Genomic DNA, 60,948 nt, shown 5'->3' on the forward strand with positions numbered 1-60,948 from the left:
CTCTAGGAAGGAGGGTGAATCCTAAGGGACAAAAAAAGTGCATGAAAGAAATAAAGATCAAAATGTGTCATTTCCTGACATGATTGTCAAGGAAAATAAGGAAATAAACATAAGGTTTTTCTTTTCTTTTTTTTTTTTTTTTTGGTCCACTCTCATCACCCAGTGAATTAAGAGACTTGTCCTGCTCTATCAGCGCAACAGTTAAAACACCTCGCTGTCTACTTGGACTGTCTTTTAAAGTCATTTTTTAAGAGAGAAAAGTTGGAAAATCACGGATAAACACTCCAAAGAAATATTTCCTGTGTATAGTAGGAAGGAGCCAAGGGAAAACCCCTGTTCAACACCGGGGTCAGTCCCCACCGCAATGTATGGAGGCAGAAGGGTAGGGTCACTGGGAGAAACCCAGTGTAAACAGGATCTGCTTTTATCGGTGGGAAAAAAAGCCCTGTTTAAATTAGCCAGAAATATGCGCCTATATGTTTTAATCACAAGGTGCCATTTCGGAGTCTGGCAGCAGGGCTGAGTCGCAGCAGCGGGACTAGCTGACCACACGCTGTCCCTGGGCACAAGGCATCGATGCTCCCTTCTGCTTTTACAAGGGTTTTTACTAGGGACAAGGGGTGGATCACGTCTGCAGCCTGGCCTGGTGGGGCAGGTCAGGCAGGGGTCCTCGGCTTGAGCGGCAGGGCAGGAGTCGTGGGGTTGGCCTGGAAAGGATGCACGCGGGCCGAGAACGGAGACTCAGCTTTGCAGGGTGGGACTCGTCCCTCCCGGTGGGGCGCTGGACCTGCGTGGGGATTTTCCCAGCCTTGCAGGGCATCTGTCTCAGTGGGACACTGGTGTTAGGGGGCAACTTGCCAGCCTTGCAGAGCATCCCTCCTAGCGGGATGCTGGACCTGGAGGGGGAGATGGGGGGGGAGTTTTCCAGCCTGACACAGTCGGAACTTGCCAACCTTGCAGATCCCCTCTCCTGGCGGGAAGCTGGACCTGCGGGGAGAGCTTTCCAGCCTTGCAAGGGATCTCTCCTGGTGGGATAGTGGGACACAGTGGTAACATGCCAGCCTTGCACAGCATCCCTCCCGGTGGGATGCTGGATTTGGGGAAGGGAGTGGGGGGAGTTTTCCAGCCTTGCAGGGCACCTCTCCGGGTGGGATAGGGGGAACTTGCCAGCTTTGCAAAGCACCCCTGGTGATGGGACACTGAACCCGGGCAGGGGACCGGGAGCCGTCGGGGGGCCGGAGCCGCCGCGCAGCTCCGCGCCGCGCAGCGCCGCGGGCAAACGCTGCCCTCTGCTGCCCCCCGGCGGCGGCGGGCGGAGCAGCCACGCGCGCGCCGCTTCCCTCGGGTGGGCGCCGGCTCCCACGGGCGGCCGCTCGCCCTCCCCGAGGGGGCTCCCGCCCTCCCCCGCGTGGGTGTCTGGCCTCCCCCGAGGGGGCTCCCGGCCTCCCCCGCCCGCCCCTCGCCCCTCTCCGCCCGCAGCGCTCCGCGGGCTCCGCGGGGGGGGGCGGGAGGGGGGTCTCTCTCCTTGCAAAGTAGCAGTTCCCTCCTCCTCCTCCTCCTCCTCCTCCGGCAGCACCTGATGCGCTAAGGCTTCTTGACACCCGCCACCCGCCCCCCCCAAACCCCGTCCCTCCCTCCTCCTCCTCCTCCTCCTCCTCCTCCCCAGCCCGTCCCACAGCCCCCCCCTTCCCCTCCCCGCCCGGAGCTCTCCCCTGCAACCGGGAGAAGCCGCCCGGAGCCGCGGAGCCCTCCCGGCCGGTGCCCAGCGCGGCCCCCGGCCTCCCCCGGAGCATGCGAGGGCGGCGGGGGGGCTCCTCGCTCCCTGCCGCCCCGGCCGGGCGGGAGGCTCGGGCGAGAGGCAGCGACCGGCGGCGCGGCCGGGGCGGGCAGGCAGCGGGGCAGCGCGGCCGCCGCCCGACGTGAGACGGGGCGAGGGGGCGAGGGGCCGGGTGGCGAGGGTGGCGGGGAGCCGGGCGCCCTGCCTCGCCCTCCCTCCCTCCTCGCCGCGGGCAGGGGGGGCGAGGTGCTGAGCGAGGCTCGCAGGGGGCTGCGGGCGATCATGCCGGGGGGGCTGCGCCTCGGCATCGCTTTCGCCGCGGACGCGTCGCCCTCCATGGAGCCCGGACTTTCTCTACAATGACTTTCCCCGAGCTGAGCAATGCCAGCTTGAGTGGGAACCGGACGGGGCAAGGTGCCAACCAGTCCTGGGGGCTGCAAGGCGAGGACCCCTCCGAGGGCAATGGGACCACGCTGACTTTCGCCTTGGATGTGCAGGCGGTGGGCGTCGGGGTCTTCCTGGCCGCCTTCATCCTCTCGGCCATCGTGGGGAACATCCTCGTCATCCTCTCCGTGGCTTGCAACCGGCACTTGCAGACGGTCACCAACTACTTCATCGTCAACCTGGCCATCGCCGACCTGCTGCTCAGCACCACGGTGCTGCCCTTCTCCGCCACCCTGGAGGTGCTGGGCTTCTGGGTGTTCGGGCGCATCTTCTGCAACATCTGGGCAGCGGTGGACGTGCTGTGCTGCTCTGCCTCTATCATGAGCCTGTGCATCATCTCTGTGGACAGGTACATCGGCGTCAAGTACTCTCTCAAGTACCCCACCATCATGACAGAGAGGAAGGCAGGGGTCATCCTTGTGGTGGTCTGGCTGTCCTCCATGGTCATCTCCATCGGGCCACTGCTGGGATGGAAGGAGCCACCACCGCCAGACGAAAGCATCTGTAGCATCACAGAGGAGCCAGGTTATGCCCTGTTCTCCTCCCTCTTCTCCTTCTACCTGCCCCTCATGGTCATCCTGGTGATGTACTTCAGGATCTACGTGGTGGCCAGGCGGACCACCAGGAGCTTGGAGGCAGGGGTCAAGAAGGAGAGGAATAAATCCATGGAGGTGGTGCTGCGCATCCACTGCCGGAGCGTGCTGGAGGAGCCTCTCTCCAGCACCCGGAGCAAGGGGCACAACTTCAGGAGCTCTCTCTCCGTGCGGCTCCTCAAGTTCTCCCGTGAGAAAAAAGCGGCCAAGACTCTCGCCATCGTTGTGGGTGTTTTCATCCTCTGCTGGTTCCCCTTCTTCTTCGTTCTGCCTTTCGGTAAGTGACTCCATTCCCCATCCCAACCCCACTGCCTGTGGCTGTGCCCCCGGGGACCTGCTCCTTGGGACAAACTTTCTGGACGTGATTCATGCATGGAATCAAGCGATAGATAACAGATAGGTGAACAAACCAGCAACAGACTGATTGAATTAATTAGCACTTATTCAATATTTATTAATCAGGTTCATATAACCAATCAAAATAAACAGCAACCGAATAAAATAGCAACATAATCATTGGTTTAATTAATTTATTATTTATTCAGCATTTTAATTAATGAAGTTAAGACTGGGGAGGGAGAGAGCAGATTTGTCTCAAACAGGTTGTAATTATGACACAGTGGTCTCCAAACAACTTTGCAGCCCCTGCCCCCCTCCCCTTCCTCCCGATTTGGGGGAGGACTCCTGGGTCTGATTCCCTGTGCCTGGCACTCCCATCCCTGCTGTGAACCAATGAAGATGTTGGAGAGTGAGCGAGGCTTGAACCCCCCCTGCATAAACTCCTCTGGTGGGGAGTGTTTCAGACAGAGGCACGGCCAGGGTCACGGCCAGGGTCAGTTTAGGTGTGTCTGGCCTCCACCGCGCGGCTGGGCTGAGCCAGGGCGATTTGGGATTCGGCTTGTGCTGTGCGGAGGAGGAGAGCATGGCTGGCTAGGAAGTGTCCCTTTCAGTCTGGCTGGGGTGGGGGCCTGGCCTCTGCCCTCCCTGTCTCCGTTGACTTCCCGGGATGCTGATGTCGCACATGGATCTGGACCAGGACCAGGTCTTATCTACACTGGCATGATGGTCCTGGGCAATTTCCCAGCGCTGTTCCTGCTCTGCAAACCGCAAAGGGGAACTGCTGCTCCTCCCGGGGGAGTCGCACCTTCAGGTCCTGCCCCATCTCTCCCAGCCCTGCCGGGGGGGGGGGGGGTCTCTGCCGGTGGGTGCTCGCTTTGGGTTGTGCCCTAATATTTGGCAAGTTCTTAAAAACGTGCATGTAACTCAGGAGGCTGGGTTAACCCTGTGGAGCGATGCAGCTGAACTGCGGTGGGGGAAAAGGAGAAGTTAAAATAACTTCCAAGTGTAGGTGCTGGCCTTTGCGCAGAGCTCGCCAAAGCAGGGAGGTCTGCTGCACCGGCCGAGGCTCTGTCTGCTGGGTGGGAGCCGTGGGTCCCGGGGCCCCCTGGGACCTCAGCAGTTGTGTATGAATAATCCTACAGCCAGGGAGACATTACAGCCAGGTCTGCAATTTTTAATCCGGATTTTTCAAAGCTCCTAGCTCAAGGCTCCCTCTCAAGCGAACGGAAACAAAGCACCGTGACCAAGGGAATGATTTAGACCAGTCTCCCTCCAGCACTGCTGTGCTCTCCCCAGGGCACAGCTGGAGCCCAGGGCCATTAGACACCTAACGGAGATCCCCCAATTAGGAACCGGCCCTCAGGTGGGATAATTCAGCCCTGGGACTGATGGTGCCTTGAAAGCTCAGGTCTCCCTAGGGTGGTGGATTGGCTCTGCGGGGTCTCTGGTCTCACCGTGCTGCTTCTCTGCCTCTGAGCTCTCTGCTGCAGTTTCTGGGTGAGGATGGGATTTGGTGAACGTATCTTAGCTTTCCATGGGGGTTAAGTCATTGCTGCTGTTGTTGGAGTTTTTATCTTATGTGAGCAAGGAGGTGTGTGGTGTGACTTGGGACAAGGATCAGTAGGGCTGCCACGAGCTTCTCTTGCTCTAAGACCCTGGGTGAATTATCCAGACTGACTGTGCCTCAGTTTCCCTTTCTATGCTCAGGCATGTCAGGGGATTTCTGTAGCCTGAAAAGAGTTTTGAGATTGTGAGAGTCATGGAGTTGCCGGTGGTTGAAGGCTGATCTCTTTGGGCAGCTGTGGGGCTTTGACATACAGCCCCAACCCAATTCTTGCCTCCTTGGCCCATCAGAAAGGTGGTAACCGGCTCTAAATCTTATTCCCAGCTTTCTGTCCTATAGCTAATGAAGCTGGGAATTTGGTTTCTGATCTTCTGAGTTATTTCCAGTACTTAGGAATAGAGCACAAACATCAGGCAAATACTTTATTTTGTTTTTCCATGTGTCCTCCCTTGAAACTCTTGAACCAGCTCCTCAGCTGATGTAAATCACTACAGTTGCATTGAAGTCACAGGAGATATGCTGATTTACACCAGCTAAAAATCCAGACTTCTTTCCTTAAGCTTCTCCTGTGAACCCATTTGCTTCTTCCAAGTGTGCAACTTGCCAAGTTCTTTATAAACATGGCTTTGATCTTTATTTCCTGCTGTATTATGCATATAAAATAAACACAAAAAAGTCCATTTATTTTGTGACTAGAAAATACGCTGCCTCTAATTTCACACCCCCCAACTTTATTAATTGCAATTTCCTATTCAAATTTGAGACTTATTCAATGTTATTTAGGCGGAGAACAGAAACTTCTGCAAGTTCTAATCTCTGATTTCACAGCTCAAAACATGGGTCTGAAAATCAGGGAAATCAGCAAGTTCACTGTAAATCTACATGTTGGAACACCTTGGATCCGTTCCCCTTTGAAAAGGGGACTGTGAGTGCTTAAGTAGAATCATTTTTTTTATTTGTTTGTTGGACAAACTTAAATCATTTTGGGCCAACTGGAAAAAATATTGGTACGTATTTTTAATAAAAATGAAACACTGGTGAGAAACAAAAATCACTTTCATTTGACTAGTATGTTTTCCCTGACCTGAAGTGAAACATATTGTTTCAGTTTAGGAAAAGGGTGAATGGGAGTTTATTTAAAAAAAAAAAAAAAGTATTCCTAGAAACATTTCAAAATGAACTGTCACATTAAAGTGAAATGAAAAAGTGTTCCAGAAATGTCAAAATGAAATGTTTTGACTTTATTTTTTCTATCTGACATAAAATTGCAAAAATTTTCATTGAACTAACTATACTTTTTAGGGATAAGTGAATTAGTCAACTGAAAAAAGACTCCCAGCTCTACTTAGCATGGACTTACCCATCAGAAACTTCTGTATTGGCTCTGTCACTAGCATCTGTGTTAATCTGTACTCATCTTTGTAGCTTTCTGTGGAATAGTTTTCACATTAGGAAAACAGAAGCAGTATTTATCACAACAGTACCGAGAAGCTGCAATAACTAATAATTTTAAATAACAGGATCTATGTATGTGCCAAGTGTGGTCAGTAGTTTCTGCATGCTTGAGTAATCTGCAGGCATGCTTCTTTAAATCAGCTCAAACTCTCAAATACCTCCACAGTCTATTTATCAGCTGAGTAATTTAGCTCACTCTTGGGTTTGTGATACGTGTCCCCAAGCATAGGATGCCATCATCGGGAGTTTTAACACAATTAACAGTTTGCCTGGCTAATGTGACTCTTTAAGAAGCTGTTTGCTCAACAAGAGATGAAATCCTAATCAGACACACAACTCTTGTGTGGGTTGCATCTGTTGCTGGGTGTGTAACAGAGCTCTACCAAACTGCATCCTCCAGGGACCCCAGGCGCTGGATGTGTGTTTCATGCCAGGGTGTCTTTTCCCCTAGTAGAGATTTGTCAAGAGAATATAATTGAAGGCTTCATAAAGCTGTGGACCAGGGTTTAACGGTATTTTAGACTTTGGAGAATAGGTTTCATCTCACTTTGGCCGTCTCCGTCATCAGCAACGTCATCTCAGCTAGTCACAGCATCACGGGGATACTGGTTGGAAGGGGCCTCTGAAGGTCCAACCTCTGAGTAGGATTATCGCCGTGATATGAATTATGGTGTCAAATGTGCCTGTTCCTCTACCTTTGACTACAAAGGCAGCCAGGGCATCTAACTGGCTGGTGGTGTCAATGCTGCAGGTATTTGCAGAGAGGTGAAATGTAACCTCTTCTGGATTTTTTATTTATTTATCTATTAAAGTCTGATAGAAGCAAGATACCAGGATGTTATTAGAAATCCCATATGTATCCCAAAGATTGTCTGGCTTACAATCCTTGCCTGATATTGGTCTATCTGCTGAACATTGTATTTGTCGTGCTCCAGAGGTGTCCCAATTCTCTTAAGAAAAAGTGCTCTTCCAAATTCCTCAAAATGAGTGCATGTAGGGTTGAAACATCTTTAAACCAAAAAAGAACCTACAACTTGGCTTACCTCTGTTCTGTGCCTGGGTTCCTAAGGAACTGAGGTGTTCGCTGTGGATGAGTGTCTGTATACGTTCTCCTTCTCCAACCATTTTTGAAAGCGTTGCCCTGTCTCTGTGAATTTCAGAGAGGCTTGAAATCCTGAAGGTAAGTGACACCTACATTATCATGGAACTAAACAGGGAGAGAAAATCCTCTAGTATACCCAAAGAAGGAAAGCTCAACCCTGTATTAGCTCAAGCCTTTATTAGATACCAGAGTCTACACAGGAATTCAGTTTTAAGGCTCATGACTCTGTGAGGTTCCCTAGCTCTTCTGTTAATGGAAAACCCTGTTACAAATTAGGTGATGGATTTTTCCTTGCCGTAGACACCTATGGAGTGGAACAAGGAGCCAGAACCCCTCATATAAAAGCTATAGGTAGTTCATGTGCTCTCCCAACCTGATGTAGGAGCAAATAAGTAAGAATAGGAGGAGGGATGGAACCCTGCTCCCCAGCCACCATAGACTGGTAGAGGAGCATGCAAAGACACCATGGGGCCTCGCATAGGCCCATCTTAGGAACAGAGGCAAAGCTGTTCTCTGTCAAAACCCCAGAAGCATCCAGGAGGGAACAATCGTCCCTTGAGATCAAGAGTGCACTAGCCAGTACCCAAGATGGTGATTTACGTTCCTCCATGCCTCTTGGCTTTTAGCAAGTGTAGTCCAGCCCAGGTGGTGCATTCCCACTAATGGTATTCTTTGGATTTGGTTGGAAGTCAAGCCCAATGTGGAAAAGGCACAGCAGCACCCATAGCTAATGGCACACAACGGTGAAGGCCACAACCCAAGGTTCCCTCTACCCTGTCCCCTGCTCCAAACAGTGGCAACCCAGAGCAGAAATGACTTGAGATCTCAGTATAATGCAAGGAATTGCATTATACTGCAAAGGAATGGCATCAGTATAAGCAAAACCTTCCATATTCATGGTCTCGCATTTGCCTTCGGGTGGTGACTTGGCTGGGTTTGGGGTGGATGCTGGTACTCATTTCCAGATATGTTTCAGAAAAGCAGCGTCCTGGCTTTTTTTCACTGCATAGGAAGTGGTAAAGGTCTCCAGTATATCAGGTTTCTACAAGCTTCATAAAAATGGGCAGATGAGCAAAGGAGCAGGAACTTGTATACTCTCCTCCACTGAAGGAAGATCGCAGTGTGAGCTCAGCCCCTTGTTAGACATGAGAAAGTACTCACTAAAACTTCACCACAAGACACAATTCTGTAGAAAGTGAAACTTCTTTGGTCTTGCTGTGCACAGCATGACCTGATCAAAAGTGGGATTTAAGAGGAGGGTAGAGAAAGATACACCATGTAATTATTTCCATTGTCAGGGTAGTCTCTCATATCTCCTGAAACTTTGAGTCATGGTGGAAGTGGCAGAATTGGCATGGAAAAAAGAACAGGCAATTGCTTTGAGATAATTAGCTATGGTGCAGGGAAAGTTTTCTGTCTGAACCTCGGGCTGAACTAGAATCAAAGCTTCAAATCAAACTAGAATCAGAGCAATTGCAATATACCACTCCATCTGCCGCATGTCCCTCACTGATGCCTGGTCCACAGGGACTATACGTTCATTAAAAATGCCAGCAAAGATTCAGGCCAGAGTCTCAAAAGCCTGTTAGGTGCCATGCTCCCCTTTAATTCATCTAAGATGATCTCTGGCAAGAGTCTTCTCATCTGCTTTCCACCACAGGATGTGACCATCAAATAGGCTCACACCAAATTGCAATCACATCACTGTGGATAGATGGTTCTTCCAGCACATCTTTTCTCGAGGAAAGGTGACCTAGCCCTAAGCCATTCCTAACCTGTTTTTCAAATCTGTTCTTAAAGCCTTGCAGTGAGGTCAAATCCGTTGCTTTCCCCAGCAAATTATTCTGTTGCTTAACCAGTCTTTGTGCTTTTATTCTGGGCTCAGTCCTTGGTGAAGGCCAGAATAATGCCTGTGTGTTTATTTGTGTCCCAACTGGTAAGAGCAGCAGAAGCAAGATTAGTTTGCCATCTCATGGAAATAGCCGTCCACCCAGAGGTATTTCTGGCTGAGTGTGGAGGAGGAAATGGCAAGAATCCTCTGAGAAAGCAGTGCAGCACCATGTCCTCCCTCCTCCTCTGCCTGCTTCATGCCAGCCACGTCTGGTGCACTAGCCACCCTGAATATTGAGCAAGGCAGTCTCACTTGTAGGACAGTCTGGGACATGTTCCACCTGGAGACCTCTTTGCAGAGGTATTGCCTATTTAATTATTGACACATTGACAGACATGAATCGGTAAGGCTTTCTTTCCTTTTCCTTCTACAATAAAATACAGAGGAACTGGGAAACCTTCTTTTTGGTCTGATACCTGCCAGTGGCCCCATCCTTCTGCAAGCAGCACCCTTCTCATGGGAATCCCTGCTCCCTAGAGTGGGGTGCGCAGACGTGCTTGTGTGCATGCATGTCAAGGTCTGTCCTTCTCTGACTGTCCCTACTGCATAGCTTGGGGCCTTAGGTCTCTCCTGGTGCGTATGTGGTGCCTCTTTGGCCCACAAATGTGGTGATCTCTGCATTATTATTTTTTTCAGTTCAGAGCATCTGAAATAACGTTAGGGCTGTATTGCAGTCTACCTGAATGTCATTTCTAGGGTGTGATGGCAGGGATGTATGGCGGACGTAGCACAGGTACATGTGGGACAGTCTCTGGTCACACAGCCCAATGGGACGGCACTGGAGGAATATCTCAGGCAGAGGGGACCAGACTGGAAGTGATCTGCATTTACTGTGTGTGTGTCTAGAGAGGACTCTGTGGAAAAGCAGAGGAGAACATGTTGGCATTTTGCAGAAAGGCCCAGGAGAGAACTGCAAGCAGGCATGTGGATAACCAGACTCCAGAGCAACAGGGTAGGTAAGGCGTTTGACAGTGTCGATTCACTCCTTGTCCTCTAGTGCAGAAGCCGTCAGAGTGCAGAACAACAGGGAAACAGGCCGTGTGTGCTTGGAAATAGCTAGCAAAAAGTGATTATTTGGAGCCCAACTGAGTGTGTGTGGTCATCTTCTTACCCCTTACACTATGTAGAATGCCAGAAACAGAGGGTTTTAGGACAGTTTACAAGAGATGCAGCATTTGGGATCTCAAATAATGAGTTGGACACCCAAGTTTGAATATATGCTCTGCCTCTGCTTGGCCAAAGTAATGCGGTGACTCAGTGAAGTGACTGGGAATAGGACCCAGATCTCCCATGACCTATATACTGGATTACTCTGCTTCCAGTCCACCCACCCAGCCACTAAATAAAACTATTTAAAGCCAAGTTTCTGTTTTTGTATTGCTGTGTCTTGACACGTCTTGAGGCAGTTACTATAATAGATGTACCACAAACAGGAAAAAAAAAATAGGAAAATCGAAAACTTTTAAACTAATGTGATTCAGTGGGCAAAGTCTTATAAAACTCTCAACAGGCATTTTGGAACCAATGTGAAAATGCACCATATAATATTACGTCTATATTCAGCTGAGTCCAAGGATTTTATTACATTTGAACACGCAAAACTTTGTCCTGGATATTCTGGGAAGAAGTTTTAATAAGCCTGATCTATCTTCATTAATACATATTTGGGTAAATATTTGCTTATTAATTCTGGTAATCTGCTTAATGAGACGTAACGAAGACTAAGTAGAAAGGTGGAGATGCTCTTTGGTGTGATTGTGCAGGGTGGCTATGTAGTCTCCTGTTATCAGCTTGTTTTTAATGGGTTTTGCCACAACAAACAGCCTTAACTAGGTACTTGCGCCTGCATCATGTTGACAAGTAGCATTGTAAGAGCTTCATGCTACCTATGAGCAGTCTTAATTAGAAGTGTGCTCACTGTAGTGAATATATGTATCACTTATGCTCATGGCTTTTCAGAAAATAAATGTATTTCCTTGGGAAAGCAACCCAAATTATCCTCATATTGATTAATCAGGACTTTTATGTGATGTGGTTACTGTGCTGTATTCCAGGTGGTGCTGATGGTCCTATCAAGATTGCTGGACCCTTCTGAAATAAGGTCTCAGTTTCTGGTGCCAAACGTTATCTATATTTGGTAAACTTTTCCATTCCATGTGTTTGTAACAGTCTGAATTTGTTCTGCCAAATCCAAGACAAAATGAGATAGCTGTATCTGATAAAGATGGCAGGGAAAAACACAGTGTTCAGCTCCTTATAGGAAGTGTTATGGTGACAGCTTTGAATTTAAAAAGTTCCAGCAGTACCATGTGTCTGAGCAGAAACTTGATATTTTACCCCACTGGGGCTGGGAGATGCTTTCTGTCAGGAAAGTGCAGGAATTAGGCAAATATGGACAACTTCTGTGAAGTTACATGCATCTGAAAAGAAAGCACATTTCTGAGATGTTGGCAAGGATGAGTAGTTTGGAGATACTGGACCTTCCTGGAGAAGGAGTTTGGAAAGCAATGACCTTTGCATCCATCTCCCATTTCCTGGTTGCCTTATTATTGCTGATAAGGATTTCTGCTCCTCTGCCATCTCCTTTACTGCACATTCCTGCATTTTTCCCATCTTCTCCAGTGCCAAGCCAGTCTCAGGAGATGGGATCTTCCCTAATAGTGGATACCAACAGTGTACAGTCTTCAGCTAATCACTTTTCAGCTTCTTAGATAACCAGTAATGAAGGATAGATATTTTGAGACTGCAGTTCATCTCATCCTAACATTGACATCTAAACCAGTCAGATGAGTCATACCTCAGAAGCACCTGTGTTTCCCCAGTGCCTCTGAGGAAAGCCAAAATCACTAGCTTGGATGTGTGCGGGAGACATCTACAGTTGGCTGAGATGAATCTCCCTGTGCAGCCAAATATGGGACCTGGTGTGCAAAAGTTTGACACTTTGAACTGGAGCTGGTAGGAGTAACACTTTAAGGATATGAAGTGCTCCTTAACACTGTGACACCAGCAGATTGTGTCTCTACACCCAAAATAAAAGCATACTTGATAATGCTTTGTAGGTAAACAGTAAAATGGGTCAAAAGGACCTTTCTTTCCTAGGTGAGCTATGAAAAGAAAGATTTATGGCTGCAAATTATTTGACCATCACTGTGATAAGTGCCTTCAAATACCCATGAGGAAACAAATAATACGGTCATCAGAGAAGGGCTGAGTAGGGTGAGTTTGTAAGGCGTGAAGTCACATACTGACCAACAAGGAGATGCTGAATAGCTGTTCCTCAGCTGAGCACCAGCCCTTCCTGTGCAACTGGTATGGCAGGCAAGCTGCAGAGAAATAGAGCATGAAATTAAAGACTATAAATGTAAGAAACTGAAGTTCTGCAAATGCAGCTTTCACTTTGGCCTTGTCTTTTGAGTCCTTAATTTTGCAATTTAATCGGCTTCATTTAGCAGTTTTATTGTATAGGATATAGTATAACTTGCCTGGAAACTTTCATTCCTTATGTTCAGTAGAAACCAGCCTTGACCGTAGTAGTAAGGTTAAGACAATTATTATCACAGAACCCAGTTGCAAAGTAAAGAAAGTGAAAATCTATTAGTTTTTTTTTTTTCCTCTCCGCATGAGAAGAGATATCTTTATGACAACTTAATCCCAGAATCTGTAGTTTCAAAGGCTCAGATCTGAGGACCACATAATCAGCAATCATCTTTCTGTGAACAATGGTGGGATTTTGAGTGATTCCTGCAGTAACTTCTACTGTTTAAGATACACCCCCAAATTTGAGTGACTGATGGGGACAGGATCTGGCTGAGAAAACGGGGTTTTCCTTTCAAATTTCTCTTTCAGCAGAAATTCAATACAGGAAAATGTGGTTCAACCCCTGGATCAACCTCCTGTAAGTTCAGGGTGTCCCTCTGGTTTCTTCATGTCAGGTATGACGTTGGGGTTGTCACTAAAGTTATATCCACCAGCTAAATGCAGCCTGTTCCAGGAAGCAATCTTTGCTCTTTCACCAGCCAAGCAGTGCAGAGTATCTCACATCCACGTAACTCAGGGCTAGTCCTCTCCGGAGGAGACTTTCATGTCCACATTGACATGGGGTCTGCTCCAGGCTTCACAAGGTATTCCTGCAGTTCTAAAGCATAATTATTATTTTTCTGCTTTTTTTAATATAAAGGGTGTGCAATAACATATAGGTTGTTGGCAGCCTGTTGGAGAAGGGTTTAGGCAATCCAAGCACCTGACTGTGCCCTGTGCTTCTGGAGGACCCTGCAGATGGGGCCCATCCAGCCCTGTGTCCCACCAGGTTACCGTGCAGCAGCTGTTGGGTGGTAACATCCTGTGGGCAGGGTCTTCTCTGAGGATTGTGTGAGGGTGCTCCATCACAAGGGACCTCATGAACGGCGCTGAGGGGTTGGAGACAGTCTACCCCTGTAGCTACAGTGGAGCAGCTGGACCATAGTAACTTGTGTCTATGTGAGGCAGCAGGCAAAAAAAAATGCAAATCCTATAATTTCAGGCCTGGAGTTGAGGCAAAGACAAGGAAATGGAGTTGGGGAAGGCAAAGGCGCAGGAGAAATGAGGAGGAAGAGAGAGAGGCATGGGATGTGGTGAGGCTAGCGAGGGGCCAGGAAGGCTGGATTGGGAGCCCTTTTGGTCTCCAGCACCCCTGAGATGGTAGGGTTTTGGGGTTCCCCGAGGTGGCCCCTGCAATGGAGAATTTGCTCAGCCCCAAAATGTAACTGTCACCTCTCTCTCCTAACGTTCAAGCTCATGGGAGGATTTCTAAGTGCTAGCTGCTGCTGCGGTATTTTATGGTCTTGGTTTTTTTTTTTACCCACCTGCTCATAATTTTGTTGTGGCTGAGGGGGTTTGGGGATTTGGGAGTGAGGGTAGTTCATGAGGAATTGCTTCAGTATTAAAGTTCAGCAGCTGGCTGCTTTCACAGGAGAGCTGCTTTCCAATTTGGCAGTTAATTGCCATTGTTATTTGCTGTAAATATTTCTTTTAAAACGCCATTAGGGACACTGAACGATGGGATTTTACATCTGAAGGTTTTGCCTTTATGACACACTTTCCATCCAAAGCTCTCCAAGCCCTTTGCACCTGTTACTGAACACGTGTCCCCAAATACCCTCCTCTTCCTTCCTCCAAAGCGACTTCCAGACCCTTTAACGCAAAAGTGAAGTCTCTGGTGGTCACTGATTAATTGCGTCAACGATTTGCTCACCAGGGCTGTGAGGAAACCTGCCTGCGTGGGAGAGCAGTAAAATTCACATCCTTCCTATGCAATGTGTGCTGGGTGGTGCCAGCTCTATGATTCAAAGAACTAAATAGAAGGAAGGGGAACACACACAAATATCTTCAGAGATAGAGACAACCAGTCTGTTTCAACATTGTTCATCACCATTTTCAGCTAGAGAAACTGAGGCACTGTTCACATACCTCTGGTCATCTGGTAGCTTAAACACCAGCCAGCTACTTCTGCATGTCCTGCTTTATCTGTGTTGGTGCTGTATAAAAACTGTCACACCGAACCAGAAGACTGTACTTCTCCCTGCCTTGTAATTTATGGGTGTGATTAGCCCAAGGATGGATTTACCGGAGTGGCTGGAACAGGATATGGCTTTTTAGTTACTCCTAATGAATAGCCTTTCTCTGAGAGGGCTCCTTAGCTAATGCATTTGGAGCGGAGCCAGAGAACCACAGGGTCTGGTGGCAGAAAACCGACTGCCGGCTCGCTAAAGAGAGGGCATTCCTCCCCCCTGCGATGTTTCAAACCTGTTGTAATTCACAGCACAGTCATTAAGGCCTCGGAAATGCAACTTTTATTCCCTCCCCCCCGCTCCTCTAGCAGCAGAAAAATCCCATTTGCAGATCCAGAGCGCCCATGAGCAATTTGGATATTACCTTACCTCCTTTGATTGAACAGCGTTGTGGGACCCAGGCTGGGGGAATCGGGATTGGTCCCAGCTCCGAGAGACACAAACCCGCCATTCGGCTGCTCTGGGCTGCAACGTCCCCGCACAACGATGGAGATGGGCTGGCTGCTCCTGCTCTCCCTTTTGTAAAGCTCTGGGGGGTTCCTGTTGGGAGAAATCTCTGCCCCCATCGAGTCCAAGATGCGTTTCCCGTTGCTCTCAGTGAGCGTGTTTATGGCTATCAGGGAAAGAGGCTCAGGAGGAGACTGCAAGTACTGGGTTACCACACTGCTTATTTGCTCCGACTCTGGCCTGGGCTCCAGCTAGCTCTCTCCAAGACAAATTTGCCCTAGAAGCCTAAACACGCTGCTTTTAGCAATGTGAACATGAGCTACTTGGTGCCACTTGGGTTCAGAGCCTGCAGTAAGACCTGGACTTCTTTTGTTTAGACATGTGTAGACATAGCTAATGGGATCCAGATTTCCCTCAGCAAGATAAAGGCTAGAAGAGATCACACGGGTTATCTAGCCTGGTCTCCTGAACAGAAGAATCCCAAATATTCTGTGTTGCCCTGCTGGTGGCTGTAAGACTGTTGCAACACAAGATTGCAAGATCTCAGAAAGCACCAACAAGAAGCAAGCTGCAAATACTCCAAGGGATGTCCATGATGGGAAAAAAAGAAATGCATAGAGAAGCTTTGAAGATCTCCCACACAAGGATCAATTGCGCAAACAGTGCTTGAGCAGGGCACAGCCCCCACTGCATCCTTTAGAGGGAAATTCATATCCTAAGTCTAAAACAGATGATTTGCTGTAGTATTCAGTAAGGAACAGGGATAGCTTCATGGCATGCTGGCTCTTTCACCATGGCAATTAGCCAAAGGGGATTAGGGCAATGCCACAAGGAAAGGGACGGGAAACCCTCGCTGCGGCAGGAGGAAGGTCTGGAGCCAGGTGCTGCCACCCCTCCAGGGCCAGGACAGATGGACAGGAAGGGTGGCCAGCACAGCAGGCTCATGCCACATTTCATCCCTGGCTGTTTTCCAGCTGCAGATTTCCTAGGGCCAGTCTCATAGGCCACTGAGAAACAGCCCATGGGTAACGATGGGGATCACAGAGGGGACTGGCCCTGAAATACAGAGACTTACAGCCAGTTTCAAGTCCCTGAGTAGCCTCATGAAGCTGACAGTGGTGCTATTTCTTGTCCTAGGTGAGAGACCTCTCACATGGGTCAGACGTGAGGACTCTGACACTGGTATCCCCACCCGACACGTGATTTGGGAAATGCGGTTTGGAAAGGCACCAGGCACATGCACATGCACACCACAACAGTGAAGGCACCGTCAGCTGCTCGCTGACCTAGTTTGAGCACGGACAGCGGAGGGCCTGGATTCAGCCCAACTTGTGAACCTCTGCTTTTAAAGCTGAGATCTTTAGGAGTGACTTTTCAAACTGCACCAGAAAAGTTTTTCAGACATAGGCTACTCCTGCTCCCAGGGTCCCTTCCATAGGAATTATCCGGAAAGCAGTGAGGATGCGTTGTGAAGTCAAGCTGGCAACCTGCCCCAGGCTTGTCTGCCTGCCTCCATAATGCACTCAGACTGGAGATTTGGGAAAACAAAACAAAAAGACTTCACATTACAGGATTTGCTTGCAGTTTATTCCTCACTCAGAGCTGAGCATGCAGAGATATGGGAGGAAAAAAGGGCAGCACAGAGTTTTTCAAGCATTTCATCTCTCCCTCTTTTCTGCACTGCAAAAGCAGGATTTCTGGGGAGTAATTGTGTTGCACTTCACGTCCAGTGACACCACATGGTCGCAGCCCTTCAGGACTCTGCAGGCTGATCTCTCTGAGATCCTTAACAGTGCGTAGGAGCTCTGGTCCTGGCTTCAGCCCCTCTTGTGTCAAGTGCTGTAAGAACAAAAATGGTATTTCCAGCCCTGAGGAGCTCTAAGCAGTGGCATCGAGGCAAAGGGGAAGGAAATAGTTGTATGGCAGGTTGCTTCTGCCTTTTGCGGGAGGCAGCCGGGGAGAAGGGCCCCGTTCCCCTTACATCTGATCACTTCCAAGGCCACCCTACTCCCTACCTGAGTCCCCTTCCCTGAATACCTCCTCGGTAGTGATTTCCTTCTCATCCATGCCTCTATGATAAACAAGTACATATTTTGCAGGTGTGCAAAGAGATTAGGCGTAGGACAGAGCTCACAGATGAAGACTCTGACATGTAGTTATCTGTGGGTAGGTGTCTGCGTGCAAGGTGGGTGTCTCAGCTCCCATTATTGCCCACAGGCATCTAGAAAGCTAGTCTGCTGACCAAATTTACTTAGTAGGAAATACCATATAGAAGAGTCTTTGAAGAAAGAACTTAATCTTTGCTGAATGACAGAGACAGAGAAGAAAAACCGTCTGATTTCAGTAGAGCAGGACCATGTTTTTCCTGAAGTTTGTTTTAGTGCTAGGATTTCTATTTTGATGAATTTTGCATGCCCCTGGTCCTGACTGGTCTGGTTTAACATCTTGGGCATCCTTTCCATCCCCATTCTGGAACACAGATAACCCTACAACAGAAACACAGATGGATTTGCCCAGCAAAGTCACTTAGCTCCATCACTTCTGCATGCATCCCCGCAGGTAGGACCCAGTTGGTCAAATAGATGGAGAACGTGGAGTTACCTGCCAGCAGTGGGTTTGGTCTCACTGTTTAAGACTTGAAGTGAGGATAAGGCTATTAGAGTAGGGTGGTATGCTGTGGTGTGCATGAAACTTGGCCCATCAGAGCTTTAGGACTTTGTCCACCTGCAAATGCTGAGACCCAAGAACCAGCTCAGAAACACAGTACAACACAAGCTGTGTGGTGATGCACAGGGTCTTCCTGAGATTCATTACCGTCCCTTGATGGCTCCAGTGGACAGTGTGGCTGCTGCTCTCCTTACCGGATGGATCCCTGAACTTCCCCAAAGGTCGGGGGAACTAGGACGTGGGCGGTTTCATTTTCCTGTTGTAATGACAGGGCAAGGGAAAGTACTTACATTCAAAACAGAACTTTCCCAGTATCTGAAACTGTTGGAGTCAAAGGCAGCGAGGGTAGAAGGGCGAGTGCAGATTGTTTACACTAAATGTGGCCGTCAGCATTTCAGGATTTATTCCACACGTTCAGCTGGAAAAGGTCTGTTCTTTGCTCTGTGCGCTCTTGCTGCGCATCCATCAGCTTGTACTCAGCGATGTCAAAGGCAGTTAAATCAGCAGCCCAATGTATGGGACTAAAATCATTTGCTGCAAAACACAGGCATTTACCACTCAAAGGGGGCTGGCTGACTTACGGCAGAATTCAGACAAGCCGTTGGAGGGCAACATAACCACAAATGTGATCAGGTCTGCCATCCCACCAAGTGCATTCAACACACATCCACTCTGTAACCCCTCCATTTGGCTTTGCTAAGACCAGTTGTGTCCTGTAAATGAATTTGTATTATAGCAGAGCAGCTATAGGCATTGCCAGCTGCAGTTTTATCACCAGCACAGGGTCCATAAGTCAGTTTTATTCTGATATTTCTTAGCAGACAGTCCCTCAAGTACATGCTTCCTTTTTAGCCCTTCATGTTCTTCTTCCTCACCTTGTTTTGCCACCTGTCTGCAGCCTTCTGGGCTTCTGGTGTGCACACACCATAAGTAGTTGTCTGACGCAAGCATTTGGAGTAGGTGGCACTCCATTTTGAGAAAGGTCCTCTTACTTCAAGGAGCTACCGCTGCTGCAGATCACCATGTTGTATGATCCTTTTCAAAATACAACACTGAGCCTCGTATTTGTCCAAGTCCCTGGCCTCTGCTGCCTACACCTTGGGGGAAGTATTCCAGATCTCATTGCTCCCACTGTTTGAAACTTTACTGTTTCCAGCAGAAACACGTCCATGCCTAGTCTGTAGTCATTTAGCTTTGTACCTATATCACCCTCTGGCTTAAGTAATTCTGTTCTATCTTTGGTGTTTACGCTTCTGGCAGATAGGTGGTCAGATGTGTTCACCTGTAGCCTCTGTTTGGCTGCACTGAACAAGCGAAACTTCATCTCACCAAAAGGTCTCCCCCTTGCCTTTATCACCATATTCCTCCTCTGGTCCAGCTGGATTTCCTCCTCTTTAGGAGGAGATCACTGATGGTTTGGATACTTGGGAGACCAGCCTTGTGCTCATTATCATCTTTATGCTCAATGAATATCTTTTGAAGGTTCACCAGACAAATGGGTGTCTGGGCAAACAGTCTTCTGTGATAACGCTGATGTTACTATTAGCAACAGTAGTGGCGTATCACACCTCCCACCTGGAGAAGCAAGTGGAGAAGGCAGCCCGCCTGCACCCCGCTGGTGACTGTGCCCTTGCAATTGCCACCGTGCAGCCTATACGGCTTCATGCTCCGGCTGTTATGTCAGCATTGAGTTTGGACTCCTCTGAGTCATGCCACAGACATCTCCAGGGAAAAGTGTCTAAAACAATAAATAAATGCCACCTCCCACCTCCGAGTGCGTGCTCAGGGTTGTACCAGATGGCTCATTTCATGAGCCAATCTTGTGCCCTGTCACTTCTCTGTGTAAGGGACTCTCCGGAGGACCCTCCTTCCAAACTCAGCTGAAAACAGCTCCCTGGGTCACAGGATGGGGCACACATCAAAGCCTTGAGGTCCACATCAGCCAGTGCTGAAATGTGGATTAGATGTTGCTCCAGTGCCAAATGTGAGTCATCCTGCCTCTCGAACACTCAGTTATGGTCACCATGGTGACTGGGTCAAGCATCTCAGAAAAATGATCTGGGAAAGTCAATTTTCTTTCCCCCTATTTATTTCTTGTCACTTCCAAGTCCCTGCCTCTCATCTTCCTCCCTCTCCAGCCCAGGAGTGACCTGCACTCTGAGGATGCAGCAGCTCACAGGGGATCAAGGACTGTTTATTTTATTCCAAACTGTAGTCGCCAAGGAGGAAATTCCACCACATGCATTTGAAAAAGTTGTCACAGTCCCAGGGAAATCACTTTGCTCCTGAAGAGAGTGACAGAGGGACTGGGTCAGCCGTAAGCAATTTCAGGACCTGGTTTCCCCCCTTCCTTTCCCATCAAATGCTCCAGCAGTAAGGTTCCCAGGTCGGCTGGGGCTGGAAATTAGTCTGGGCTGCATTAAAATAGACTCTATTTGATACATGAGATCATGCATCATACCTACACCAGCACCCAAGCAACTAGTAACACTTGCACCAGTCACAGAGGGGAGCAAAAGATCTTGGGGTTAGAAATTCCTATTGGATGAAAAAATTAGGACCCTCTTTCCTTGGATAGTTCTGGTAACACCCCCTTTTTATGCCTAGCTGTGCTGTCCAGTCCTCTCACACCTGCTCTGCCCAAAAGGTGCCTTGGATCCACCTCTCTTCCCAAGCACTTCTCCCTCTTCCCCTCCTCACACCAGGGACCTGGGTCCCTCTACCCCTTGGCATTAGAAAATCCTATTTGGGGGGCCGACAGGCACCTGAGCAATGGTGCAGACATTTTTAATGGCCCTGCAGAGTAAGAAGTTGAGTGTAGGTGTCTGCATCAGGGTCGGGTGTCTAGTCCCCATTGCTGCCGAGGGAGATCTAGTTGACACTGCCAAATCTGTCACTCCAGGATCCTCTGTTTCAGAGAACTGGAGCCACCGCTGCTGTTTTCCTGGTACCTTTGCTGATCCTTGTACCCAGAGCTTGTTTTCTTCCTTCACAAGGTTGGGTCCTTCCTTCTGCAATGGGTGTTTGTCTCCACCCCGTTTCAAATGTCTCTCTCCTTCGAGTCTGCCGGTGCTGGGCTGGCCTGTCCTCACTGCAGGTTTCTCCCTTCCCATGAGAAACCTCCCTCCTCACTTCAGTTCTGCAGGGACATGGTCACTTGGAAAAGCTTCAGCGCTAGCAAGCTTTTCCTTGATGTCTTCTTCTCCTTGATTATCATTATTTCATGTTGCTCCCTTTCATTCCTTACACAAAGCAGAACCAGCTTTGCAGGTTTTGACAGGCATCGGAGTTTGGCTCTTGCAGATTTTGGCAGAAACCACCAGGGCTGACTGCAGTGCTAAGAGTAACTGTGCCCCTGCTTTAGCCCGGGTACGGGTAGGTAGTGGAATACATCCCACCAGACAGATGTTTCCATTAAATTTGGGAGTGCTTGCAAAACCATGCAGAAAAGGCCTACGAATGAAAAGCAGACTGAGCTGTTTGTTGCCATTAGCAAATAGCAAAAACCAAAACAACAGAGAATGCAAGAATGTGATCATTTGGGAACAATTCATTATTTGTTATTCCTACTAATAAAAATCTATTTGTGCAGCAGTTACATCCAGGAACATGCATGCAGGAGCTGGGACACCCATAGCCAAGTGATGCTTCCTCACTTTAAGGACTTCATTGCCTGGGTTTCATGAGCTTAGCTGTACAAACTGCTGACCTCCGGCCACCAGCAGGTTTGTGTGACTATCACAACTGATCCAAACCAGAAGCACAGAGGAATATTAAACATTAAAATGTGCATATTTTCAGTGAAAAGTTTGATGATGATGTTGTAGGGTCACCCAAGGAAGATCCTGAAGGTTGATAATGGTTCCTTTAACAACAGGTTTAGGATCTACTGAAAGAAGAGATAGAATTCTTGTTCAAAAAAAAAAAAATTTTGTTTTTCGGATTGACCCGTAACATCCTATTTCCTTTTGTGTTTTGATTGGTTTGTTTTGGTTTCTAAATTAAAATGTAAGCAAATTTCGATTCAAAGTACTTTGGCCTCTTGTATCCACCCCGCCCAAAAAAAGAATTTTCCTCTAGAAAAGTTTCAAAATCAAAACTTTGTATTTCTTTTTGAATAGTTCTCTTTCTCTCTCATCTTTTTTGGCCAAAATAACTTGACAAATTTACCCTAAATGAAAAGCTACCTTTGTCTCTTCCAGTCTGCATTCTTTTCAGTGAGTTAAATAGCCAACCAATATATTTTTGCCTTGCTATCACCAGATGTCTTTTCTTCTGGCAGGCTGCAGGAGCATGGTGTCAGGGGAGCTATCCTGGTACACTCTGGAAAGCTGTTGGTAAACCCTGTATATAGAAGGATTAAGAAGGTTAGAGAATAAAATGGATGCATGTTATTGCTATGAACACCCATGACATTTCTCAGTTGTACCCAATTTTCAGTTTCCCTTTGGAGAACAAGTCCCAGACTGAAATGCAGGTTCATTGCTTTGTATATTCCAAAAGTCGTTTTAGGAGATCGAGATGTCACTTTCAAAGGAGAATCATGGACACTCTTACTGTTGGCAGAGAGTGAGAAAGGTTATCACCCAGCTCTTAAAAAAATAATCATCCTTGAGCCATCCCAAAATCCAGGCAGGAGGGGTCAGTTTGACATTCTTGGCCTGTAAGTTGTCAGTGCGCTTGGTCGTGGGACCAGCGGCGAGAGCCAAAGAAAGCAGCAGCCCCCAAGCCCTGCGGCAGGCAAAGCTCCGCAGCATGCCTCATGCTGCCCGTACAGGATTGCACACCCCTCACCTCCAGCTGATGCACTCCAGGGAGGGACAGAAAAGAGCTGGGACCAGACCACCGTGAAGTGTGCCGCGAGCAAGCTGGAGGGAGGGACCAGATGTTTCCCATTGCCAAACAGCTGGTGGCCCAGTGGAGGGATGGTTCAGGGTGCAGACCCTCTGCAATAGGGAATGTATCCATCCATCCTTTGGGACAGTGCCCAGTGTCACACCGCAAGATATTTGTTCAAACCCCATAGTCTCTCTATGAAGCACACTGTGTTTTCGAAATGCCCCACCTCCACTGTTCTTGTGGTGAGGAACACCCAAGGAGGGTTGGGGTGCATGCCCATAGAAGTCATGCACAGAGAGGGAGCAGATACTATCACCACCCTCCAGACTTGTCTATCCTCACCGCGCCGTGCCCTCATGCCAGGGCTTGCTGGTTGTTGGTGAATGGCACCAGGTCAGGCTCAGACATGAAGCCAAATTTTTCACAATGTTGCCTTGAAATCCCTCTTTGGGGCTCTTGGCTTACCTGGCATCCACCACACCCCCTTGCATGGGCCACAGTTAGGACATCTGTGCCACAAGAGAAGAGGAACGAGGGCAGATTCATGACCGCAGAGGCTAAGAATCAAGGTAGCCCTGACTTAGCCTGCAGAGCCAGTCTCTAAACCCTACCATTTCCTTGCTCTCAAAGTGAACATCCTGGGATTTCTTCATGCCAGGACATCAAAGAAGAGATTATAACCAGCTGTCTCATGCAACTAATTGATACCAGGCCTATTTATTCGTCAGAGAGGTCTGTGAGGAAGCTAAGCCAAGGGACGTTGAGAGAAATGAGCAAAGCAGCATGGATATCCCAGTGTGGAAGGGGGGGGGGAGGGGAGAAACCACCTTTACCGCAAGGGTCTCTTCAGGGGAGCAATATCCCAGCTGATCCAATGACCTATCCCTTCTCTGAAGATGGACTCTGTCAATAGAATCAGGACTGATTTGTCACCCAGTACCCACGGGAATATCACATGTCACCCAACTTCTGCTCTGCTCTTCCTCTTCTTGTTTAAATAGCCTAGTGCAAGGGCAGGACAGGATGTCAGCCCGGTGACCATGACAGTCATCTGGAGAATGTGCCTTAGAGGGGCAGCCATATTCCCTTCCCTGTCTCCTACACCGGGTCGTCACAGGATATTCTGCAACTGAGCAGAAAGTGTTTGTGTTTTAATTTTGCGGGGAAGCAAAAGTTACCTTATTAGGGAGCTAAGCTGGGGAACCCTCGTCTGGGACAATCTGGAAGTCAGCATCCATTTGTCAAGGCAGGTTTTGATCTTCTCCAGTAGGTAGAAGGACTTTCCTCAAACAGAAAGTAAAATTGTCTGAGCAGAAGCATTTTGCCCTCCCTTCTCATCAAAAGGAGACCTCCATTTTCTATTGCTTGAATCATTTCTATACCTGTAAATCACCAGCTTAATTCTATGTCCAGTCAAGCATGGCTGGGGATAGAAGCAGCGGCTTTTACAGCAGTCAGGAGTGCAGGCCTCAAGCATCTGATGGCATCCAGGCTGCCGCAAGTCACAAGCCATATCATTCAGACCTGCATGTATTTGCATTTACAAACCTGCAGATAGCTATTCCACATGCAAAGTTGGAAGTTTAACTGCCTCCAGATGACTGATGGGCATCTTTTGCATTTGTGTAGTATAGTCCATAAGTGAGGAAGGAGGAGTTAAAAACAAGAAAAGAAAACCACTAAGCAAAGGTTAAAATGGGGATGGAGAAAAGACTCATCTGTGCAATCTCTCCCCTCCTCTTCAGTTATGTAGCAATGACAGAAGGCCCCGTGCTCTCCAGTGTCAGTTTGGAGTCAGCAGCAAATGTAAATCAGAGCAGCTCAATCTCATTTGACTTCAGGTTGTAATGTTTGGGGCATGAATTCAGCCTTCTGCACAACTGCAAGGCACTTGTTGTTCTCCTGGGTGCAATGGCCCAAAGTAAGTTAAGCGTTTAAGTAGATGCCGAACTCTCAAGATTCCCAGGTAGTATGTCTGGGCATTGACCAGCAAAGAAGAATTTCATTGGAAAATGCCAGTTGGAGAACCGAGCGGAAATGTCCCAGGTTTAACAACCTCTACTTCAATCACTACTTCATAGCTCCAGGGCAGCCTTTTCATGCCAAGTTTCCATGGCTTTCCTGCCATGCAACCAGGAGATTGAAAATCTTGGCAGCTCTGTGCTAACCCAGGATTGACTCCAGGATCCAAAGCAAGTAACCTGGAAGCCCTCGGTACCCAGGTTCCAGAAAGGGTTTTCAGGTGCTGCAAGGTTTCCTGTTACAAATGTGTAAATTCTGGGGACTTTAAGACATTCACAGCTACGTAAATTCTGGGACCGGTTTCCAAGGACCACAGGACTTCCAGTCCCTGTCTTCCTGTATTATTCATCCCAGGGAAAACCTGGTGAAGGTAGCTGGGCAAGGACTTTGCATTTTCTGTACCCACTGGGGTACAGAAGCTAGGGAGGCTTGTGAATGGAGCCAGGGAGAGTGCCCTGAAGTCAAAATTAGTCTAGCAGCTGCTGACCGTTGGCATGGCTATCTCCATGGATTAACAAGTGTTTCCATGTCAGCTGGTAGTTGTCAGAGTTCCAGGAATAAATTGCTTTTAGACAAGTGTGCATTGGTGATTCTTAGAATTTCTTTTTTAAATTTATAGTTCCTGGGAAAAAATCATTAATTTTTTATTGTATTCTGTTTTGAAAAGGAAACAAATATCAAATATTGCAATTTCCCACAAACCAGACATCTGGATTTTGGGGCAGTTCTGCTCCCAAGCATGTACTGACACACTTTGCAAAAGCTGAGTCTCAACAATTCCATCCTGTCACATTAAAATGATGGGGATTTGTGCCACTGACTTTGTAGAAATATAGATGGCTGGTCTGCAAATTATGTTAACTGATGATCTAGTCCCTCCCTTGACCTCAAGTCAGAGAAACTGGATCTCGCCTCTATAATGAGTATACAGAAAAGTATTTCCATTGCATGGGAATTTCTGGTTGGCGTGATGCTATAAAATCGGTTCCAGTGTGCAAGTCTGCTTTTGCTACTTTTTATATTTCAGACAGCCCGTGTCCATGTCATTACAAGTCTGTTACACGTGAGTTATTGAGAAAAAAGCTCTGCCATGCAACAGCAGTGCAAGTTACATTGTGTGACATCAGTTGACCCTAGATCCAACTCCTGCTTAATAGTTTCAGTCTTTGCAAAGCTTTCTTCCTATTTCCTAATCACTCCCCCAGTCTCTTGCAGGTGGCTCCCTTTATCCTACAACTCCCCTACTGACAACATATCCACGAGTATCCCTGTCCCTGAAACTGAGCTGGTTGTCTAATGGTGTGAGTTAGTTTAAAGTATGGCTTATCCGTAGACTTATTTTCAAGCAACAGAAATTTAAAGGAGTGCAAATTATCTCATGTGTAGGTTAAATACATGAAAACATGGTGTATATTATTCAGAAGTAGTTATTTTATCTCCGAAACATAGTTATTTTATCTCCGAAACAGATTAGCTGCCTGATTTCATAGCATTTTATTGGTACATCGGGTGAGTATTTTCCACATTATCATCTGTTAAAGGTGTAGCATCATTCATGTGATGGTGGCAACATGTCACACTCAACCAGGGCACACTCTGCTGTGCCTTGCTTGACTCAGAGACTTAGAAAGATCTCCAAATTCCTGACCAGATATTTAGAACCTAAAGGGAGAGATGGGCATCAGCTCTGTGCTCTTTGTCCTTTGCACAGAAAATCTGACTGGCCATGTTTTGCATAGCGGACCAGATAGCTCCAGAGATCCCTTCTGGACTCAGTTATTCCCTAACTGTAAAATCAAGTCCAACTGGAGACCCATATGTCAGTGAAGTTACAATTGACTCAGTTTGTTATATTTCAATCATTCCACTCTTGGGCTTTTGTTCCAGTATCTTAGACCCATATCAATAGATGGTTGATGTCCACCTATGCTTCAAAATTTCAGGCAAGTAAGCTTCGTCTATACCAGTAAACTAAATGTCTCAGAAGTTCCCAGACTCTGAGGCCAACTGGCAAAGAACAGCCTTCATCTCAGCAAGTAAGTAAACTCTCTTAGCCTTCAAAACAGTGTCTGTGTGCAGCCCACGTGTTGGGAATGAACCTTGGGAGGTTATCCTCCCACACCATGCCTAGCAGTAGTTGCACAGGCAAAGTCATGTCTCTTTACTCTCATGGAAATTTGCATTCCAGTGGTGGGGATGTTCTTAGGGAGACTTGAAATTGTCAGTGTATTTGCAACCGTGGCGGGCAGACTGGCTTGCATACTAATGCTCCAAAAAACAGATGTGCATGTCTAGATGTCTACATGGGAGGTAGGTATCTAAACTCCCATTACAATGCATGGAAATACAGGTCTTTATATTGTTTCCATTGGAGATGCTCTAGCGTGTCCCAGCTAGCCTCCAATTTCCACCCCAGAAGCAGCAGGCCTCCTGTAGGTCCTCTGTCATAGTTATCAGTCCTGTGCAAAAGTTTTAGATGCCCTATGTCTCTTCAAATGGCACTAGACACCTCTGCATGGGCATCTGAATTGAGCCCTTTGCTCACATGCAGACATCTAAACTTGGGTAGGTGTTGGTCTGTGAGATGAATCCCACACTTGAAGACTCCTGATAATCTCGGTCTCAGCTGGTATGGCACATTGAAGCCATTTCTCTTATGCTTCCTTTCTGTCTTTCACTGGCTCTCTTTCATTTTAAACTATTTATTTCAGCCCATCCATGAAGATTTACAAAGTCTAGTACTGTGCAAATATTTTATCTTCTCCCTCTACATCATAGCCCGTATTTATTCCACCAGCTCTACCTCCAAGCAAGCCCTCTCTCCATGTGTACACTTAGGTGAACTCCGTGTAGTTCTACTTCGAGCTCCTGCTCTTTGTTAAAGGATCCACCATCTTCAGAGGTAGATTATCAAGGAAGGACTCTGCACAGGCATTTCCACTTCTTTAGTGAACCACAGCTCAGAAGTGTCAGTCTTTTCATCTGTCCACGTTTTTCAATTTAAGCATGGAATAAAGGGATATGAATGGGGTGCTAGGAAAACGTCTGTCAGGCTGAGAGTTCAGGCTGAACTCTTTTGTATACACAGGCACAGAAGATGGCTTTATGAAACTCTAGAGTGCAGCCTATAAAGCAGGCAATTCACGCTTTTAGAGATATAAATAGAGAGATATAAATATAGAGATGCAGATATAGAGGCGTAAATGGTTTCCGCACAACAGGTTTGCATACCTGCACTTTCAGACACTCTCTGTATCACTCCTAGAGACACAAGCCAGAGAAGCAGCAGGACTACGCGCAGGTAGATGCCATTTTTCCAACCACAGTCATCTCCCTGGCACATCTGCCGCACAGCTTACCGCTTCGCTTTCCAGGACAGAGTTGAACACAGTGCCTCCCAAAGCATTTCTGACCAGGAAAGCACATAAACTTCACAGGAATGTGAAAAATAGGTTATGGAGAAGAGGTGCAAATTCTGATTTTTGTGTCCTTCGTGTTTACTCTGCTGGTGGACAGGGGACGCAAACCGGCTGAACTCCAGAAAAGTCCCCTCCAGCCTCCTTCCCTGGTACTAAAAAGCTGGAGGAATAACCTGCTCTGACTACCCTAAGGCTGAAATGAAGGATGTTGTCATTGCTCTGGGATGCCATTCTGGCCTATAGAAGCACCTCATTGAGAGAAGAGGTTGAAAGAAACAGCACAGATTTTGGGGGACTGCACTTTTCCTGAATAACATAATGGCTTGAAATGGCTATTACAAGCTGACCTCTGCTCTTTGAGGCACTCTTTGGAGTTATGGAGGCACACAGGAACCTCTGACTCACTTTCTGCAATCTGATAGATGAACTGTCATTGTCGTTGCTATTATCTCTTCTCCTACTGATGCGCCTCAGCCTAGTCTTGGGTTATCTGTTTCTGCATCTGTATAGCCAGGTACCCTCTGCCTCCCTGTCATAAAGTGACATGTGCGGAGACCTGTCAGCTAATATGAAATGAGTTTGCTTGGATCCAGGATCAGCCCAGACTCAGCTCCAGACCTGGCAGCAAGTTCCTTTATTTCTGCTCAGACATCGACTTAACATTAGTAGTAATGGTTGTGTATTGGTATTTTGCAATTATTTTTCAGAGACTCTAAGGAGATTATCAGATTAGAGAAAGTACAGCTGAGCTAACCTGAGTTTTCAAGCTTGGAGGACACTGGAAAGACCAAAGCACACCTGAAGACTCAACTCTTGAATATAACCCTTGGCAAGCCACAGAGTTGTGTGCCATGTGTGGAACCAAATAAGCCCTAATTCCATGAAAAACTCATCTCTGGGCTGAAGGGATTTGGCCCTTCCAGGTGTAATGGGCTGATCCAAAAACTCTCTGGGGTGTGAGGAAAGGCCTTACCCACAGATATCTGGGTTTGAAGTCACAAGTGCCAAGCCTCACATAACCTCTGTGTTCTGGGTCCAACATACAAGAATAGCAGCCTAAACATTTCTTCCTCTGCTCCCCCACCCACACACCCCTGGCCATTTGTTTCTAAGTAAGAGCCTGATTCAATTAAAAAAGCAATTTTTAAGAGGCAAAGGAGATATCTGGCTGCAAATAGTAATTACTGCCCTGTTCCCTCCTATCCTGAGTCAGGCACTCTGTAAATCAGTTGCATATGCTGAAAAGATCAAGCTACCTGTGTGATGCTACGTGGCCTGACACGTAATTGGGAGATAGCAGTCATCGGCGTAGACAGTGTTGGAAGAGCTGAGGTCAGGGGCTTTATCTGCTTTCCTCTGGAGACAAATGCCAGTAGGTCACTTGGTGTGACATCGCGGTTAGCCCAACAGAGAGCTCAGCATCCAAGGTACGCTTGGAATAAAATATATTTATCAAAGCACCCATCAGCAGCGACTGCTTGGCAGGCAGTAGAGACACAAGGCCAAGCCAGAATCTGGCATAACTCTGCAATGTCTCTTAGAGCTGGACCCAGGTCACAGCTGGCTCCTCAGCATAACTGCCTGTTCCTCCCCAAAAAGGGGCACAGTTGGGACAGAGGGCTGCGAAATGCTGGTACCGATCAGACTCCTAGAAAGGAAGAGTGTTGAGGAATGAGCATGATTTTTCATACCCTCATTCACCCCTCTTCCGACTGTTAGGGATGAGCACAGCATTGCAACTCCAATTAGAGATCTAGCACAGAGGAAAATGTGTTTCATGGCCTGCAAAACTTTTCAAGATATTCCCAAGTTTTTGCTGAAAAGGATCCACCCCTCTCCCATAGTCCAATGCTCACACGCTTCCCAGGGGTGTAAGAGAACTCAGGTCCCAGACACTGCTCTTCCACATTCACAGTCAGGTTTTCAGCCTTTCTCTCCTACATCCCAAAGAAACATCCTGGCCAGCCCATTAGAGATGGATCTTTTTTTTTTTTTAATTCTGTTAATGTTCATCTCATTTTCCAAAGTGGAACAACTCTAGCTGCCCAGACTGACCCAGCAGAGCTGCCAGGTTTTGAAAGTACCATCACTCCAGGTATTTCCCTCAGCGTCTTGCAGCAAGAGGACCAGGTGATGTTCACCCCAACTGAGTCACTGAGGAGATAAGTCCCATCTTCTCTGGGTTGCCCAGGAGGTAAAGGAACCTCTCAAAAAGAGAAGCAAGTTTGTGATTAATGAAGACTCAGACATTACACTTGCAGGTAAGACACAATAATACCCCAGATGTGTCTGCATTACAGTCATGGGATTTGAGATCTTGCTATGAGAAAGCTTATATCCTACAAGGCACCTGACACCTGGAGTCACAGGACTCAGCTAGGGTGAGAAGAGCCACTGTAACAATCTCCTTCTGCCTGGATCGACTTAGGGACAGGCGCCTGATGGACAGATGCACTCAGCAGGCAGAGACATTTGAGGACAACTTCCTCTCTTTTTCTCTGACACTTCATGGGGCTGAGAAATCTTGCAGAAAACTAGTATTTTCCTGTGAAAATATTCCATTTCAGCAAACTGGTATTTTCTGAAGATCAAATTTGATCAACAGAAAGAGTAACATTTCACCAAAAACTTCTTGCCCAACTGTGGCAACCTTTCCCAAACAGCTCCTTATCTCACCTGCACGTCCCATTCCCAGGATATGAAAGCAGGCATGATGCTGTCCCATCACTCGTTTTTGTTCCTTGAAGTCTTAGGGTTGTTTCTGGCATGGGTAGCTCCATTTCTGAGACTCTCAGCAGATATTTACCTCACTCCTTACTGGTGGCAGGGGCACGGCAAAGGGAAAGGTCACAAGGCCTGGCAGCTGGCATCGAACCAGGTATGAAAGGCCAAGGAAGTAAGGTGGGAAGACCTTAAAGAGACCAACTGGGGAGAGGGCGTGGAGAAAGAAGGCAGTCAAGTATCTGCCACCCACCACCACCACCAAGAGGAGAAGCATTTCAGGGTGGTGGAAGCGCAGGGACGCAAAGCCTCCCGAGTCCAAACGCCGATGCTGTGCAGGACTCTGGCACCACTGAGCATCGGTCACAGTTTGCCAAGTGCTTGCACCAGGCTGGGCTGCCCTGGGTTTGATTTTCCTCGTTTGGGCATGGCCAGGGACAAGCGTGTGTCCTTTGGCACCTGTCCCTGTGAGAGGGAGAGGCAACCACAGAGGCTCCAGAGGGAGCGACGGGGAGACGCAGTCTGCTTGCCCCAACATGGAATAGGAGGTATAGTCGGGAGGGGTCTTAGCTCAGCCTCCACAGCAGAAAGCGCTAGGTGTAGGAAGGGGAAAGGAGGATAATTTTTTATAAGCCATTTTTGTTGTGTGGGTTTTTTTTTCTCTCTTGATCTTGGTTTTAGGCTTTCTGCTGTCAGGAGAGCTCATGGGTCAGGAGAAAGGGATGTTGTTAGAGAAGCCCTTATTTACTGAGTTTTAAGTCAACAAATCTGCTCCTTCTGCTCCTTCAGGGGTCCTTAGCACCACTCCCAGATGGGCCATGGGTCCTGCAAACAGAAGGCAGAGCAAGAGCTCAGGCAAAATACACAACTTCTTACATCCCACTTTTAGAGGTTGCTAGATCCCATCCAGTGCTCCGAATGGCCTTCTCCTTCCATCTCAGGGGTAGGCAGAAGTGACAAGAGACCATAACAGTCTTCTGTTCAGTGCAGGAGAGGGGAAGGTATCTGCAGCTTGATTTTCTCCCCTTCCAGCTGCCAGAGCTCTATCTCAGCTGACCCTTATTCCAGCATCAACAGCCTTGCTACAACTGCTGGTTAAGCGTCTTCCCTCAGCCCTGACCCTCCTGAAAACCTGCTTTATAGACTGTGCAGACCAGCCCTTGGAGACCTTGGGTGATGTTCCTGCTTATTTCCGGAAAAAGTCTGGGTCAGGCAAACATGGCAGCAAATATAGCATGTCTTCTGTGGTCTGGAAGATCTGCTGGTCCTCAGGAAGCCTGGGGCAAACACACACACTGCAGCAGCACATAACAAGCCCCGCTCGCCATGATGTGAGCGACAACTCATCAGCCTGGCCCTCACTGTCCATATGGCACCAAGCAGTGCAGCACAAGGACACCCGGGGCTGCTTCCACTAGCTATCTAGAGGCTCCAGAGCTGCATAGCCACCTTAGCATGTCACACATTGATTTCTTGAGCAGTACAATAAATGCGGATTTGGTGCTGCTAGGACCTGAATGACTGTTCAGAGGTGGCTCAGGTCTCTGTTCATGGCATCCACAGGGCCATGCAGATGTTGCCATTAGTGCAAACAAAAGATAGTAGCTTACTTTGAGGGGAAGAGCCCAGAAAGCTCTCTGCAGTGCTTGGTTTCTTCCCAGCTTTATTTGCTGTAATTACTAGCATACCAAAGGATATTAACTCTGGATGTGAGAGTGCAGAGAGACTAACTGGTTTCAAATACCAACATTGTAGCTCATTGTAATTAATTAAATGTTGACATGATCTCCAACAAGCAAAACCTTCATTATACCCAATTAAACCCCTTGACACAGATGCTTGACTCATTGTCAGTCCCTCTAATTAAGACCAAATGCACAGAAATGTAGACATCATGGCATACGTGTGTGTCAAACCCAGGGACAGATCTTGCAGTGGGGAATAAGCTCCATTGCTATTCCCAATTAAAGCAGTTTCTGAAACAGATCAACTGTTTTCCAAACAGTTCCTGCAGGTGTCTGGAGACTCTCAGTGACATGATTATTTTTACACTTCTTCTATATTCCAGTCCTACCTCATTTTGGAATGGAGCTGCCAATCACAGTCAAAGTTTGCAAGGCTAGAAGGAACTGCTCTGACAATCTGCTGCGATTTACTGACTACTGCATCCCTAACCGTCTCATTCAATAATTTCCCCAACTCACCCCACTCCTCAAAACCAGTTTTCTTCTTAGAAAGATATTCAGCATCAACTCAGGACTGCAAATGATGGAAAATTCAAGTCTCTAGTTATATTTTTCCAGTTGCTTTATATCGTTGCTATTAAAAATGACTGCTTTCTTTCCAGTGTAAATTTATCTAGCTATAACCTCCAACCATTAGGTTTTTTCTACCATTCTTTGCTATATTAAAGAAACATTTATTATCAAAAATGTCTTCCCCTGTAGGTCCCTGTAATGCATGAGCAAGTTGCTTCAATTTCTCTTGGGTAATGTCAATATATCAGGCTCCTTTAATCTCATGCTGTAAGTCAAGTTTTCCAGACCTTTATGTAGTCTCATAGAACTGCTCAGAACACTTCCCATTTACTCGCCGCCCTTTCTGCATCGCAGGCACTGAAACGGAGCATGATTCTCTCTGTATGAGCTACTTCCATTTTTCACTCTTCCATGGTTCTGTTCATCTGTTCCTGTTCTTGGCTTCTTTATGATCTGAGGTTTCGTTGTTATTACTAGCTCTATATGAATCACTGCTCCTAGGTGGATCACACATGCCTTTTTGCCAACTTCTTGACAGCCTTTCTGTAAGGGAGGTAGCTGTATAACAGCAAGCCATCATTTCCTGGAAGGAAAGATATTTCTCTAAAGAATCATTTCATCAAAATGTGCCCATGTGCTGCTATTTAGAGGGGGCAAGACTACTTATCTAGAACTGACTGTATTACTAATACATGTGATACTGGGATTGATATGAGGAGGAATAAAAGTCCTGGAGCTCAGAAGAAATTTTCATGCTTAGTGCCCATGAGTGTAATAAGAATTAAATGTGCAAATAATTTTAAAATCTGTACTATAGCATTTATGTTAGGGGCCATCAGATAGCTTTACTTCACCCAGTATTACAAGATATTTGTTTCTTGCTACAAGCAAGTCGATAGTCTTGAAGAAACATATCATTGCCATCATCTGAGAAAGAGATGGTTTCAACTGTCAGCAAAATTTTTCTTTTCAGTATTTTGACTATCTGGAGGCAATTTGCAGGGGCAGAGAAAGAACCTGGAGCTACAAGTAGTTTCTGTGTATGCCCCAGCTCAGGGCCTGGTGAGTAGAGCTGTCCTAAGCGCTTTAGGACCCCGGTCAGTGTTTTTGGACATGTGTTTCTGCTCACATTCAGAAAATTTGTTGTGTTGGAGGCAGGAACAGAAGGGATCTGCATCATAGGGAAGACAGTTGTGGGTCTCACTGCAGCGTAGAGTCCCTTTACACAGTCACAGATTCACAAAACAAGACACACAGGTAATTAACACCTCATTTGCAGACCTGCTGACCGATAGATCTTGGAGATCCAGTGGGCACCCAACTTTGGTTCCCCAGATCCTGTGTCTTTAGACAACACTGCTGGTGGAAGTGTATGGACAAAGCAAGTTATACATGGCATGGATTTTTGTTCCCCTGGTATGAGAAACCATCAAAACCTCATGAGAGGGATGTGGCAAGTCAGAAACAAGTTGGTGCTGTTGGGAGAAGAGGAGAGAATGATTATCTGGGACTACATCATTCTTGACAGGGGTTATCCATGGGAGCAGCAGTTTCCTAAGGAGGGATGGAAACTTCACTGGGGGTCACAAATCCGAAATGGAAAGCGAATAGGCAAAATTAGCATATCCAAAGATAATTAGGAGTCAGGGCCATGTCAAAACAAGCAGTGCACCCCAGATCCCATGGCTATCACTTCTGAGCAGTGAGGGAAGAGCACAGGATGCAAAAAGACTTGTTTATCTAGTGAAAAGGCAAGAGAGAGGCAGGCAGATATCTCATGGGATGCACTTAAATTGCCATGAAAATTGAATGCAAATTTCCGTCCTTTCCTGTCAGGATCAGAGATTAAAAGAGAAAGTGAGACAGGGCAGAGATGGAGCAGGAGCACGTCAGTGGAGAATGAGCTTCATCACTGTAATGAGGCGCTTTGCGACACGTTGCCTCTTCGGGCCTGCCTCCAGAGAGGGCTGCTCAGCAGAGATCCCGTTGCCCAGTGCAGCCACTTAAACCAGGCAAAGCAGCAGTTTCCTGCATTATCTCACCCAAAATGTCTCCTTAACACTCCACATGGCTGTAAAGCTTGAAGGAAAACACCATGATGGTGGTTAGGTTGCTGCTATGTTTCTTTGCACTTCCCAGCGTGTCTCCGCACTTGTCCCTCACTCAGTCTGTGTCTAAGACAACCAGCCAGTTTTTGCCTCACATGTCATTCTACTTTCCATTCAGCCATGCCATCAAGGTGGTTTTCTGAGGGGGGGGAAAAAAAAAAAAAAAGCTATTGATAGTCTTTGGGGGACTGCTCTAGACTGAGCATCACAGGCTGTCTCCTCCCCAGGAGCGGTCTAACCCCTGCAGTCACTCCCACACTGCCCCGTCCACGCTGCTAGCTTCACTGCTGCGGATTGCAAATCCTGGATTATTAATCTCGCACACGCTGCGGGCATGGAGGAATCCCCTGCTCCACACTGCGGGTGAGCCTGGGTGCTCACCAGCCCATATCTGAGCCCTTGCCCCATCCCTGTTCAGTTTACCCACAGAGATACAGCCTAAGTGCATCACTGCTGAAAAAACAGATAAGAGATGTATAGCCGGTCCCGTCAAAAAGATAAGATTACCCTCCCCACGGTGAAGGAAAGAGCAGCGGGAGGGGTATCCTTTGCCGGCAACAGATGAGGCACTAAATAGATTTTATCCCTTGAAGTTAAGGGTTTCAGGAACTGTTGGTAGTGGTGAGGATGTCGTTATCTCAGCAGTCCTGTTATATTTTTGGAGCCCTGTTACACTGACCCATTGTCTTCTGATTAAAAAAAAGTCTCTTTTGGAAGTGTAATGTTTTTAGAGCTCGGTATCAGCTGAAAGCTGACTTTCAGGGCTAGGGGAGAGAGACAGAGGAAATCTTTGCTGTCTCCCCTGAATAATTGCAGGTTGGCGAAAAGAAGGGAATATGCATTTTTAAAGTTTTCCTTCTTGCCATAAAAATGAGAAGGAAAGAGAGGGTGAGCAATGAGAAATCCTGCAGATTTTGTCATGCACGTTGACTCCAGAAGGGCTGTGCTTTGGAGCTTGGTGCATAAACAGGGCATGCTTTGGAGGATTTCCCCGCCAAGTCTGAAGAGAAACAAGAAGCTGCCTGGCTGGTCTTGAATGCCAGCACCGGAGGTCACGGTTTTTCATAAGACCCGCAGAAAGTCAACCTCCCCCAGCCCTTCTTCCCCACCCTTTCCTTCACGACGTCACAGCGCCCGCGCTCCTTGAGCCCGGACCCAGCGGCGCGGCTCCCTGGAGGATGCTGTTCAGCGTCTTTCACAGCCAGCGACGCAGGGAGGGGGCACGGGCTGCGAATGGTACGGTGCCAGGCTCCGCGGCCGGTGACGTGCTGTCTGTCGAATTCTGATATAAACAGAATGTCCTTGGGACCGGCACGGTGGAAACAGGCTGAGGAAGCTCCCACACCTCCTTTGAAAGAGTATTTTCCAAATGCTGGCTTCCAGCCACTGTCAAGTTCTCCGGACCTGGCGCCATAACCTCACCAACAAGAATAACTTTCCCACGTAGAGTCTTTCTAGATCAATAGTCTTATCTCTGTTTGGGTCTTGGGGACGCTCACCCCCACAAGGTGCAATCTGCTCACCCCACCCCATAGGTTAAAGTCACCCTTGGGGCTCACGTATTTTGCCCCAGTGGAGAATTTTTTTCTTGGGTTGGGTTGGGCCCAGTGAGAAATTGCCTCTTTCCTTTGTGCAGCTAGAATCTGGCCCCAGTGTATATAAAATGCCATGTGTTCCCAGCAGGATTCAGCCCTTCCAAAGCCTATCCCGCAGCCAAATCTGATCTACATATTTACGAGCTTGTAAACAGGACGGGGTGGGTGAGTTCACATTCTTAGAAAACCAAGTGTAGAGAAAAGAACTGAGTTGGAAAAACAAAGAGTAGTCTTGGGACAGACCCAGCAAATACAGTGGTTTTTCCAAGACTCGGATGACTTGCTTGAGAATCATTCCCCTCCACTCCTTTTCTCCAGGATTTCCCAAGCTTGCTCTTCAGTGTAAAAAAAGCCCCATGTTCTCAGTGTTTCTGAAAACAGTGGAGGAGACGGCTTGATAGACAGGGACATTTTATCGTGGAGGTGGGTTGAAGTCAGGCTTCTGTTCATCATACCTGCAGAGGAACAGCAGTTACTTGCAGAGGAAAGTTTAGGAGAGCGTTCAGAGCTATTAAAAGGAGTTGGACAGAGGAAGCCAGGCAGTGTTCAGCACAGAGTGTCATTGTGTCTGCCTACAGATGCAAGAGCCAGTAGTCTAGAACAGTGGTTTCCAAACTGTGATCTCCAGACCTTGATGGTCCATGAAGCCTTGGTAAATGGTTTATGGAAAACTGGATTATAAGGGTTCCAGGCACTCTGCAAAAAATGTTGAAGGTTAACAACCTTTGGTTCAAAAAAGTTGGAGAACCACTGGTCTAAAGCCCTGTTTACCTATGCTATGTTCATTCACTATTTAAAGACAGAGAAACACAGAGCTCTGAGGGACAAGAGCTGAAGAAACATTTGTGCAGTCTTCTCACAAAAAAGCTTTGATGGCTTTTCATGAAATATATGTTTCAAGGGTTATCACAGGGCTAACTCATAGCAGCACCTCCACTAACTTACCTACCTTGCTAGGAAGTTTGCCACTGCTCTTCTCAACATAGACCCTAAGCTTTTCCCAAGTAGATGATTGTGGTGAATCTTCAACAGACCCCACAGAATCATTTTGTCATCTCTCTTCCTTGGTTATGGGGGATTCTTCTTGGTTCGGTGTATGTTTGATTAAGTCCTCTGCCCTCTACATACAATATTTTAATCTCTCTAAATAACTGTTGTGGTGACCATAAAGTTCTTGTTGTTTTTTCAAAGTAGTCTGAGATAGGAATATTTTCTTAACAAAAGAAGATCATGCAATATTTTGTAATATTGATTAGCTGTTACGTTAGTGTCAAGTCTATTGGGAACTTCTCCCAATACTTATCTTTTCCACAGTTTGCAACCCCCACCCAGCTGAGAACATTGATTCTTCCCAGTGTCCCAGGCTTTGAAAGCTAAATCCTGTCACATGGTTTTAGGGTATTTCAGGATAATATATTGGCTGGTGGGTCAGTCATTGAGGTGCCTGGGTGAAAGACTGAAGAACAGATCTGTTGGATTGCCAGTGGAAGTCACTTGGGAACCCAAGGAAGTATAAAATCTCCAAAAAACCACACACACACGTTATGGGGATTTTTGGACAGATGGGAATATGAAGGCTGTATTCCTAACCAACCCTTTGCTGACGTATGCCTCTGCTTCTGAGAAAACCCATGTGAAAATTAACATTCCTGATAAATCCTGTTCAACTGTAGTCCATCATGAAGGGAATACAGACTGTCAGAAGGTGCTGATGATAGTGATGTCTTGTGTTGTTTGCTTGTTCCTACTTGTGTTTCCTGAAAAGGGATCATTCAAGACAATTCTTTGCATCACAGAGTGAGGGACAGCACACAGAGGAGGGAAGGAGGGTGGTGGTGACCGACTGTACTCCCAAACCACCTGCCATGAGGCTCCAAAGGAAGGAGTTAGCAGTAGACAACTTCCCTTGCTCCCTGTGCGTAAGAAGGCAGGATAATAGGTCTTTATGTTTCACGGTTAGGTCACAGCGTGAGGCAGGTAATCATCATGGTCATATGAGATTCATTTTGCTGAGGTGGATTTGGTGCCACACTGAAGGACAGACATCCATTGTTCAATCTGATTGCCTTAATCCAAGTCTTTAGTACCATCTGAACCACCCTAGAGTTTCTGAGACTCCTGCGCAGATCGGGCTGATATGGGGCAGAGATATGCGCAGAGGACCCACACCCTTCTGAAACAGTAGCAGTAGGCTGAGAAAGATAGACTGGGGTGTCTAAAACGGCTCTAGCCTCCTGTGTTTTACCAACCAAATCATACCTTTAAGACAGCAATGCAAGTATCAGGAAGCCCCAGGTCCCAGGCTAAGGACAGCTGACAGGCTGTGTTAGTCCCCTACTCCTAAGAGTTATGGTCTGCCAAGAGGGAGCTTCATGGAAGAACAAAGCTATCCATGGTTGAGAGCTTATCCAGTTTGTTGTCATACTGTTTGAGTCACTGCACACAGGACTTGAATAAGCAGCAAGTCTTTGGACAATCTATCCGTATGGATGGATTTTTGTCCATGCCAGGCCCTGTCTACTCCTGCTGTAGATGGCAGCTGGTCAGCTTGTCCATGCCTTTCCCCTTCCCAGAGGGCTGGTCATACTGGCTGCATTACCCAAGAATGTGCCTGAGATGCCATCTTGCAGAGAAGAGAGTCCCAGGCTCAGATGTGGCAAGACCATCACGTCCAAGAAGTCCCCAAACTTGCACAATGGAGAGCCATGGGAGTGCTCCTCTTTGAATGACACACTGATTTTTTAAATGCTCTGGAGGGAACCTAGCAACATTGCACAGCCATTGTGTTCACTCAGATCCTGACCCAGATGGAAATGTTCTTTTCAAAGGCCACCCCAAGCTTGTTTCACTCTGTTTAACCACCCAGGCAAGAATCTCACTGGGGTCTCTGTTATGTTTACTCTACCATCAGCATGCAGATTCCAGTCTTCTCTTCCTGCTCGTACAGAAAGACAAGAGTTCTTGACATGTGACTCAGTTATCCTGACTTTTTCCTTCTCTCAAGAGACATATTATTATTATTATTAATTTGCATCTGACAAATGAGAACCTTCCTGATGTCTCCCTATGGATTTGCCAGATTGTCAAATCTTCCTGTTGTGGGTTGTTTTTTTTCTTTTTCTTTATGTCCTTTTGCTGAGTCTCATGATTTTAAGCTTTGTTTTAAAGTCCCTTTGGAGGCTGGAGTCAGGCTATTATCCAAGAATCATTAAGGGATGGACAGTTGGATATACATCTAGCTTTCCCGAGAATGAGAGACACTGCAAAAATATTACCTTTAAGGAAGTCTGTACTGGGAGTCAGATGAAAAGAACCTAGATGTTTGTCTTCTTTTTAATCTTGCAACTGCTTTTTAAAGCCATTCATGTAATTCTGAGTGATCGGAGAGTGGAGATCTTCCCTTCCCCATCACAGATCTGAGCAGACACACGTGGCCTCTCACACATACCCATACACTGGATCCCTGCATGTGCACAGGCCTGGGATTCATCTCACTCACTCCACAAGAGATATACGTTTGGTCTGTGTTTCGTGAAGTAACTTTCAAACTAGTGGTCTGGTAATCTCCTACTCACACCAAAACTGTTGACATTCACCATCCTCCTACTGCCCCTGCTGTGTTCAGCGTTATCCCTGATACTGTGGGCCTGATTTTGCTGCCCTGACCTTCTCCTTCTCAGAGGATGAACCACACAGCCAAAAAAGCTACTGCTGAGCAGGGTAGTGTTGATGTGAGTTAATTGACAGCTTGGCTTGAGAGCATGGGGAGGACAACATTAAATACCAGGCTCAGAGCTACTGGCCCTTCTGCAAGGCATTGAATTGCTCATGCTCTTCACCACAGAGCAAGCAAAGCACTCATGACAGCAAGTTCATCAGGCAGCCTGGGATTAACGGTGAGCAGCAGCTCTTCCAGGCAGCCCAGATCCTGGCTTCATTACAGGCATGAGAAATCTGATGGGCCAGCGTTGCCTTCCATGACACACAGAAGAGGTATTCGGTCCTGCTTTTCATTACCTTGCAAAAGCATAGCCTTAGCCGTTTTAAAAGCTTTGTTACAGAGAGCTGTGTGCTTGGTTTGCAGTGTCCAGGCCCAGGTATGGTTCCAAAGTGTCTCTCCTTTCCTTTTGCCTAGTCCTGTTTGGTTCGGGTCCACAGAGCCAGGGGAAAACTCTCAGTCCTTAGCCTGCTGGCACATATATTTTAGGCAGATAGTTCTGTGATCATGCCACAAAGCTATAGAATTGGAAATAGGGGAGTGCCTGCTTGGCCCTTCTATAGACCCAGGGCTATATTCATCTTTAGATCAACCTCGATGCAGTGGCAGGCCACAGTCTCCAAGGCAGAAATTAGTTCTTCCTTTGCTATGTTGAGCAAGACATTCTTCTTTATAGATCCCTAATAAATGAAGGAACATGGCATATTCAGTTCAGGGCAATGGAGCTTTGTGCATAGCATTAGCACAGGACATCAGGCTTCTTGGTAGGAGAATGTTATGGACAATGAATATAATCATTTTTTGGAGATTTTCTGTTGCTGCTTTCAGCTATGTGTCCCAATGCCCTCCCAGTCCAATCTGTTGGATGCAGGGCTCTCTTCATTGTCCATTGCTTTGGAAACTTGCTACATGCTGTTTTGTTCCTAGACTGATTTACCACATTCTGATTACCCACAAGAAATATGGCATGCTGAACCTTCTTTGGTCCCCTCACCTGTCTGTAGTATCACATATGCACATTCCCCGTGGTACCCAGCAATTCACAACAGTAGCTGCAGCTTGGTCAGGAGCCAAGCTAACTGCTATGGGTCAGCTATACCACTAAAAGAAAAATGGCCAGAGTAGTCACTAGGTTCCAGAGCAAGGGCTGTAGAGCAGGCTAGAAGAGCAGACTGGCTAAGTATTATACAGCACCTGGCCCAAAGCTTCTCTCAGGCCCCATGTGGTGCCCCATAAGACATAATTATCATCTTGTGCGAGTTGTGAGTCTCTGAACGAGTGGGGGTGTTGTGTTGCGGCCCACCAGAGTGGATCTTTACTATGAAACAGATGGTACGCATTGCTTGCCCTATGATGTGGCATGAGGGCATACGGAGGCAATTAAGGGTGCTGGGACAATGCTGAAGGACAGTACAGTCAAGACTATATGGCCTTTGGGGAGCAGTCTTTGGAATGAACTGTTCCCTGAACCAAATTTAACTTGGAGAGATCAAGCTAGAGCAGACTAAGCAAATTAGCACTGTGAACAATCCAAGACTTGAAACTACCTGTTCACTTTCTGTTAGGTAGCTCTGTAGATGTGCCTGTATGACTCTCTACCTTTCCACCTTTCACCACTGTGGTAGACTCGGTGGTGAAATTGTCCCTGCAATGAAAGTCACATCCTGCAAAAGACAGAAACTAACGCATGAAAGATTTGGGGATTTAGAAGCCTAAGAGATGCATAGGAGGAGGAGACCACCAGATGCCAGTAACATCAAGACTGAAATTCACCTGGAGCAACCTTGGATGACTATAACGTGGGGGTTTCTGCATGAGTCAGGAGTCTGGGTTCCCATGATAGTAACTGAGTCAGCTGAGATGAAGTGTTATCCTTCTGCCCAGTAAAGATGGATCACTCCTTTCTCTCCACTGACTCTACTGACTAAGCCATCAACCGTGAGACGAGTCCAGGGACCTGGTCAATACCTGAATTCAGTCAGGCGAATTGCACAAGAGACCCACAGTTCTCAGGCAATCTGATGTCTTGGAACATCCTCACAGCACTGACTCACGTTAGTGGTCCAGATTCATGGGGCTGCTTTGAGAAAAGCTCTAACTCAAGCTTTGAGTGAGGGGAAATTTCAGCCAAATTCCTGCTGGTGTGGTGCAACTTAGAAGAAAGATATGGAACAAGCATTGGGACCGTACTGCCTAGTGGTTAGGAGCCAGGCTTGGGGAACAGTGAATTAGACCAGTAAATTATCAGAATAATTTGAATAATAAGAATAATGATATGCTTATTGAATATATTCTTATTGAATATTTGAATAAATCAGAATAATTACTATGGCACCTTATCCTTCTCCTGATGAAGGGCAAACCACATGCAATACTCACACTTGAAGTGGTTCTTGTCCGTGCCAGCATTTTCCAGAGCCCTTGGTTTCCCAGGCCTGTCTCTCCCGCCTTTCCAACCTCCTCACCACCATCAGCCTAATGCCATGTTTCCCTGTGCCCCAGAGCATCACGGGACACTATCCCACACAGATTGCCCCCTCCATGGGGGGTCCCACACACCAGATACGTGCACCCCACCATGGCAGAGCAGAGCATGGAGGGATTTGGCATTACCAGGAGCTCTCCGGGAGATGCCGGTCTGACAACGTGGGACAAAGAAACGCTGCCGAGAAGGTCAGCAAAGCACAGGGAAGAAGCGTCTTGTCCATGCTTTTTTTCCTGACCAGGTCAGGGCACAGGGGAAGAACTCCGCTCGGAAAAGTTCAAGCAAACAGGCAGGCGTATGCGCAGAGATGCACACACGCAGCTTGTTCGGGTTTTCACTGGCGTGACAGAAGCCGTCGCTTATCTCCAGATTGTTTATGGGGTCGAGCTGTGGCTGGAACGTTTTCAGGCCTGAGGAATTCCACTTGATATCCTAACGCCATCGTCCTCGAGGGAAAACACTGGAGTCACTGTGAACATGCTGTCCTCCTCCCTAGGCCAAGCAGCTCTTGGATCCACCCGAGGAGGGCAGTGAACTCCCCCATCACCCCAAGAGATGCCGCCAGCTGCAAAAGGCAGGGAAGTGTTAACCCTCTAGGGACCCTGATACGCCTACAAATGCCCAGAGGAAGTGGTCAATAGCGGATGGGGGAGAAGGTCAGGAAAGGCTGGCCAGACTCCTGGTCCCATACAGGGACAGAAATCCTTGCTGATATCCAGCCCTCCCTCCCATAGCTTGGCAGCTGCATCAGGCAGGGACTGTCCGGGTCTCCTTTGTGGGGGTCTGGCAAGAAGCTGGCAAGAAGGGATTCACACCTCGGTAGCAGGCAGAAGGGGGCAGGTCAGGAATGCTTTGGACCAGATTTAATTAAGATGAAGGGTGAGAGTGCTTTCTCTTTCCTTTGTGAGAGCCAGAAAGAAAAGAAGGAAGAGAGACATTGGCTGTTTTCTTTGGTCACGCTGAGATTCTGCAGCTACAGTACCCCCCACCCTGCGGTATTTCTATACCAGCTGCAATTCTCTTGCCTTGCTGCTCTGACACATCCCAAGGGAGGCTGAGTCCTCAGACACCTCCAGACCGTAGAGGCCACATTCAGAAGAAGCTCAGACAACGGGATGCCTTTGCCCTCCATGGACCCAACATCATCTGGCACACCAAGATTATCAGCCCTCCATACATGAGACGTCCCACGTTATTTAATCTGCGGGAAAGGAGCAGAGTGTGGGAACATAGCAATCATCACTTGAGGTCAGACCAGCCAGCCCGGTGCCCTGTCCTTGCTGGTCAATAGTGATAGCAAGGAAAAATATAAAACCAGATTCAGCACGTAGTAATGTTACCCCAAAGTACTCTCCCGGCTTCCAGTGATTTGTGTTTCTCAAACTTCCTAATTCAAGAATGGAAGGTTTTGCACTTGATAGACCTTGGTAGATTCTTTATTTTCCTTGAGTTTGTCCAGTCCTTTTTTGAACCTGTGCAGGGACTTCTATAGATAAGCAACATGCTGTGAGACAGACTGTCTCCTCTTCTCTGCTTTAAATCCACCACGCGCCAGCCTCAGTCTTCTGTAATGCAGTGAGCAATAGTTCCCCATTTATTGTTTCCACAGCACTCTGCCAACACTTGCAAAGTCCAACCGGACCATAAACTATTCTTATCCGGGCCTGTTCCTCACACGTAGTTCACACCAAACAATAGTGAGGCCTTTTGTCGGTGTGAATTATGCAGCAGGTCCTTGCATTTCTCACCGATGACGGGGCAGTGGAGGGGCATGTCTCTGGCCTTTCCTTTCACCCACCCGATGTCACGCCTGCAGCAGTTTTGTGCCGTGGACTATTTGGGACATGCTGTGAAGCAGGGACCTTTTAAAACAACGATGCCACTGCCAGCTGCAGCAGAGAGCAAGCCTGCTCAGGGATTCTGGCTGCATACTAGGAGCCAGGGCCAGAATTTAGATTGGAGCAGGTCCATTTTCATTTGTGCATTTGTCTTTTTTTGTTATTTTGCTTTATTTTTTGTGCTCTGAACACGGAGACCAGCAACTCTCCAAACAATCCAGTGATATCACCTTTGACTGAATCACAGGGAGGGCAGGGTGGAGAAGTGCAGACAAGGAGAGATCATGAGATTAAGCTAGCTCATGCAGCCTAAAAAGGGGGATGAGCGTTTTAGTGTGTGGAGGAGAAATTGCATCCTTTAGCCCTCCAACACAGGATGTTACAGCTTTGAGGTGCATGCTCCCTCTCTCAAGAGATTTGTATCTGGTTGGGTTTTTTCCCCAGAGCTAAGCAGGGTGATATTCACCCAGGAAAACCCCATACAGCATGCTCCCAGAATGCCCTGTGACCAGCAGACAGCGAGGTTGCTCCAGGGAGGCACGAGCATGTGTCCTGCACAAACACATCCACACATGCTGTGAAACCAGCAAATAAATTATTTTTTTGCCTTATCTTCACTTCAGAGCAGCTACCAATAATGGCTCATTTTTTGCGTCACCAAAGAAATGAAATTCAATCTTCAGATCCCATTTAGATGATTGGGACTCCGGTCACTTTGCAAAGTGAGGGCAGGCTTTGCCCGAGAATTTTCCTGCAGCTTTCTTAATTTCTTAATGCTTCTGATTACTGCTGCTCTGGTTACAATAGCACCTGTCACCCTTGCTCAGCCCCAGCTCCATCACTAGGATTCAAGCTCTGCAAGATTTAGAATGACCTTTCATAAAACATCTGAAGCACTAAAGTTCCAACAGGGCTTTCAATCTTCCCAGAACTGTTTTCTTAACATTTTTAGGTGCTAGGACCTTGGAGGAGAATTTGGAAGTTCTGCAGCAGTAGGGGAAGATTAAGTCCTCAGCAGGAGGACATAAGCCAACATACAGCTTTCTCGACCAGAGATCTGCATCCCACCCTACGTGGGAGCATCTTACATGGAGAAGCAGCCAAGATCCTCCCTCCACCAGGAGAGTGAGAGCGTATTCAGTACTTGGCATCCCAGGCATCCTAACATCCATGCTCCTGTATGGTAACCACCACAAAGCCCAGCCCCAAAACCCTCCCTCTCAAAATGTTCTCGTTGTGCATTTGTGTGTATGAAAGCAAGAGCTAATTCCTTCCGTACTTTACTCATTCCCTGCATAAGACCTCATACCTCTTCCTTATAAGCAGCCTTCCAGTGCCTATCAAGACAGTCTGATGCTTCAGCATGTACCAAGCTACTAGCCAAGGACCTGTTTTGGGGACTCTCCATCCGATTCCGTTCATCCCAGGGTGATGAAACAAGGAAACTATGGATGCACTCAGTGCACGTCTCTTCCAAGGGGCATGCTTATTTGCATGTTAATGAACATGGTAATGAGCCCCTTTTCTTCAGATGTACACAAGGTTCTAGAGGGTGAAAAACAGACAAAGTTGAAATTTAGGGAATTCGTAGCTTTTTTTTTTTTCCCCCCGTTTGTATTTTTCATTTAGATGCAAAAACAAAGAATATAGCACAGAAACTGCATTGTGCAATTAACTGCTAAACACAAGATATAAATTATTATTTTAACAGCCTGTTTGAGCAAGCACCAATCTCTTAGATAGCCTTGCTCAAGCAGTAATTACCCGATTCATTTTTAAAGAGCCTCTTCTTTTATTTGCTTTGTTACCATAGCTTTCTGTTTTCTTTTCCTCTCTCTTAAAGTTAAAAAATACTCTATAAATCTGTGGTTCCTTTCAGAAGCCAGTGTGCACCGCAAACTTTGCTGAGCTGAGCCCTACAGCAACACCATGAAAGAGATGATAGCAGTTAGCCCCATTCTCTACTGGGGAAACTGAGGCACAGAACCTCTACCCTGACAAGGGTATGAGCAGGATTAAAAGCCTGCTCACATCCCTTGGCCTCAGACACTCATACTGAGCTAAAGCACAGCCAGCTTCAAACCAGGCTTTGGGCAATGTCTTACTGCAGGGCTGGGAGCCAGGGATCCCCCTGCAGAGAGCCCACAGCCCTGCGTAGAGGCTGGCCCCAGGCACTGCGGGGAATGGGTGAGTCTGGGCAGGAGAAAAGACCCATCTGCTATTGCCAAGACCTGAGATTCAGGAGAAAAACTGATGCCGGGCTTGGAAACCCGCTGCTGGCCCACGTTCCCCAAAGATGGGATGCTGTTTGTGGGCCCAAGAAGGTGAGCTGGGAGACAGTGCAAGAACGGGGCAAGGCAAAGCCTTGGCTCTACCTGGATAGGATGGAGAAAGCAGGAGACACTGCATGCAACGTAGCAATAAACCCCATCAGTTAAACAGAGCCACAGCAGGGGCGCTGCCTCCGCAAATCCCTGTTCCCAGTCCTATTGCTCCGTTCAAAACCATGAGCTACAACCCCCGTGGTTGCACACCAGCCTGTAAAGGTCATGCATCTCCATGAAAGCCCCATTTTTTTTCAGCACAGAGACTTCAGTCCTGCAAACTGTCCTTGTTCAATGCCTCCTTCAGCACATATTCACAGCCAGCACGTACTTCAGCCCTATGGCACGAGATAGCAGATATTTAAGCTACACAGATGCCTCCACGCTTTCCCTGCCTAATAATAAGAAAATGCTAAGATCTCTTTTTACTCTCCCACGCCCCTGCACCGGGGTAGCCCACATACCTAAACCTGAGACTGGTTGTAAATTCTGTGCTGTTTAGGGATGGGTGTAAGAAAGTTTTGCTTGAATCAGAGTGCTGGGTTTCCTGGATGATGATTTTTCTCTAGGGAAAAGTTGGGGAGCTTTTATGTGGTCAGTGGAAGCTCAGAGCCTCAGTCCCAAATTTCTGGCTTCTGGCACCTGCTTTACTGTTTTGACACCAGACTTTTGAGCACAGGGAAAATAATAATGATATCTAGAGCTAATGTTATTTACTAAAATAAAAATTAATGCTCAGTCACATGGTGGCATGATTTGTCATCCAGACCTAAAATAAAAAGAAATTTAGGCTGAGTCAGAAAGTTATTTCAGGTTTTAGTGAGTAATGTGAAGTGGTGGGGCCGTGTGGGAGCAACAGTGACATCTTCTGGCTGCACAAAAATCTCAAGCTTTTTCATCAAGAAAGCCACCAGGATCCTCCAGCCCAAAAGCATAAACTGGGCTAGAGAAGACAAAAGAGTTTTTTCCCATGGCAGTTGCAAGCCTGGAGTGATGGGTTTTATCTGAGCCCACTTCAGGTGTCTGCCTTTAAGACGCACCTTAGCATCACTGCAAAACTTGAACAGAGGGTGTACGATGTTCATCACCAAAACTGATCCCTGCAAAGCAGCTGAGCATCAGTTTGCTCCGGCTGATCTGGTATGGGACAGGGCCTGGCCACATAGTGCTGGTAGACTAGGGCAGCATTTGTTTCCATCTGACTGCCTAGGCCATGAACCTGTTCCCCAAAACAATCGCTAGCCATGGACCTAATAACAGAATCACACCCTCAGTCGTGTCCTGTCACCTCCTCCACCACCCTTGCTACCTTGCGCTGCCGTGCCGTCCCCCCTCCTCTAACCTTATTTCTTTCAATCTCTTCCAAGGTTCTTTCTTCCCATCTCTGAAGCCCTCCGACATGGTCTTCAAGGTCATCTTCTGGCTGGGATACTTCAACAGCTGCGTGAACCCAATCATCTACCCTTGCTCTAGCAAAGAGTTCAAGCGAGCTTTCATCAGGCTGCTCAAGTGCCAATGCCGCCGGAGAAGGAGGCCCATCTGGCGGGTCTACGACCACCACTGGCGAGGGGCCTCCATGAACAGCTCCGGGCGAGACTCTGAGGCAGACCCGAGACCCGGAATTAGCACCCTGAACAGTTCGTTCATATTTAAGTCCTCCTTGCAGGAGAGAGCCAGTAAGAGGAGAACACTCAGCTTCAAGGGCTGGAAAATGCTCACACCATTCCAGAAACCAGCATCCACCCAGCTGAAGGAAAAGATGAACAGCCTTTCTAACAAAATTCGGGGTGGCTCCAGCAAAGGAGGGGCGACAGCCACCTACAAAACAGAGGTGGAGTCTGTTTCTATCGGGATCCCTCATGACTTCACAGAAACCATCGACTACCAAACCTACGACTTAACAGACTGCTGTGGGCTGAGAGAAACAGATATTTAAAGCCCTTGGGACAGCTGTTGATGGTTTCTTTAGAGGTATCTAGCAGAAACACAAAGGGATGCCATCTGTGGGTCTGTCAGGCAGACTGGAAGCAGCAATCAGGTATAAAACATGGTCACCCAAAGGTTCTACAAGCATCCCCCACATGGAGGTCAGCCCCTTCTCTGGGATCATGGGTTCCTCAAAGAAGAACCAATGACATATCCCATTTTAATGAGCCATGGCAGAAGGGGAAGATGTGGGGTGGATATGGCCTTAGGAGAAGAGCTGTTTCCTCCAATGGGATGGTTATCTGTCTTTTGGAAGAAACTGTGCAATTAAGGGAAATCAGGATGTCTCCTTTGCCTTAAAAACAACAACATAAAATACAATAGAAAGATCATACCCCAAAAGATGCCAACCCTGCCTTAGCACATGTGACCACGTTTTCTTCCAGAGGTGGCATCCAGAAAGGAGGCTGTCAAGTGGTAACTGGCAGCTGGCCCTTCAGCCTGTGGGTTGGGAGCTTGCAGGACCACAGGGCTGGACAGGACCTCCAGCCCAGGTCTTTGCTCTCCAGGGCAAGAACACCGCAGTGTTCCCAAGCAGGCTGGGGAGGACCATGGCTCTCAGCTGTCATGTCTGCAATGACCACAGCTTTGCCAGGTCCACGTAACCTGACTTTAGGCCAGAGCAGCTGTCCCGATTTATACACTGATGCCAATGGGTGTGCGGGTCTCTCTTCTCTAATTCTAACCTATGATGCATTACTCATTTCACCTTTGAGTCCAAAATGAACTAGCAATCATCTGCCTTGCTCTAGTGCACTTCCCTCTGTAATACAGAGAGAAAGCAATTCCTTCTGATGTTGGCCCCTCTGTAATACAGAGAGAAAGCAATTCCTTCTGATGTCAGCCATCCCAGGCCTCTTCTCTCCCCTTTTTACTCTCAATTTCCATCTCTCTCAAACAATATTAAATAACGATGCATCGTAGGGGCTCAGCTCAGGTCCAAACTCAACCTGCCCTATGGCTCAGGAAAGGTAGGATGGTTGAGTTTGAGTCCCATTTCTACTGGTCACAGAGTCAAAGTTAAAATGGAGTGAAGTGCTAAAGTGCAGTGGGAGCTCCCTCATGTAAACGCATCTTGTCCCCAGCCAGGATAACATCCATGACTCTTCTCCCAGGTGACTTCACACGTGCCTGACATTGAAGCCTTTGGTGGCTATCAGTAATTGACCTTGTTTGTGTCTGCTAGCATGGACAAAAATGATGTCGATAAGGGTTTCTTTTCTCCACTCACAGTCCCGGAGTGTGAGCTGCCCGCAGGAAGGCACCGTGGCCTCCTCCCCGGGACAATAAGGGGACAGAGCTGTGACAACACAGCCTACCCCGGCCAGGCTCACTGCACCTTGTGCTTTGCTGCTCGGAAAACTAGTTGCTCACACCCTGCTCAGCCATGCATTTCAGGCACTGGTTTTATCACATTCCAGACAGACAACGAGCCCAGGGGTTTCCACAACGTATGAACATTAGATTTAGCAGTGGGCATAGGTCTGAGACACCCGGGTGCTGGAGGCAAAGTCTGGATCGGAAGCGTAGCATCTCAAGCCCAGCCTGCAAGGTAAATAAATAACAGGAACATGAAATCCAGGGATGAAGACATGATGATGAATGCGTCCTGGATGGAAACTCACCCTCATCAACACTGTCCCGCAAACCCACTAGGAGTCTTTCATGAAGGGGGCCTACAGCACATCTAGCTAATCCTCCTAAGGGTGGCTATCAAAAGACATGAAAGGCTCTTACTTTTCAAGGGAACAGGAGTGATACAGTGCATACCGAGTAGGCCCCATCCCCACACTCGTAACACCCTTCTGCCCTTCACTCAATGCAGTGGACTCTGAACTGGACAAATTACTGCACAAAAACTTGCAGATTTTGTTCAAATATTTTCCTCCCAGAAGCTAACCCCATCGAGAAGCGTGGGTAGCACTACACTTGTGCTGAACCCGAACTCATTACTGCCTGCACGTTCAGAAGCGGCGAGTGTTTGCAAAAGCAGCCAGAGATCGCCAGCTTGCAAGGTCCAAGCCTACCAAAGCAAGGGCCCAAGACCCCTCTGGGGAAATGCATTTTTCTTTTCCTGTTTCTTTGGCCTTCAGGGCAAGCGAGACCCTGTGTGATGATGGGATGGCGCAGAAAGTCATTTTGCAGTGTAAGGACTGCTCCTGCCACTGGTTCATGGATAATTTTGGATTTGGGTGCCCATCCGGATAGGAGATGTGCATCCATGACCATATAGACACAAGCACACATTTTACTACACTTGTGTATATAAAGTCATCTCCAAAATGGCAGACCTTCTCTTATAAAGCGGAGGCTTTGCAGGGGCTTTTTGCAACTGCTGGCAAGCAGTTTATTCCCAAAGAGGAGCTGAAATTATTGCTTACACTTCACCCTGATCTTTTCAATTTACTTCTTTCATTTTTCCAATTTTGAAATATTTACATTTACAGCCTCCAGTCACTTGAAAGCATCAGGAAGGGAAAGGAAGATTAGTCTGGGGTTTTACTGCCTCTCCATCTCAATTCTTTATAGGCCTACAGGGGAGAAAAAGAGGGTAGAGTCTGTTTAAGCACATGTATGTGTACACGTACACAAATGTCCAACATCTAGTTCATTTGCTTTCTGCCATTGCATCTGTGCCTATGCTTGACAGGGTCCCAAAGGTTGCCCTAGTATGTACTATAGGAAAGTCTTGAGCTCTGCTATGCTGCATTAAGGCAAAACACCTGCTTCCCATTTAAATCCAGGCCCTCCCTTTCCCCTGGGCAGTGTGGTTTAGCAAAACGCATCAGCAGAGGCAGTGTCAGGATGGGACTCTGAAGGTGGATGTGCAGAGCTTCAAACAGAGTAGACTGGGGCTGTCTTTGCCGGTGGGGAAGGAAAGACAACGTTGTATGAAATATATCTAGATATATCTAGACCTGTGCATTTCACTCTGATTCCCTAAATCTCAGAGCTCTCCCAGCTTTGGAAAAATGGGCTCAGACCTTCAGGTGATAAATTTGCTCTGATCCCACTGGCTTCTCTGGACCCACAATGGTGTGACCAGCAGAGGGTATGGCCCCGTTTCCCCAAATTTGCCAAGCAGGCCATTTCCCAAAGCACCTGCACCGGGGTTATCCAGCAGCTCTCGCCTCATTGTGCTGGCTTTCTGTGTCACTATTGCATCGTCAGACCTTGCTGCTTCAGCAAACCTAGCGTTAAGGGTGGTGAACAGTGGCTTTTATGTCAGTAGACCCTCACGAGTCCTGTTCAAGGAGGAAGGAAGACCCCTGTCAGCCTGAGCTGGACTGCAGTTGGGTTGCATTACTATTGTTTACAGTGTGTATATAAGTGTACATTTTCTTTAGCAGACATTGGAATTTTTTATGTATAGATTTTTATTTTTCATCCTCAGATGTATTTATTAGCCAGAGTATTTTCTGTTTCGTGATTCAAGTTATGTTGGATTGATGTAAGCTCTATGAAACAGAATGCACATATTTTTGTTTGTTTGTACCAAATACATGCACAAACCTGTCTAAAACATTGCCGTGAATTGTCACTGTGTCTGATTTTTAAAACTGGGGCTGTAGGGGCAAGAGATGTAGGGAAAAGGGCTGTAAGAAAGAGATGGGGACTAGCCTCAAAAACATCTTTACATCTCTGAATAAATCCATGATGTGCCCATAATATGAACAGTATCTACACTGTTGCTCTATTTCAGATTAACTGAGCTCAAAAGGCGGATAGAGTGGACTTAGAAAGGATTCAGAAAGGGGTGACTAAGATGAGCAAAGACACAGGACAGTTTCCATCTGAAGAACAATGAAATCAAAGGGCTCTTGCCTGGAAAAAAAAGATTACTGAGGAGGAACGTGATAGAGGTCTACGGTCTACAAAATCAGGAGTGTCGGGGAGAAGACAAATAGTGGTTGATTGTTCACTGTTTCTCATAATACAAGAACTAATGACATCAAATTCAATTATCAAAATGAATAAAGCAAGGTAATTTTTCACATGGCACATGCTTAAACTGTAGAACTCATCACTACAAGATATTGCATCTGCCAAAAGCTTGTATGGGTTAGAAAACCAATTAGATGCTTTCATGACAGAAAAGTCCATCAAGGGCTGTTGGAAACATTTATATAACCTCTGAGCAAAGAAGTCCCTGAGGCAGCAATCGCTGTCAACTGCGAGAATATTTTAAGGAATATCACTTCAGGCTGCTTCCTTTCCTCTATCCCTCCCTAAGTTTCCATTGCCAGAGACCAGGTACTCAGCTAGACTGGCTCCGAGCCGGTACAGTTGCTTCTGTGTCCTCTTTATTTAGATGTTGGGTAGCCCGCCCATGCCAATTAAATTGTTCATCACTCTGCCCATAGGCTAAAATGAGCAAATATACAGAAAACTCAATGTTAGTCTCCAATGTACAGTAGATCAACAAGGTCACACCATTTTGCCATCGCTGTTTTCAAATTCCTGCAAGGGAATTTCTGTTACTGAATACCAATCATAAATTAAAAAAACAGCTCTTGAATAGCCTGACTTTGAAGAACTTTCCATAGAAAGTTTGTAGCTGGGGCTGGGATTTGCCTGGAGATTACCCAAGAAACTTTGGCCATCTGGTGCAAAGGTTTCAACTTCTTTTTGGCATTCTGACCTTTAAATATTCCTCCGAAGAGGTGCAGACCATGCATAGTAGGTTTGCTTTTCTTAGGTACCTTTTGGAGGGATTCAGCTCACAGATTAAGACGCCTCCATTACAAAGAGGTGTCTACATATGAGCCAGACGTTTAAACCTTGTTATAGAGATCTAGGGAAAAAATTTATTGCCTGAATGTAGGTGTTTCATGCCATTTGAAACACCCCAGGTTAACCAAGACATCTGCACAGGGCTAGAAGATAGGACATAAAATGTCTTGCACAAAATTGGTGCAGGGACATGGCAGAAGGAGCTGATCTGTAAGCTGGGAACAGAAGTAAATAATGGGAAATCAACAGACAGAAAGTGAAGTTCAGATTCCCCCTTTGCCCCAAAGTAAAAAAGAGACAAGCTATTTACTGTCTTTTAATATGTCTCCAAGAGTCCGACCAACAAGTGACTGCCAAGATGGACCACACCACCCAGTCCCTTGGGCATCCTGGGAGACAGAGTCCTGCCAAGACAGTGGGGAGGACAGGTCAGAGACAGTAACCTAACTACAAGTCCCATGAGGCCAGGAAAAAAGGCTTAGAGCAAAATGTTCAGTTCTGTTCAGTTCAATAAACCAAACTCCTCTAACTTAAAAGAGCTCCTTTATGTGATCCTAGTGGATAATAGATGTCTTGGGGTTTGGAGGGTGGGGTATAGGCATCAAAAATAACGTTTATGCATTGTCTGGAAACGTCATCTTTCATTTATTGCGCTCAGCTCTCCTATCTTAATTTCAGATTCACAACGTAGCCTCAAGCAGGTCATTTCACACAGTTTTGAAACTGCTGGACTTTCTCAACATCTCTGCTTTACCTTCAGAAAAGACTGAATTAAGGCAGGGACTCTGTAATAGGTCTGACTGACCAATGCTAATACCTCAGCCAGATCTTGGAGAAAACATTTGGGCATTTCACAAAAAATCCAGGCCCAGCCCAACTCCCATGATCTATATTTTCCCGTTTTGTAATTGAAAAGTGATTCTGAATTTCTAAAGAGACTGTCTTTCTCCTCCAGTTTATTACTCCTGGTCAGTATTAGGATCACATTCATCCATAATGTTGCATCTGCATTCACAGCACCTAATCGCACCTGCATCAAACACCACGCCATGGGTGTGAAAATGCAGATGGTACTCAGTATGTGTTCTGCTCCATCTATCAGAAGGACTTATCTGCCCATGAACCCAAACAAACATTGTACATGAGCTGGGAGAGACCAGAGTCCTCCTCCTTTAACTGCAAAAATACAAGCTGCTGCCTTCCAAATGGGGAAAAAAAAAAAATCCCCTAAATACTATACTTGATTTTGAAATCCCTTTGAAATCTGACCATAACTGAGTAGCAACACCACTGCTCAGAGACAGAGCACTGCCTCTTCAGAGCCTGCTTCTCTCTCTGAACAGGTCTGCAGTTGCTATAAAGCATCATTCAGTAACACATGCATTAGCAATTTGAGTTGAGTTGTGGTAGGAAGGCGTTCTGAAAGCAAAAAGTCCCAAAGTCTAGCCCTGTCCATGGCCAGGAGGTTGACTTCATGTGGCATGTAGAAGAGAAAGACCATTACAAGAGAGCTTCTCCTTGGGAAATGGCACTCACGGTGAAAGTGGGTGGAAGATCACAGAATAGAACAACTAAGATATGTAAAAAAACTATTTTAAAAAGAGCCCAGAGTTACAGAGAAGGTATTTGAAACAGAGACCTGAGAGAAACACAGAAAAATACCCCCAAAAAACAAAAGCCCAACATACCCTGACAGGAACATGCAAGGCAAAAAAGAACTTGCATGAAGTTATCCCCAAAGCACTTTGCCATTTACAAATTGCCTTGATACAGATTAGAATTTCTCAACAAATTATTGAAAATATGGAATGTCCTTGAGTAACCCTGATTCTATCATGGCAAGGTAGCTTTATGGGTGTAAAAGCCTTGCTACCTTGACAGCACTAACGTTAATTCGTGAGTAAATTGCTATTGTTTTATGCATGTTTATTACTACAGTATTGAACAGATAATTCACTGTCCAAATCCAATTTAACTTTGATTGCTGAGGTGCTTTAATTTCTAACCTGTTTTAGTCTTGCAAGTGTAAATGTTGCTTTTCAAAGTTTCAGGGCAAGGGCTTTTTGGCAGTATATAAATATATTTTTATATAGGTATACATTTACTCATATGTATAAATGCATATGTCCACATAGATATACATAGTTATAAATAAGTATATATTTGACCCTTCAAATATAAGTTTGTGCTCTTTTGGCAAAAGCATTCTTCTTCCTGTCTGTTTGAGCCATATCATTTTGTATTCTATATTATCCTATATATCCTCTGTACCCTAACCCCGAGAAATTAGAAAAAGGTTTTTCCAAGTTTTGTGAATGGTTTGCCTATTGCTGACTGCACCATGGGTACTAACCCCACCCTCAATTTTTAAAATCTTTAAGCAAAAGGCTATAGCTTGAATATGGAAGTCGTGAGAAAGGGACATCACCCCAAATACATGCATGTGCCATTGACTGGCCAACTAAAATTCAATTCATGGAAAACCAGAAGAATGAAAATTCAAATCCCCTGCAAGCATATATGAGGAAACAGCCAACATAGATTTGCCAGGAACAAATCCAACCAGTCTAGTTCCTTCTGTAACAGGCATCATGTCCTGTACATAGAGCAGGGGAAGATGTCAAATATGTGGACTTTAGCAAGACTGTGGATTTTGTCATGTGATGGTCTTACACACAAAAAAACAAGAAATGTAATTTAGATTAAATTATTACAAGATGAACGCAGAACCAGCTGGAAATCCATGCCTCAGCAAAGAAAGGCTTTTAAGCCTTTTAATATATGCAACGTTGACTCAGATTTATATAGATCCCTCATGAGATCTATAAGGACCACTGTCCTGGGTCTTGCTCTAGTCAATATTTTAACCATTGACATGGATGATATAATACAGAGGGTGCTTATGGAATTTGCAAAATTGCATGAGGCAGGTGGAATTGCAAGAACCATGAAGGACAGGATTAGATTCCAGATCAGGATCACAATGACCTTGGCAAACTTAAGGAATGATTTCAGTCAAATACAATGCATTTGACCTAATGTAGTAAGTATGAAGTTCTGCACTTCAGCAGGAATAATCAACTTCACAAATGCAAAGCTGGAGAACAGGCAACTCTGAAAAAAAAAAAAAATCTGGAGGTGTTAGTGGATCCAAGGCTGAACAAGAATGACTAACCAGTAACAAATCAATAACTAATGGGCTCAGGCAGAAATTATCTCAAAGCCCATTGGGCTGGATTTGCACAACCCAGCAGTTTCCCAGTAAGCTGCTTTATTTTTCTAAATGTATTTATCACCTAGAAGTCCATTTTCCATGATGGCAATGAGGTTCCAAAACTCAAGTTAGGTCGTTTTAAGGGAGGAAAATCCAAGGCCCTCTTGGGCTTCCATGTGGGCAGCTCCCTTTGCCACAGCCACAGCCAAGGGTCTTGACATCCTGCTACCCTAGGACATGTCCTGGCCCTGAGTCCCACCATCCTGCAATGGTCTGTCCCTGTAGCACTCCATAAACACCCTCAGCTCTCCAAGCAGGCTGGCTGCATCCCAAGTGCCCCGGGGAAGGGTCTCCACCTTGTGCTCGCTCCCAAACAGTGCCTGGAAATTGCTCATGAGATTGCCAAAACTGAGCAAAGGACTGTGCTAACAAAACTAACCGACAAGGAATAAACATTCCCCCAGTGATTAAGCTACTAGTAGAGATGGTGTCCCTTTTCCTCCCAATCTCCATCGTCTTCTAGTATCGATATCTGAGAAAGCAGGATTCTTTCATTTGACAGGGAAAGGACTAATAAATCCACTGACAGAAAGCTGAGGTGAGGCAAATTCATACTAAAAATACAGTGCAAATATGAACAGGGGAGGAATTAACAACTGGAGCAGATTTTCTGAGAGATTCTTGAAATGCAAAACTTGGGAGACAGGAAAAGAGAAAAGCTTTTTAGAATGCATGCCCTGGCTCACAGAGAAGTAATGGTCTTGATGCAAAAGTTTGCTCTCCTGCCCTTCTTATAGAGGAGGTCAAGCAAAATTATCATAATACTCTGTCTGGGCTAAAAAATAAATGTTTTTCTGCATGACTTGGCAAGTCCTGCTGAGCTCAAAATATTGACCAAAGATTGCACCTGTTCTGCTGAAAGGAGAAAATATATTGAACTGAGATGCTGCCCCGAAGGAACCAGAACAGAAATATTTTCTCTTCTCTTCTCTTCCCGAGTCATTTGTTTATTTCTTATTCTATTTTTAGTGTCCATTTTCTGTGCATTACATTTTTCTAGCAAGGGCCACTACAGCTATTTTTAACTGGTGGAAATTGTCCAGGCAGTTAGACAAGCTATTTTTTACTCTTCTCATTTAGGTATTTATTTTGGAGGGATTTATTAGCAGAGAAAGCAACCTGACTGACAGCCTGGGAGGTCTCTTTCTCCCTCTCCCCGTCTTTAAGCCAAGGAATTTCATTTTGACACGCAGGGCAGCCCTCCTGGGATGATCTCGTCTCTGCCCCGTCTTTTTGCCGCTCCCCACGGCACGTGGAGTCAAGCGCAGGCCACGTGTAGCATCTTTATGGATCCTTCCACTCTGACTTTACTTCCAGCAAGACTGTCTGGGGAGTCTGAGAGTCCTGGGCTTAGGGGGGAATCACATCTTTGCTCAAGGGTGAGCCAATGGGTCCATCAGTGGTGCATGGCCAGACACCACAGGGCCAGGCTCGGAGTCCTATCCTATTTAGTCTGTCTGAATATGAAGTTTTTCCATACCTTTGGTCATCTGGGCTCTCCTTCCCTTGACCTTTTCTAGGTCTATTATATCCTTTTTTGAAAGCATGTGGCCAGAGTTAATCTGACTATTTCAGTTGTAGTTCCACCGGGGATATCATTAAGTGCCTAACATCATTATGCATATGGCATGATGATATTTTTCCTTTATTCTAAGTTCTTCTCCTAATAAATCCTAACATCTTATTGGCCTTTTTGACCACTGCTGAGCACTGAGGTTATGTTTTCATCTCAGCTATTCTCAAAGATTCAGCATCTCTTTCCTGAATGCTAATAACTACTTTTGAGCGCATGACCAGTTATGCATAGTTTTTTCCTCATCTGCATTATTTTCCACTCATCAGTATTAAATTCACCACCTAGTAACACAGTATCATGAGATCTCTTCCACAAATATTCACATCTAACATTACTTTTGAGTACCTTGAATAACAAAGGATTGTCAGCAAACTGTTACCAATCTGTTTACATCTTTTCCCAGACTTTTTCGGAATGTAGTGATTACTATGGGCCCCAGCACTATCTTAAGGAAATTTCTAACAAATTCTAATGACTGTTTAATCATACATTTTGCTTCTTCTCCATTTATTTCACCAGTTATTAAACCAGAAGAAGACCTTTTACCTTACCGCATGACAGCTTAGAGAAAGCTACAAAGAGTTTCAGGACAAGCTGGTGAATATTACACACAAAACTACACACTACGAAACCTTCGTAAATTAAGACATTAATGACTATATGGGAAAGACAAAGGTAAGAGTAGCAGATGCTATCACTTCAGAGGAATTTTGGAATGGCCATTAGAGTACGGACACTCTGCACAGCATGTGTCATGTGCCAGCTTTACTAGACCAAATACTTACTTCCGTGGAAGCAATGGACAGCCTAATAACAAAAGCCAATATTTTTCAGGCACCTGCAAAGTAAACAGGTCATATATTTATTTTAAATGAGAAAATGGTGCTTATGCCAATGTATTCCTAAAAATGCTATTAGCAGCACAGAAACAAAAGTCATGGGCAGTGACTAGATAAAAAACAGGTTTTACAGGAATAAGCTCATTCCCATTAATGATTCAGGTAAATATGGAGAAATAAAATCCATAATTGCACCAGGTAACAAGTACCTAATATAGCTTTAAAACATTCCAATCCTCGGGTCTCTTCAAGAGACACTCAACAGAGTGATCAGGGACTAAAATAACTATGAGAAAGGATTTGGAAACATCTTCAAATGAATTTGGAATCTCTCAGCTCAGTGTTGAACAAAGGAGAAAAAGCCTTCCTGCCCTGCAATGCACTATGAGAAAGGCTGAAAGAGGAGCTGGGGCTCTTGCTTTGAGAGTCTTGCATCAAATACAACAGAGTGAATATCATCACTAGCTGTTTGAAAAGAAAAAAAAAAAAAGGATAAAAAGACAGAACTTCACATTTGCATAGAACATGAATAATTAAACAAGCAAAAGAGAATCATCCTGCCTCCCCACAAAGGGAAGATATCTCTGGGGAGATATCCAAGTACTGATCTCCGATGCACTGGCACAGCTCTGGGCAATGCCCTTGGAGGGCACCCATTGGGGTGAGCGGTCAATATGTTGGGGGCCGGGGCTGCCACTCAGAGGGACCTGGACAAGCCTGGTGGAGGCTATGGAGGTGGTCAGGAGGCTGAAGCATGCATGTGAGGAAAGGCTGAGGGAGCTGGGTTAGGTCAACCTGGAGAAAAGAAGGTTAAGGGGGGGCATCTAATTGCACTTCTCTAACGCGGCTGCAGAGATGACAGAGCCAGACTCCTATCGAACATGCAGTGAAAACATGGGAGGCAGCAGGCACAAGATGCAACAAGGGAAATTCCCATTAGGTGTAAGGAAAAGTCCTTCCCCGTGAAAGCAGCGCAGACCTGGACCAGGGGCCTAGAGAAGCTGTGTAATCTCCATCCTTGGATAAATTCAAAACTCGACTGAAGAAGGCCCTGAGCAACCTGAGCTAGCCTTGAAGTTGGCCCTGCTCCAACCTCATTTATCCCTTGAGTTGATGATTCTGTGGAAAATGGAGCATATAAGTGTAATACTTCCAGCTCTCCCCCTTAGGAGATGCTTTTTCTGTAGGCTGCCATTTGTGTTGGGTGAAACTCCCCTGAGGTTCCTGTGAAAAATACCATCCTTTTTCCATGACATGCAGAGTGCAAAGCTTTGCAGCTGCCATTTTGTTCTGGAGAGAAGCAATGGGAGGGCACGATTAGAGGCTCTGAATAACCTTGAAAGAAATAGCTCTTATCAAGCTACACTGCAGCCATAAGCACACCCTT

General features: G+C 46.6%; 1 protein-coding gene across 1 annotated transcript; it reads left to right on the forward strand.

The window, feature by feature from the left end:
• The first annotated feature begins 1,968 nt into the window (after positions 1-1,968).
• Positions 1,969-49,088, forward strand: ADRA1D (adrenoceptor alpha 1D). The gene is made up of 2 exons (XM_013952602.2): positions 1,969-3,091; positions 48,520-49,088. The coding sequence occupies exons 1-2, from the start codon at positions 2,137-2,139 to the stop codon at positions 49,086-49,088; spliced, it is 1,524 nt and encodes a 507-aa protein (XP_013808056.2). The 5' UTR covers positions 1,969-2,136.
• Positions 49,089-60,948: the final 11,860 nt, after the last annotated feature.

The sequence above is a fragment of the Apteryx mantelli genome, chromosome 5 (assembly GCF_036417845.1).
Source record: "Apteryx mantelli isolate bAptMan1 chromosome 5, bAptMan1.hap1, whole genome shotgun sequence".
Lineage (NCBI taxonomy): Eukaryota > Metazoa > Chordata > Aves > Apterygiformes > Apterygidae > Apteryx > Apteryx mantelli.

Coding starts and splice junctions, on each gene's coding strand:
- ADRA1D (XM_013952602.2), top strand. CDS start 2,137: ATGACTTTCCCCGAGCTGAGCAATGCCAGCTTGAGTGGGAACCGGACG. Junction 3,092..48,519: donor CTTCTTCGTTCTGCCTTTCG/GTAAGTGACTCC, acceptor ATCTCTTCCAAG/GTTCTTTCTTCCCATCTCTG.